At 35.3% G+C, this 72,089-nt stretch overlaps 2 pseudogenes; both read right to left on the bottom strand.

Moving 5' to 3' along the window:
* Window positions 1-44,572: 44,572 nt before the first annotated feature.
* LOC105712343 (methylcytosine dioxygenase TET1-like) lies at window positions 44,573-45,646 on the bottom strand (annotated as a pseudogene).
* An 894-nt stretch (window positions 45,647-46,540) lies between these two features.
* Window positions 46,541-67,619, bottom strand: LOC135268113 (methylcytosine dioxygenase TET1-like; annotated as a pseudogene).
* Window positions 67,620-72,089: the final 4,470 nt, after the last annotated feature.

Here is a 72,089-nt window from a genome sequence, read left to right as displayed (position 1 = left end):
TTATTTTCAAAGAGGAATCTGGATTTCAAATTCAAAACACAACATAGAAGCTGAAGGAACTTAACATTTTTAAAATAGTTTATTAAAAGAAATGAATATTCTGATGAATATTTTGTGGTAGATGTAAAGGAAGTAAAAAATATAATTAACATTCATATTTTTTTCTTCATAAAACAATAAATAGCTTTATTATGAAATTGTCATTATTGCTTTGAGGTGAGATGTGTTAATCATTGATTGGCTTGATCTTTGTAAATGATATATATTCTTCTAGCCTGTTTTTCTTTTTGTAACTATACAATACTGTAATAATGCATGCCAACAATAATTATCTACTTCTCAAATATCATTATATCCAGAAGCCACAGACTTTGAGAGGGTAATAGTAGCACTAGTAGGCAGACTTCAATACATAAGATAAAGAAGATATTTAGGACAAATTTTGAGGATGTATTTGAAGTGCCAGTAAAAAAAAAAAAAGAACCAGAACTGGGTTTGACTTATATTTGCTCTGCACATGTTGTTTCTAATTGAGAGATAACAGAAAGACAAAAACATTTATCAGTAGTTGTGACAGTAAATTTTACATATCAAGTTGACTGGACCACAGGGTACCCGGATATGATGAAACGTTATTCTAAGTGTGTCTGTGAGAAAGTTTTTGGATGATATTAATATTTGAACCTGTAGACTGAGGAAAGCATTGACTTTCCAGCATGAGTAGCCCTTGTCCAATCAGTTGAACCCTTAACAAGAACAAAAATGTTGGTCTTCCCATGAATAGGAAGGAACTCCTTCACTCTGACTGCTTTGAGCTTTGACACCCATATTTTCTGACCTTAAGACTTGAACTGAAGTACTGGCTCTTGTGTCTTGAGGCTTCTGATGTTAGACTAAAAATACATTGTCAGTTCTCTTGGTCCACAGGCGTTCCTCCTGGGTCTCTAACTTGCTGACTGCAGATCCTGGGACTTCTCAGCTTCCAAAATCGTGTCATCAAATTTTTAATAATAAATCTATTCCTACACATGTATATGCATCCCATTGATTCTGTTTCTCTGGATAACCCCAATTAATAGATCAGTAATATTTTGAAACAACAAAATCCTGTACTAGAGATGAAAGAGGAAACCTGTCTACCTCTCAACAGAAAATTCAAACACTTGTTCCTGGTACTTCCCACCTTAAAACAGATTCATATATAAGAATGGGATCTATTTCTCTTCTCTACACAAGTCTCAAGAAGGATGATGATGGAGGTAAAAAACAGAAGTGAGGGAGAAACTTAAATAGTTATTCACACAGAAGGGATATATGTTAACAGAAACATCACTAGTGTTCCTTAGAATAATTTGAAAGTTTGTTCAGACATGTTGACTCATTGCAGCAGCCTTTCCTTCAGAGTTAGTGTTTATGAAAGTTACTTAATGAGAGTGACCTTGACTTGCACTTAGTTATTTTGAAATAGACAAGTATGTCCAAATTATAGAAGATAATATAACAATTATAATCACAGTACCTAGATTAAAAAGATAAAGTTTAAATCAAAGTCCCAAGTGTTTCTCTCCCTATCCACATTATCCCTCTCCTCCCACTTATCTGAAATTTGATAGGCATCAGTCTCACAGGCGTTTTGAAATGTTATCACGTGTTTATCACAAAACAACACATAGTATGGTTTTGGTTGTTCTTAATCCTTGAAAGGAGTTTTATTATATTGCTCATATCCTTTTGTAACTTGCTGTTTTTTCACTCAATACAACGTCAGCAAGATCCTTCCATGTTGACACATGCTGCTTCAGTTCACTCATTTTCTCCATCTTAATTTTGTCTAACAGTTGATAGGGATAAGATGGTGAACTTCCATTTTGATCATTTTGCCTTTTTTCTTTTCTCTTTTAGCAAAATTGAAAGTACCCTGATGAGTATTTCAGGCAGTTTCTGGGTGAGAGAACTGACTTTGGCAGGAGTTTGTATGCCACAGTTGTTTTCCCCTTTCAGAGCTGAGCTGAAGTGTTAATTACTTATTCCAACTGGCAGTCTTGCAAAAATTTCTTTGAAAGCAAGGGCTGAAATTGTGGAGATAGTAGCTGTGAAATAAGAGCATGGCAACCCGCATTTATACCAAACAAGGTAACAGAAACAGACTGAAGCAGTGTCCCTAAAACTGACCCAAAGTCTTAAACAGAGCAAAAGATAATATATACAGACCTGAATATGATTGACAGTGGTATAGATAGCATAAGCTTCTATCATTCTGCCATTTAATCTAAATAGAAGGATGATACTCTTTTCTCAGCTCACAGAATGTTGGATGTTTTTAAAGACAGAACCAAAGAAGTCTGAGTCAAGAATTCTCTGGACTCCATCTGCATGCCCAAATAGCATAAGCTTTCTGTGCATAAATGGACTGATGATAATAATAATAATAGCATTATTTGAGTGCTAATTCTGAGCCCCACAATATTCTAAACACTAACATATAACCAATTTATTTTTCAAAATAGTCCTATTAAATAACATTATTTTTTCCAATAAAGTTTCTCAAGTGAGAAACTTGAGCACAAAGAGATAAACTACTTGGCTCAAGAATGAAAATCTTTAAGAAAAGCCAAAATTAAAATCTGTGTTCAATAATGTACTCATTTTTTTCAGGTACATTTTTTTTTTAAGACTGATTCTTGCTCTGTCAACAGACTGGAGTGCAGTGGTACAATCTCAGCTTACTGCAACCTCCGCCTCCTGGGTTCAAGCGATTCTCCTGCCTCAGCCTCCTGAGTAACTGGAATTATAGTACGCACCACCATACTTGGCTAATTTTTGTATTTTTGGTAGAGATGGGGTTTCACCATATTGGTCAGGCTAGTCTTAAACTCCTGACCTTGTGATCCGCCCGCCTCAGCCTCCCAAAGTGCTGGGATTACAGGTGTGAGCTACTGTGTCTGACCTTTCAGATACTATTGATTGATGCATTACTACCTACCATTTCTGTTATCCCTTCAGAAGAATTCTATACAGTAGACATAATTTCATTTAGAACCCCTTTCAACCTGTTCAAATATAGGCCCTTTACATGTTCTAAAGACTGAGGTAGTTTTTCCAGATACTCCCAGATTAAGTAGAAAGAGCTTCAGCTTGATTAGACATGACTTTGTTGTAAATATACATCTATCATTTACTAAGACTGATCATCAATTTTCTCATTTTTAGAATGGAACAATAAGAATACTTCATGCATTGTTGTGATAACTAAGTTAATGTATACCAAGTTGTATTGGGTGAGATCCACAATTGAGAACATAATGTATGAAGGACCCAGTGTTGTGAGTTTAGGAAACGATCAGCTATTCGAGCTAGCTAAAATCCCAAAGATAATATTGGAGTATTATTTCCACAGAAGCAAACCTGCCACCACCTCTGTCACCACCTGAATGAAAATAAGTGTAAAAAGAATGGTGATCCTTTAACAGAAGACAACAGATGCTGGAGAGGATGTGGAGAAATAGAAACACTTTTACACTGTTGGTGGGAGTGTAAATTAATGCAATCATTGTGGAAGACAGTGTGGCGATTCCTTAAGGATCTAGAAATAGAAATACCATTTGACCCAGCAATCCCATTACATTACTGGGTATATACCCAAAGGATTATAAATCATTCTATTATAAAGACACATGCACACGAATGTTTATTGTGGCACTGTTCACAATAGCAAAGACGCAGATAATTGATACACCTCTCCCCAACAGGGTTCAAGGTTTTAGGTTATAAAGGGGAGTAACTATAAGTTTATGGGGGTCAAAACAAGCATAGAGCAAAGAAACAAGTGTCTCTTTATTTGACACTTGATTTGACATGGCACTTCTAGTTGGGGCAGTCAGACATTTGTTGGAATTGTCAATGACCCAGTGATACCTGGATAGAAGACTTAGGATTCAGCTTTTATCAGCAGGGCTGTCTTAGGATCATCAGTCCACCATCAGTCCACCGAAGCCATACATAATGAAGCTATAGAAAAGTAATTATGAGTCAGCAAGGAGCAGACCTCAAATTTATTACAGAGAGTCACAGAAAGAGATGATGTTTGTTTTCTCTCAAGAGCTTGTCTTCCATAACCCAAATGGGAAGCATAGGAAGAAAAGGGGGCAGTGGAAGGAGCAGATTTTGACTCCCATCATGCTCCAGGCTGCTCTCCCTCTATTTAGTTTGCACTGGTGGGTGGTGGGGAATTGATGCTGAGAAAGGAAGGCTTTGAAAAAAATGAGAATTTGAAATATGAAACAAAATGATAATTCTGTGAGATGTAAAAGTATCTGTTTCAATAATCTTAACTACTTGTAATGTATAGAGCTAAATCGAGATGCCATTAAGGAACTCAGCTACCCAGTGGTAAAGTTGGGAGGATTGATGGAAGCATTGCCCATACAATATCCCTTCAACTTTTTACTAATTCTGATTCTACCTTTTTTGATATTCTAGGCACCAGCTGGACAATGCCATCCCCATCCCCCCAGGAGTAAGAGCCACAGATCCATGGGACACCTCCCAGCTTCTAGTTTCTAATGTTCTCAAATTCTTATCTTTCTTCTCCCAGCCTTAGAAGTGATATTTACTTCTTAAAGTTACTATGACTGCATTAACCTGTGTTCATTTTTCTTTTCCAGTTTTCTGACACTAGTTGAACCTTTTTACATTAATAGTTGTCCTAAACTACCTGATGTTTCTTTTGCTTTCTTGATTGGAGCTTGATTGACAAAACCAGGTGTAATAGTTACAGGCTTGATAGATAGTAGGTACTCAGTAAATGTCAGTTCTTGTTCCCTGGCTGGAGGTGAAAATAGAAGTTGGAATTTTACTGTGCCCTTTTCTCCCTAACTTCCCTACTAAAAGGAACATTGTTCTGAAATAAAGCCCTGTGGACTTTTACTCCTGAAGTAATTTTGATGTGATAGTAAATGTGTGCATTCTCTATAGATAATAGTCTCTGTCATATTATACACACCACTATATATGTATGTATCAATGAGTGAACACAGACATGTGTATGTTAACTATATGTGTGTATGTATATGGGTGAAAGCAAAGAAAATAAGGGAGCATTAATTTTAATAATGGTGAAAATATTTTTTGTCTTAATATTTCTATAGTGTGTTTGCTTAGACAAATGGTGTTAAAAAGTCACATATAATTTAATAATCAGAGATTTAATAGTTCCTGCATTTCAAAATCTTATATATAGTGACAGTAGCAATGTACATTTCTATGCATTAAGTATCACTACATAGATCATTCAATATCCACCTTAAGATTTCATCAACACATAAAGGAAATACAAGGAATGTGCTTTAGAAACATGCCTCTGAACTTGGTACCTCTCTCTTGTCAGATTTCATGGCCCATTGTTGTGCCCATGAAGAGCTTGGCTACATCTACATAAAATCTTCCTGGTTTAGGGATGTGAATTTCTTGATATTATATTTTATGTTCAACCATTTCAATTTGATTTTATTTCCTGCCTGAATTTCTTTTTCTGTTTCATCTTATCGTGATTGTTCTTTTTATTCTGATGATTTCACCTTCCTTGATGAATAGCTCAGACATCTCCTGAGAATGATATGAACTCCAGTTATTTAGCAAAGTTGAAATTTCTTTCTGTAACAGGGAGACAGATACTGCATATGTTGCCCCAATGAATCTGAAGTCTGCAATCTTTGAGCATTTTAGATTTTGGAACCTGGAACCCCTGGGCAACAATTAGTTTCTAACAATGTACTTCAATCTTCTTATAGCAATCTCTGATCGCTCATAATTTCTATCTGTTCTCATAGAACAACACATAAAAGTGAAACAGACCTGCCTTTCACCACCTGTAACTTCTAAGTGAGCAAATTTTTGGCTTTCTATTGTCCTGAAGCTTCTTACAACAGAAATAAATATTCACATAACTTGTTGCAGAGGGATATTTGGTGGTGGGTGGGGGGTGGGAGAAGTGTCAGTGGTGTCAATGGATAAAATAAGAAGAAAATAACAAAATAATAAAGAAAGGAGAAAGAATCTTGAAAGTTAAAGATCATTTGTTATCTATAAAAATATATGTGCGGTGAACAACGAAGATAGCCGATTAGGAGGAAGTCGGGATTGCAGCTCCGAGAGAAGGCGCAGAGGGTGAGTGGACGCTGCATTTCCAGACATATTTTTACTGCCCACAGACCAGGAGATTCACAGGAGGAGGAGTCCCACAGGTCACCAGCACCGCTGGTCTGACCGGCGTGGCCGCTCGGCCTATGCCCTGGGGCGGGGGGCAGTGGCTCGTTGAGCAGAGTGAGAAAGACTGAGTCCCCTCTGAGCCAGCAAGGGGAGCTGAAGCAGGAAGTCAAGCCAGGAGATTCCTGGGCAAGGGTGCACCACGAATCTCAGAGCCACTGCTTAGACTGATGCAGTGGCTCACAGGGCAGCAGATTTTTACTGACCACGGACCAGGAGATTCACAGACGGAGGAGCTCCACGGGTTGCCAGCACCGCTGGTTGGAACGGAGCGGCTGCTCGGCCAACACCTGGGGCAGGGGACAGCGGCTCCTTGTGCAGAGTGAACAAGACTGGGTCCCCTCTGGGCCAGCAAGGGGAGCTGAGGCAGGGAGTCAAGCCAAGAGATTCCCGGGCAAAGAGGGCGCCATGGGAAGCACGGCTGAACCCGGGACGGTCCAGCTCAGTGGGGGAGGGGTGTCCCCCACCGGGAAACACCCTGCAGTTCCCAGGGCAATTTGCCGTAACCAAGGTAACCCGCCACTACAGAGACTCCGTCACTACAGGGGCGGGCCAACATATCAGAAGCAGTTCTAACTACACCCATATAAACAGGACTGCAGGGAAGTTCACACGGAAGCTGGGTGGAGCCCACAGCAGCTCAGCAAAGCCTCTGCAGGCTGAGTGTGACTAGGCTGCCACCTTGTGGGCAGGGAAAATGATAGCAAGACAGCGGGAAATCATAAAGCCCTAACTCCCTGGGACAGAACACCTGGGGGGAAGGAAAGGGGGTTTATGAGTTCAGCTGCTACAGACTTAAAATTACCAAAACCAGAAAGACAGCACCTACAAAGTCGATAGTTGGATAAATCCACAAAGATGGGAAGAAACCAGCGCAAAAAGGATGAAAACACCCAAAACCAGAACACCTCTCCTTCTACAAGGGAGCGCAACTCCTTGCCAGCAAGGGAACAAGACTGGATGGAGAATGAGTGTGATGAAATGACAGAATCAGCTTTCAGAAAATAGATAATAAGAAACTTCCATGAGCTAAAAGAACATGTTCTAACCCAATGCAAAGAAACCAAGAACCTTGAAAAAAGACTTGACGAAATGCTAACAAGAATGGACAACTTAGAGAGGAATATGAGTGAATTGATGGAGCTGAAAAACACAACACGAGAACTTCGCGAAGCATGCACAAGTTTCAACAGCCGAATTGACCAAGCAGAAGAAAGGATATCAGAGGTCGAAGATCAACTCAATGAAATAAAACGAGAAGGCAAGATTAGAGAAAACAGGGTAAAAAGGAATGAACAAAGTCTACAAGGATTATGGGACTATGTGAAAAGACCTAATCTACGTGAGAATGCATCCAAGCTGGAAAATACTCTTCAGGATATTATCCAGGAAAACTTCCCCAACCTAGCAAGGCAGGCCAATATTCAAGTCCCAGAAATACAGAGAACACCACAAAGATATTCCTCTAGAAGAGCAACCCCAAGGCACATAATCATCAGATTCACCAGGGTCAAAATGAAGGAGAAAATACTAAGGGCAGCCAGAGAGAAAGGTCAGGTTACCCATAAAGAAAACCACCTTAAACTTCATATGGAACCAAAAGAGAGCCTGCATAGCCAAGTCAATTCTAAGCAAAAAGAACAAAGCGGGAGGCATCACACTACTGGACATCCAACTCTACTACAAGGCTACAGTAATCAAAACAGCATGGTACTGGTACCAAAACAGAAATATAGACCAATGGAACAGAACAGAGGCTTCGGAGGTGACACAACATATCTACAACCACCCGATCTTTGACAAACCTGACAAAAACAAGCAATGGGGAAAGGATTACCTGTTCAATAAGTGGTGTTGGGAAAACTGGCTAGCCATATGCAGAAAGCAGAAACTCGACCCCTTCCTGACACCTTACACTAAAATTGACTCCAGATGGATTAAAGACTTAAACATAAGACCTAACACCATAAAAACACTAGAAGGAAACCTAGGGAAAACCATTCAGGACATAGGAATAGGCAAGGACTTTATGACCAAAACACCAAAAGCATTGGCAACAAAAGCCAAAATAGACAAATGGGACCTAATCAAACTCCACAGCTTCTGCACGGCAAAAGAAACAGTCAATAGAGTGAATCGGCAACCAACAGAATGGGAAAAAATTTTTGCAGCCTACCCGTCTGACAAAGGGCTGATAGCTAGAATTTACAACGAGCTAAAACAGATTTATAAGAAAAAAACAAACAAGCCCATTCAAAAATGGGTGAAGGATATGAACAGATACTTTACAAAAGAAGACATACATGAGGCCAACAAGCATATGACAAAATGCTCATCATCACTGGTCATTAGGGAAATGCAAATCAAAACTACATTGAGATACCATCTCATACCAGTTAGAATGGCGATCATTAAAAAATCTGGAGACAACAGATGCTGGAGAGGATGTGGAGAAATAGGAACACTTTTACACTGTTGGTGGGAGTCTAAATTAGTTCAACCATTGTGGAAGACAGTGTGGCGATTCCTCAAGGACCTTGAAATAGAAATTCTATTTAACCCAGCAATCCCATAACTGGGCATATATCCAAAGGATTATAAATCGTTCTATTATAAGGACACATACACACGAATGTTCATTGCAGCACAGTTTACAATAGCAAAGACCTGGAACCAACCCAAATGCCCATCGATGATAGACTGGACAGGAAAAATGTGGCACATATACACCATGGAATATTATGCAGCCATCAAAAACGATGAGTTTGCGTCCTTTGTAGGGACATGGATGAACCTGGAAACCATCATTCTCAGCAAACTGACACAAGAACACAAAATCAAACACCGCATGTTCTCACTCATAGGAGGGTGTTGAACAATGAGAACACATGGACACAGGGAGTGGCGCGCTATACACTGGGGTCTGTTGGGGGGAGTGGGGGAGACAGTGTGGGGGGTGGGGAGTTGGGGAGGGATAGCATGGGGAGAAATGCCAGATATAGGTGAAGGGGAGGAAGGCAGCAAATCACACTGCCACGTATGCACCTATGCAACAACCTTGCATGTTTTTTACATGTACCCCAAAACCTAAAATGCAGTTAAAAAAAAAAAAAAAATATATATATATATATATATATATGTGCATCTATGAAAGGGGTCCATATATACAAATATATGTAAATGTGTGTGTGCAAAATATGAATTTTTTTGCATTTTCTATGTGCTTTAGCACAGCTAATATGGATCAAATACTAGAATCTGCTATCTGACATTTGTGTAAATATGTTAGCATTTTTTACTATTCTCTCTCAAGAGTACGCTGCGAGGTATGTGAAAGCAAGTCCTAGGCCCTACTGGGTAGTAATTATATTAAATATATTTATAGAAAGAGTAAATTATATATAGTTAATACATATATTATTATTGAATAAACCTAAAGGGTGCCTTTTGACTATTAATTCATTTATTTGTTATATATATTTTAAGTACCTAATTTTTGCAAGGCATTGAAAATAGATCAGGAAAAGAATTCAACAATAACAAAAACGCTGACCAGAGCTCACTGCCTTCATGATGCTTATATTCTAATTGGACAATATGAACACTATCAAATATATAATTGTAATATATAGTGTATCCAATAGTAATGAATGTCACTGAGAAGAACAAGGTAAGTAAGGTGGCTAGGGTAGGGGCTTGTATGTGTGTTTGTGTGTGTGTGTATGTGTGTGTGTGTCTGTGTGTGGTGTAATATTTAAAAGGCGTCATGGAGACCTCATTGAGAAGAGGCTTTTGAATAATCACTTAAGGAGATGGAAATAAAATGGGTCTTGTAAATAAAGGTGAAGGAAAGGGCAAGTGCAAGGGCCTTGAGGCATCAGTGTGCCAGGAGGGCTTACAAACCAGGAGGGGGTCTATGCATCTGAGGCAGAATGAGCTAGAGGAAGGTATAGTAGAGGGTATAACCAGAGGGGCAATTGGAACCTAGCTCTGTAGTTTTCTGTTAGCATTATAATGACTGCAGATTTTACTCAAAATCAATACGGAAACCACTTGAAAGTTTTGACCAGAGGAGACTAATCAGATTAAGGGTGGAAGCAAAAGCCTGGGTAAAAGGCTATTGCTTGACAATAGAATGGCACAGGATATTATAAAAGTTGTGAGTTTCTGTGGTACCTTTAAGAAGTTACTTCCAACAGGATTTGCTGATGGATATGATGTGGGCTATGAGGGAAGGAAATGAATCAAGGGATATAAATATTAATAAACAGTGATGAACCTATCACTGTTTTAAGTGTTTTACTTGTATTAACTAATTTAATTTCATAAAGAAAATATAGCATTAGAAAATAATGGTAGAACTCATTATTTTTCTCATTATTTTTCTACAGATGACAAAATTAAGATATGTAGAGGGACTGTATCTTGCCCCAGTCACATGCTTATACTTGACAGATCATGCATTCCAATCCAGGCAGTCTAATTCCACTGGCTAGTTCTCAATAACAGGATTCTGCTGCTCCTCTATGATGGCATTTAGAGTGTTTGTTTTGATAAACTGAAAGAATATTCCAACTAGGGAGTATTATGTGCAAAACAAAAAAAGACTTTAGGGAGAAATTTAAGAATTTGGTTCTGGAGATGCTAAATTTGAAATGTCATGAAGGAAGTTAGAAATACAGGTAAAAGTGGGGGTTCCAGTTGTAGAGATTAAATTTGGCATCATCAGACTGCAGAGTTAAGCTAATAGGCTTAGAAATAGGAAGGAAAAGGAAAAGAGTCCAGATAGACTGTTCTGTTGCTGAGTATACTTTTTATTTTACTATTTTATTTTTTAAAGCCAGATAAGGATTTAAAAACAATAGCAATAACAATAAAGAAGAAGAAGAAACAGTATTTATAGCATATTATTATTTATAATATTAGAAATGTTCTCCCTTGAGTGTATTTTACAAATCTGTTCTTTGTCATGCTTCCTGTAGCTTAAATGGTTAAGAGCAATTGTGACCAGTAAGTGCCTGCTTATTCTCTTTTATTTTGATGCATTAAAATAAATCATTTTGAAAGTAAAATTATGTTTTCGCTTTGAAATTTATGGGAATGAAAAGGCAGAGCTTTTCTTTCTAACAATAATAAAATTATTTCAAAACAAATACATCATCTCACACAATGAATGAGCTGTAGAATTCAATATAAAGTTAATTCTTATGAAACCTCCATTAGGCATGTATGTCACAGAAATATGAGAAAATCTGATTGTAGCACTGTTTTATTTACCATGCCATTTTATTACCTAATAAATATGCAAAAAATGAAATAAATCTGCACTGAAATTCTTTTACTTAACCAATATTTCATAGTACGTATGCTGTGCCAATCATTGTCTAAGCCCTTTAAAAATTTTAACTCATTTCACCCTCTGACATTTCTCTATGGTAGAAACTCTATTATTAGTAATTCAAAGGTGAATAAAGTGGAGATACAGAGACAATAAGCATGCTCAGAGACAAACATCTAGCAACTGGTGGTGCCAGGATGAGAAGCCACACAGACTGGCATTAGATCCATGATTTACCTACATGAAAATGTTATTATAATTGAACACTGACTTTTTCATATTTATCTTATTTATATGTTGACAACTTGGGCGTATACGTTAAAGATTCATGAAGAGAGATTTTCATTTTCCTTGAGTAGTCTTTTGATGATGTATTTCTTTCACTGAAGTTCAAGGCAGTGGTTGTATGTCTTCAGCTATTTTGGAGAAAGGCCTTGCTTTGTGTATTGCCCTTTATAAATTCTCATATCTATTTACACTTACACTTTCTCATTCTTGATCCTATCCTCTAGAAAAATGAGGAAAGTAGGTGTGGTTTACTACATCTATTTATTTTTTTTCCACTCTGAAGAACTATCAATAGTCACAATGAAAGGAAATTAAGAGGGTTTTTCAATCCAATTTTCTATTGTTTTCTTAGGAGGAAATTGAAGCAGAACATAATCCAAATCCATTCAGAGAACACTTTGGTTCAGTGAGGACTTAATCAAGAATACTCATTCTGTACAGGCCAGGCAGTAAGTATTCTAAGCGTTTTGGGCCACATACTATCTGCCCTATATTCTTCATTGTTTGTTTTTAAACTTGGAATTGTAAAAATTATTCTTTGCTCTCAAGAATGTACAAACTTTGCCGGGTGCAGTGGCTCATGCCTGTAATCCAGGACTTTGGGAGGCCAAGGTGGGTGGATCACTTGAGGTCTGGAGTTCTAGAACAGCCTAGCCAACATGGTGAAACCCCATCTCTACTAAAAATACAACAATTAGCTGGATGTGGTAGCGTTCACTTGTAATCCCAGCTAGCAGGAGGCTGAGGCAAGAGAATCACTTGAACCTGGGAGGCAGAGTTTTCAGTGAGCTGAGATCACGCCATGGCTCTCCAGCCTGGGTGACACAACAAGACTCCATCTCAAAAAAAAGAATGTACAAAATTGGGCTACAGGCATGACTAGATCACAGGTAAAAGTCTGCACACTTCTGATCTAGATGTATATTTTTTAAGAAATTGCCAAGTCCAATTAAACACTGTGATTATCAATTGAATTTTTTCCCATCCTCCATTCAACTCCCTACAAATATTTATTAAGCACCTAAGACTTGCTGAGCCCCATCCTCAATGCTGTGGAATAGTAATGCATCAGGCTGACCAATGCTCTATGCTTACTGAGTTTCCCCTGTTGTAGGACAAAAAATAAGGATATTGGAAAGTAAATAGAATAATACAAATGTAGCTATTAGTAAGTTCATGAAGGAAACAAAACAAGGTACTAGGATAGGTTGAACATGGAATGTGGTGCCTACTTTACTTGGGTGGTAAGGGAAAGTCCCTCTGAGAAGATGTCATTCAAATAAAGATATAAATGAACATATCTGTAGAATAAGCAAAATGCCAATACATAGGGCTGTGGGCATTAGGTGAGTAATGTAACGCCAAAGGCTAGCACTTAGGTATACCTTAAAGCTAAGTTATCTTCCTTGAATGGCCAACTACCTGATAGCTGTCAATGTAGAATTTTTACGCTTTCAGTCTGAGTGAAAGATTTCAGTTAACAAAGAACCTGGATTAGGGTTGAAAGTGTTCAAGAAACAGGCAAGAAGCAAGCTAATATCCCTGGATCATAGTTAATTGAGAAGCATAATGATTAATGAGATTGGGGAGGTAGAAATTACTCTATTATGGGATTTATGATTTATTTTAATTACAATGGCAAATTATGGCAGGATTTAAGCAAGGGAGGAATATTATCAGATTCATCCTTTAAAAAATGTTACTCTGGAGAATGTATTATGAGAATGCAATAGCAAAATTTGAAAACATAGATGTAATTCTTCTAGAAAAAATTCAAGCAAAGGCATAAAAAATACTCTATGATGCAGCAAAATTTACTTTAAGAAATAAAGATATAAGGACTGATTTAATGATTACTATTTATTATATACACCAAAATTTCAGGCTTCTCTTTCAAAAATAAAAAAACAAAAAGGAGAGCACTTTTGCGGTATAAACATGAAAAACACAGCAAGAAGAGTTTTCTTATATTTAACAATAGTGTTTCCAAAACATTAGCAATCAGCAGAGTCTGTAAACTCAGGTGGTACATCAAGTTGTATTGATTTTCTTTGGGTAATTAATTTGTGTACCTTTATAAAGTACCATTTAATAATATTTTTACTTAAAATAGGAAAAGCTTAACAATGGTTAAAAGGACACTTGATGTGCACCAATGACTATTCTTTGAATCTATTGATTTCTATTATTGTAAGCTTAAGTACTACATTTTGTTTAAAAGAAAAATGAGGTTCTGCTTATTTGTCTTTCCAAGATTATGCCTGCATATTAAAAGGAAATAAAGAGAAAACAAATTAGGGAAAAAAAGGCAAAGAAAGTAATATAAACAATATTAGTTGATTTCTGACAAAGATAATTATTTAAACTGCTGTTTATGTGAGGCATGCTTGCTTGACGTACCAGTAGGAAGCTAAGTATCTACATGTTGTCAGATACATTTAGTTATATAATAAAAACTGATTTTAAACCTGTCCAGTGTTTTTTTTCATCAGTAAGTCTCCTAAGAGGTCTAACTGCTTCTATCTCCTTCCTCGGTATGTAATATACTTTATAGACACACTAGCTGCAAGCAGAGTGATCTGTTCAAAATTTAAACCGAAACTATAAGTTGTTTTGCTTAAAATTCTTCCACATCACAGCTAAACTGCTGAACAATTCAAACTCTATGCTATAGTGTACACCTCCTCAAATGAGCTTACTCCCTCCAACTCTCAGATTCTCAGTTCTAAACAGCACCAACTTCTTACAATTCCTGAAGTACAGGCTGAAATAGAGCTTCTTGAACACAGAGAAGAGAGCTTCTTGAACACAGTAGTTAAATCCCTCCTTACTCTCTATTAGAATATTTATTTTTATTTCCTCTAAGGGCTGTTTCAATCTATGCTTGCCTTGCACGTGAATATTTGCTTATATTGGTTGCCTCCCCTCAGTATATGAATGTTTCTCTAATGGAGAGAGATCAGTTAATCTAGTGCCTTTTCAGTCACTGCGTAAATTAGATAAATAGCAAACATTTTCTAAATGGATCGGTAAGTAGGATAAGTAAAATTATAATAATGAGAATATAATATACCATTGGAAAACAATATGATGGGACATTCCTGATACTCTATTTAGAAATATAAAGTAATACATAATTACATTTGTTCTGACTTTTGGACAAAAAGGTCACGTGGTGGACACAGTATCTAACTGAACTCTTCACTGATTGCTCCCTTTCCCATATCCATATATCCATGGCATTATGTATAATATAAACAGAAAACAAAAACACTGAACACTCTAGGATTGTGCTAACTTATATAAAAGTGTCATTTGTCTGTATGCCAAAAACAGAAATTCTTCCTATTTCCTGCATTAATGAATTGAAAGCCCTAATGTGTGGCTTCTCAGGAAAAAAAAATATAGCATTGCTAACAAGTAAGTGTTATAGAACCCTGAAGAACATCACTGAAATAAATGAATTTAATGTGATAAAGTCAGGAAGTGAACACAGGTAGTGGAGAAGAGGAGAAGACCTTTATTTGAATTAACTCATAGTTGTTCCTAAAATCAGAAGTATTTGGCAAAAGCACTGAACAATCCCTGAGGTGACATGTAGCTATGCCTAGCAAAGTCCTTGTGATGTGATAAGAGCTTAACCCTGAAAAGGAACCCCAGATATAGGAGTGATCTTGAACTTGCCAACTAAGGGAAATGAAACCAAAGATCAGAAACAGAAAAATTCTTAGTTCTTCCTAATAATATTGCTAATAATGGAAATAACTACAAAAATGACAAATAAGTGCACTTTTTCTAAGCGGATTCTATTCTGAGCACTTTGCATATGCATATTAACTCAAATATCAGCGATAGGGCAATGATATAGTAACTCACTATGTTTATCCCCATTTAGTATATTAAGAAATGTAAGCAGCGGGGCATGGTGGTTCACGCCTGTAATCCCAACACTTTGGGAGGCTGAGGCAGGTGGATCACCTGAGGTCATGAGTTTGAGACCAGCCTGGCCAACATTGTGAAACCCTGTCTCTACTAAATATACAAAAATAAGCTGGACGAGGTGGTGGGCACTTGTAATCTGAGCTACTCAGGAGACTGAGGCAGGAGAATTGCTTGAACCCAGGAGGCGGAGGTTGCAGTGAGCCAAGATTGCACCACTACACTCCAGCTAGGGTGACAAGAGTCAAACTCTGTCAAAAAAAAAAAAAGAAAAAAAGAAAAGAAAAGAAAGAAAGAAATGTAAGCAGAGGGAAAAGAGGAAACTTTCTCAAGGTCTTACACTACTAGATGCTGGAGTTTGGCTTCACATCCAGGCAGTGTGAACTCTCCACTATGCTATGCTCTTTGCTTGTTGGTTTAACCAAAAGAAGAAATTCAAAAGTTGCAATGTGGCACAAAATATTCCCCTGATGAGACTCATGAATTTTAACACCTATACTCACTCTTTGGATTATTAAAATTATTATATAAATTATAAATCTTCTCTGTATAAGATACAGAAAAAAATTTGCTACAGCACACAGTCAGATAACAAGAAAAAGGAAAGATTATTACATAGTTCATGCCCTAGATCTGGAGTCCATTCCATGTCTAAATTGAGTAACAAGAAAAACCAGTACAAACCAAAACAATACAAATAACCCCCAAACCAAGGACACAAGAATACAGATACATACAATTCTTATATGGAGTCAATTAAAATTCCTGTAACCTTAGCAAAGGAGAGGAATCATTGAAGATGGGTGATAGAGAGAAAAAAATTTGAAAGCATTTGCTTTTTGCTTTAAAATAATTTTTTTTTTGGAAGGAATCTTGCTCTGTTGCCCATGCTGGAGTGCAGTAGCCTAACCTCAGCTCACCGCAACCTTTGCCTCCAGGGTTCAAGCAATTCTTCTACCTCAGTCTCCCAAGAAGCTGAGATTACAGGCGCATGCCCCAACACCTGCCTAATTTTTGTATTTTTAGTAGAGACAGTGCTTCACCAAATTGACCAGGCTGTTCTCCAATTCCTGACCTTGTGATCCACCCGACTGGGCCTCACAAAGTGCTGGGATTACAGGCGTGAGCCACCGTGCCCAGCCACTTTAAAATGAATTTTAAAAAACACTATAAAACAACATAAAACCACAAGATAACAAAGATAATAGAACATTTTATAAGGGGCCAGGTAAAAAGAATTGGAAAAGATATGCAAAACTGCTATAAAGCCAATATACACAAAGTCAAATTATTGATATTTATTAAAACCATCAAAAAGCAGAGTTGTCTCTGCAGAAAGTCAAGAAAGTGATTCGTAGGACAGATTTGATGATTTTTCTTTGCTGCAGAGGACATTGGCAAAGGTTTGTAAAAAAGATAAAAAGCAGTAAATATTTGTAAAAGACATATAATGTTGCTTTTGGTAGTTGAGATTTAAGAAAAATACAATAACAACTGAAATAAGAGCAATTGACCTATGCAAAAGCTAGTAATAATATGATAGCATGGCAAAATCCAGGAAAATTAATTTTCAAATATACCAATGTCATATATATCCATTTTATTTAAATAGAAAAAAATAAGAACATTGATAGTCCAAAAGGAAAAAAAAAATCAGAATGGTCTCAAAGTTCTCTGTAATACTGTATGCCTGAAGAAAAAATAATTTAGACAGTAAGCAAATGTGACCTATAATTAGCTAGCAAAATTGTGCCTCTGAATTTAAAAGCTGCAGAAATATATCTTGACATACACAAAATGCATCATGAAATTTTTAAAACACTAGCTACATACTTTTCCTGAGGGAGGAAAAAATAGATGTTACATTGGGAAGAATCAAGAGGCTACAATATAGAATAACTTTGATTGGGCATTGAAACCAGTTATTATAAACTAAAATTAAAATAACTATTTTTAAATTGATTTCAAAATAGTATATAATGATAAAACTCTAGTTAAACAGAATTTATTAGTATAATTTAAATGTTGAATGTTTTTAAGGAGTACAGCTGAAAGAAGTTGTTTAGAAAAGGGAACAGAAAAAGAGCCAAATAAGGAAATTGAAACGTTTGCTAAATACATTTCGAGAGAAAATACACTAATTTTTGATTCAATACATGTTTGTTTAACTTTTCATGATTGAGACCACAAAACAAATATCAATAAATTACTAAAGTAGAAACTGTGCAGATATTTTCTTGCCATATGCATTAAAATGCATATAAATGATAGCAATCGTTTCACTTATTCTAAATGATTACTTTACTATTAGTTAATAGTAAAAATGAACTAATGATATGAAACTCCTTGGAAATTAAGCTTGTGTTGAACACACACAATCTTAAGTATTGTTTATATTTTCAAGAAGAATTTAAGCCAGAACCATAGCATATTTAGAGTCTAATGGCAGATTGAATAATAGTACCAGAACTCAACATCTGAAAATGAATTAATTAAATTTTCAATTTAGGAAGCACAAAAATAAAATTAACTAAATAATAGAAATATAGAAGGAAAGTATTACTTGAAGAAAAGTACAAACACATTAATTTAAAAAACAGAATAGATTCCCACCTCACAATTTAATAAATTCCAAATGGATTAAGCATTGTAAAATAAACATGCTGCAATTTAAAGAAAATAGAAAGAATATTTTCTGCTTTCACAGAGAGACTATTCTAGACAAAATGACCACACAAAAAAATTAAGGTCTATGATTGATAGATTTGAGTATGTTATAGAAAAAAAAAATCTGTACATTTTTGTGATCTAACATATCATGAAGAATGATCTGGAAAATTGTGTGAAACAGAAGTGCTTTTCATCAATAACCTCTATATAATTTTTACAAAAAAGAAGATAATGGTAAAGGCACATAAATAAGTGATCTGAACAAAAATGCAAGAATCAAATAGGTGGGTGAGATGGCTTACTCCTGTAATCCCAGCACTTTGAGGAGCCAAGGGGGGTGGATCATTTGAGTTCAGAAGTTCAAGAGCAGCCTGGCCAACATGACAAAATCTCATTTCTACTAAAAATGCAAAAATTAGCCAGGCGTGGTGGCAGGCATCACTAGTCCCAGCTATATGGGTGGCTGAGACATGAGAATCGCTTGAACCCAGGAGGCAGAGTTTGCAGTGAGTGAGATGGTACCATTGCACTCTAGCCTGAGTAGCAAAGTGAGACTCCATCTTAAAACAAACAAACAAACAGAATCAAATAATCATTCAGCAGAATACTAAAAATGCAATTGAAAGAAAAAGTCTTTATTGTTTCTATTTTTAATATCAAAGAAGACTATTTGAAACTACTCCCTATCAATACAGATAAAACTAATTAAGCCTAGCTATTAGGATGAAGCATGATTGTATTTTCATAAAGTAAATGTGAAGAAAATTGTCAGCTAATTATTTGTTTACCTCTTTAATTTCTGAATTATTTAGAATACTTGTCTAGAAAAATATATTAAATTGCGAGCAAATAAGCAAGTAGCTTGAAAATGAAAGTTAAAAATTTTAGATGATGAAGAATGAACTGCCATTCACAATTGCTACACAAAGAATAAAATATCTAGGAATACTACTAACAAAGGATGTAAAGGACCTCTTCAAGGAGAACTGCAGACCGCTGCTCAATGAAATAAGAGAGGACACAAACAGATGGAGAACACTTCATGCTCATGGTTAGGAAGAATCAATATCGTGAAAATTGCCATACTGCCCAAAGTAATTTACAGATTCAATGCTATCCCCGTCAAGCTACCAATGACCATTTTCACAGAACTGGGAAAAAACACCTTAAACTTCATATGGAACCAAAAAAGATCCCGCATAGCCAAGTCAATTCTAAGAAAAAAAGTCCAAAGTGGGAGGCATCACACTACCTGACTTCAAAGTACACTGCAAGGCTGCAGTAATCAAAACAGCATGGTACTGGTACCAAAACAGAGATACAGACAAATGGAACAGAACAGAGGCCTCAGAGGCAACGGCACACATCTACAGCCATCTGATCTTTGACAAACCTGACAAAAACAAGCAATGGGGAAAGGATTCCCTGTTTAATAAATGGTGTTGGGAAAACTGGCTAGCCATGTGCAGAAAGCAGAAACTGGACCCCATCCTGACACCTTACACTGAAATTAACTCCAGATGGATCAAAGACTTAAACATAAGACCTAACCCCAGAAAAATCCTAGAAGAAAATCTAGGCATAACCATTCAGGCCATAGGCATAGGCAAGGACTTCATGACTAAAACACCAAAAGCATTGGCAACAAAAGCCAAAATAAACAAATGGGACCTAATTAAACTCCAGAGCTTCTGCACAGCAAAAGAAACAATCATTAGAATGAATCGGCAACTAATAGAATGGGAAAATTTTTTGCAATCTGCTGATCTGACAAGGGCTAATATCCAGAATCTACAAAGAACTAAAACAGATTTACAAGAAAATAACAAACAAGTCCATTCAAAAGTGGGCAAAGGATATGCACAGACACTTTACAAAAGAAGACATATATGAAGCCAACAAACATATGAAAAAATGCTCATCATCACTGGTCATTAGAGAAATGCAAATCAAAACTACATTTAGTTACCATCTCACACCAGTTAGAATGGCAATCTTTAAAAAATCTGGAGACAACAGATGCTGGAGAGGATATGGAGAAATAGGAACACTTTTACACTGTAGGTGGGAGTGTAAATTAGTTCAACCATGTGGAAGACAGTGTGGCGATTGCTCAAGGACCTAGAAATAGAAATTTTATTTGACCCAGCAATCCCATTACTGGGTATATATCCAATGGATTATAAATCGTTCTATCATAAGGACACATGCACATGAATATTCATTGCAGCACTGTTTACAGTAGCAAAGACTTGGAACCAACCCAAATGCCCTTTGATGATAGACTGGACAGGGAAAATGTGGCACATATACACCATGGAACTATGCAGCCATAAAAAACGATGAGTTTGTGTCCTTTGTAGGGACATGGGTGAACCTGGAAACCATCATTATCAGCAAACTGATACAAGAACAGAAAATCAAACACTGCATGTTCTCACTCATAGGTGGGTGTTGAACAATGAGAACACGTGGACACAGAGAGGGGAGCATCATACACTGAGGTCTGTTGGGGGAACTAGGGAAGGGACAGTAGGGGGTGGGGAGTTGGGAGGGATAACATGGGGAGAAACACCAGATATAGGTGATGGGGAGGAAGGCAGCAAATAACATTGCCATGTATGTACCTATGCAACAATCCTGCATGTTCTTCAAATGTACCTCAAAACCTAAAACGCAATAAAATATATATATATATATATAAAATAAATAAATTTTTTGTACAAGTATTAAGGATAAAAGAGTAAGAAAGAATAAAAATGACCTTAAAAATTATATATCAGTTTAAGAAACTAATGGTGATCTGAGACTTTATGTACATTTATGTTTATAATGGAAAATTAAAGAGCAAATTGTAACACAATAGTTTTCAAGAAATTAAGATTAATTTTCATGGCAATAGTCATAAAAGTTGCACAATGCATATAAATACTAAGAGCATTGGTTTTTAAATTGCCTTGAATTAATCTTGAGATTTTTGGAGGAGAAAGGTGTAGTTTTTTTGCCCAACTCCTTAAAATTGAGGACATAATTTATCTTTTATCTCTCCTGATAGAGGAAGTAGATTGGTTTATTACTTACTTATTAATTTATTAAATGATTAATGAAACATAGCAATAATACAAGATGTTATATAGAAGATTAAGAAAAATATTTTAAGATCCATGGTTTTCTATTAAATCAAAATAAATGAATATAAATGTGTATTATTCTTAAAAATTTAACAATACTCTGTTGTATGAATATGTGGTTGTTGAATCCTTTCTGCCTTAATTTATATTTTTCAATTGATTGGTTTAATGTTTATGCAAAAATTATAAATTTAAATTATGCTATTCATTGACAAGTGTATTAGAAGCAAAGGAGGTCCAGAAGAATAAGAAATGGTCCCTAAACACATTATTACTTAATTTGTCAATAGAGGCACATAATAGTAACCCAAAAGAGAGCATGATAGTGGAGCTGACAAAGATAAACCAAGCTGGACACTAAAATGCGTGATAAGGACAGGTTTTATTCAGGAATGTACTCTTGTGAGTATACTCAGTGTAAACTGAACTTGCATTCAATTTGTACAGAGATGACTGGGAGATTTAAAAGGAGCATGTGGGAGTAGAGAGGGCAATGAGCAGACTTGGAAAGGCAGGGAAGTAAAAAATTGCCAAGGGCTGCTCATTGTAAATGCTGATTAGATCAGCTGTGTTTGCTAGCTGTCAATTACAGAAGTTAGGACTGTATCCACAGGAAGGAATTGCTTTCAGGTCCTTGAGAAAGACACTCCTTAGTTTTAGGATACATATGCATCTCAGAAAACAAAAGAAGGATTTCACCATTGCATTAGTCCATTTTCATACTGCTATAATAAACTGCCTAAGACTGGGTAATTATTAAAGGAAAGAAGTTTAATTGAATCACAGTTCAGCATGGCTGGGGAGGCCTCAGGAAACTTACAATCACACCAGATGGCAAAGAAGAAACAAGACACCTTCTTCACAAGGCTGCAAGAGGAGAAGTGTAGAGTGAAGTGGGAAGAGCCCCTTATAAAACCATCACATCTCATGAGAAATTCTTCCCTATCACCAGAACAGCATGAGGGAATCCATCCCCATGGTTCAGTTTCCTACACCTGATCTCTCCCTTGATACGTGGGGATTATGAGGATTACAATTCAAAATTATTCGGGTGGGGACACAAAGCCTAACCATTTCAAAAATTGAAAGCTTGTTCTTAGTAAAGGCTTTAAGAAGGATTGCCACGAGCCTGTCTTCAGGTGTTGGCTAGAACAAATACTAAATTCCTTTGGAAGTCTAGATCTTTCTTAGGAACTTCAAGAGAGGCTAAGGTCATCCTAGGAATATGGCCTTGAGCTGTTAGAAGCAATGTCAGTGGTTGCTTAAGTCTTTTAATGTTGGGGGATGGGATGGACAAAATCATTCCTGTTGAGAGTCTGGCCCAGGTGGAGGCCTCTTCCAGAAGAGGACTAAGGGTCTGGCTAGAGGGTGATCAAGGAGAAAATCTTCACCAGAGCAAGGGCTAAAATGTCTCCAAGATTACACACTATCTTAACATAAGACATATAGTACTCTGATTTGTATTTGAATTGATGTGGAAAAATCTCATCTGAAATGTCAAAACATATTTTTAAGCACAATAAGAAATTAGGGGTATACACAGAGCCTAGCACAGTGCCTGGCATAAAGTTGCACTGGAATAAATATTTTATTTTGGAATAAATGAAGATAATTGAATATTAAGGCACTACTGTAAATTGCAAGATTTTTTTTTAATGTTAATTTCTGTACATGTAGGTTGATAATATAGTTTGCTTATTAATCTTGTTCCTACTCAGAAAGAAACTGTTACATTCACTGTTTTGATACTGTGGGAAAAAAATCAAATCTTTAAGGCATGCCAGGACTTCGTAGCTGCTATTTAAGATGGTGTTTTGCTACTTATCTTTTTTTTTCTTTTGCTTTTTAATGAACAGCTTGTTTCTGAAGTAGACACACACAATTTGGCACAGTTCTCTACAGTTCAGCACAATATGGTTGAATTGGCAGTCTCTGCTCTAAGGAAGCCATTATTGTCTCAGCACCAAAACTTCATTAGTCAAATCCCTATAGAATGAGGTCTTTACAAGGCAGGGATAAGACTAATGGCGTGAGGAGGGAACTGATATGCTAATCTTTACACTTGAAGAATGTTTACCGTAGAGAAAATGTGGGTAGCTAGCTTATAATGTGTATGCTTTGCTGTGGTAATTCGTTAAGAAGAAACAAAGAACTTCAATTTGTTTTCAAAAAATGATTTTAATAATAAAAATTTAAAATATCTATTTACTATATACATATATTAAAGCTAATTTAAAAATACCTATTACTATGCTTTCCAGAGGCATTGAAATATAAGTTGTTCACAAACTAAACTTGTCAGAAATCATGTCTGTAAGATTTGCTGGTTGAATTAAGCATTGTCTCATAAACTATTCAGCTAATCAGAATTTAATGAGAAACAAATACATCTGGTTGTTAAAAGTTTCTCCATTTGTGAAAAAATTTTCTTACCAGCTTTTATGAGGAGTGGAAATCTTTCATGAATAAATGATATATTTCCTCTTTGCAAAGTATGAGAACCTGATAAATACATCTTCCTATAACTCAGTCAGTATTGTGAATTATATTTGTACTATCTTATAAAATTAGATGTTAAAAAGTTAAGTAAAATATTTTAATTTGTAGAATAAAAACCACATTCAGCCAAAATCTTTCCTAAACCTAGAAACACAAAGTATACACATAGACACAAACACAAACACACACACCAGTTTATATATATAGTTACACCTTGATTAACTGTGGGGATACTTTCTAAGAAATTCAGCTTTAGGCAATTTTTGCCATTGTAGGAACATCATAGAGTGGACTTACACAAACCTAGATGGTGCAGCCTACTACACACTTGGGCTATATGGTTTGGCCTATTGTTCTTAAGCAGTACCTGTACCACGTATGACTGTACTGAATACTGCAGACAATTGCAACACAATTAGATACACACAATGTATGTGTGTATCTAAGCATATCTAAACATAGGAAAGATACAGTAAAAAATACAGCATTAAAATCTGTGGAACCAGTATCATATGTATAGTTCGATATTGAGCAAAATGTCATTATATGGCACATATTTAAAAATTAAAATAAATATATCAAATATTTAAAAGACTTAAAAGTTCTAGTTCTAATTCTAGTTATTTTAAGAGCTATATAATAAATATATAGTGTAATTATAGTAATATATGTTTTATATAATATAATATAAATATATCTAGTTATATATATAAGTTCTAATTCTAGTTCTAATTCTGAATTTTAATGCAGATTATTAGATGTGTCACTGAATCAATAATATATTTTGTAAGATAAATTTTGTGTAATATGTATATAAAATGTAAAATGTACAAACATGATTTAGAACATTTAAAATAAGAATAAAAAATTAAGATATTTAAAGGTGTTGTAATAATAAGCTACAATAGAGTTAAGCTAACCATATAGAAAGCATTTAATAAAGACCTTACTAATTTGTTTATATGATTTTATATTTTGAATGGAATTCTAGAGTGTTCAAATTAGATAATGTCTGAGAGAGTCTTTTAAAATTTCTAATATAAATATATCTGAGTAATTAAATTTTTATTCAAAATTGTATAATTCACTTTATGTTTTTTAATATTGACAAGTGGTAAAAGGATTACTTCAGGTCAAAATTGTTCATATGATTTTTAAATTTTGATTTACATTCTGTTACTTTTTAAAGCCTTAGCTTCTTAAGATGATTCAAAAATATAGAATATATGTTCTTTGTCTGAATGGGGTTTTTTTATTTTTGTATTTGATACTAATGTTTTTGCATAATGGACATTCCTAAATTATTTACTCTTTAATTGTTTTGTATACTGTTATGTATACATAATTGCTTTGTATACTGTTATGTTATATAACAGTTATATAACCAGAACATAAAATATACAGTGTAATCAATCAGAATAAATATTATTTTTCTATGTTTAAATCATTAGAATAAGAAGAAAATATCTGTGGGTATGTCAAGTTTTAACAAATGAATGCATAGTCATTTTGCTTAAGTACATGGAGCACTGGTATCTGATATTTACTGGGGTAAACTTTTATAATTGCTGTCAGATTCAGCCAGTTTTAGATATCTTGCAAAACTAATAGGAAATATACTGTCAAAGAATACATTGCTTGACAAAAACACCGTAATTTCTTTGCATCTTTAAGGTTCCTAGTGATCTAATTTGTGTTTACTGTATCAGCTTTTTCAGTTCAGTAACTACTTTGAAGTTTTAATCGATGCAAAATGTTTTTAAAAATTCATAGAATAAATAATTTTCCATTTGAAGCAGCGACTGGGGCCTCCAATAGTCTCCTCCAGAAACTACATTGTTGAACAGAAACTGGAGATACTATTGGCATTCTGCCCATATTCTTTATCTTTCCTGGGTGGCCATCTATTGACAGTTCTCTCTGGGTGAGAACATCCGTTGGTAGCAGGGGCATCCTTTCCTGCCCTTCCAAAGTCAAGTAGCGCATTAGTAATGCTGGGTTATATTCTATACAGCTTTTTAAAGGGTCTCTAGAGGAAATGAAACCAGTATCCCACAGTGGTTACCCAGTCACAGTTATATTGACTTTGGTTCCTTCTCTGTCCATTTTATATAGCATCTCTATATGTTTGTTCTCACACTGCTATAAATACATATGCAGGACTGGGTGATTTATAAAGGAAAGAGATTTAATTGATTCACATTTCCGCATGACTGGGGAGGCCTCAGAAAACTTACAATCGTGACAGAAGGGGAAGCAGGCACCTTCTTCCCATGGTGACAGGAGAGAGAGCGCCTGTGAAGGAGGATCTGTCAAATACTTACAAAATCATAGAACTCACTCATTATTAAGAGGACTGCAGGGGAAACTGCCTCCCATGATCCAGTCACCTCCCACCTGGTCCCCTCCTCAACGCATGGGAAATCTGAGGGTTACAATTCAATGCGAGATTTGGGTGTGGGCACAGAGCTAAACCATATTAATTTCTCTCCCTCTGATTATTTCCCCGTTAAAATACTTACGTCCAAATCCTTGTCCCAGGTTTTACATTTTTGGGTGACCCAACTATATAGATGTTACCAGAAGTGGTTCTAGAATAGTCTTCAAGATGGGTTTCTAAAATGATTGCTTGCGTCCTAGGGGGGAACAAAGTTCATTATTGTGTAAAATAAATGTGATAGCTCTTGCTACACTGTAACTTCATAATTACTAAGAATCTCACCTGCAGTTAATTAGATTAGACATAGTTGAAATGGAAGTACTAGCTTGTACAACATCTCTAGGACTTGAAATATACAGAGCAATGGTAATTAGAAAGACTGAAATTGCTTAGCTTTTGGTTACTCTCATAGAAGTCTTGAAAAAGAAAAGGATAGTTTTAGGTCAGCCAATTATGAATTCAGACTTTGCCATGAAAACCAGACCTTAAATCACGTTGTTTTAAAAAGCCGTCTTCCCCTGTGTATGCTGAAAACAGACTCAATGTTACCATAAGATTGGCAAAATCAGTACTCTGATAAGAAACATGAGAAAATAGTGGGAGTCTGAGACAAGGTATACAGACTTTTGATTAGATGTACTTATAAACCTGCAATCCACATATTTATGTAAATGCTTAGGGTGATAAAAGCAATCCCTTAACTTTCTTGAGTAGAGTAGTTTCCAAAGTCTGGAGATGATGCAAAGACCATTCCTGAGGTGGATGCCATCCATAGATGTTGATGTTTTCTGTCTTCAAGTTGTACCCATCACCTGTTCTTATTGCTTCTGGATCAGTAACTAAGGTTGACTAGAAATGGCCAAAACAAAGAAATTAAAAGAAATAGATGATTCACCAAAGGGCCTGCAGAACTTTGCTGATATTTACCAGAAGTAACCAGGATGATATGCAAGCGAGCGCTTCTTAAACACATTAGAGTAGGGGTATGAAAATAAAAGGCTGCATTAAGGAGACTGAATTTATATGGAAAGAGACTCTTTTATGACTCAGGATTTAATTTCCTGGTAAGGATGCCAGAAATGGAAATTTGAATCCTGAAGATCGAAAGGCTTACAGTAAATGAATGGACCTGCTAGAACAGCCTTGGCAGAGTATTAAGACAGAGGTCAGAGGCACAGAGATATAGTGTGTAAGGCCAGAGAAAAGGCCCAGTAGACTCCCTTTACAAAGAAAATGAGAAATATGCTAGTGAGTACTGGGAAAGGTTGGTGGTGGCAGTCCACCATAGTTCAGAATGTATTATGACAGATAAAGCTCTGAACCCATGCTTACTGGTATAAATGTGAATGATAATATTCTGGTAAAGCAGGGGACAGGTGATAGCATCTCACCTTGTCAGAAACAAGTTGGGTTTAATTCCAGTATGTGTAGGAAGTCTGAAACGGCAATCACGGACCTTACCTATAGGGATCTGTAGCAGTGGCTAATAAACTATGGTGTTCCTAGGGGCCAGATAAGCAGCCAATAAAGATATTGTCTGGGATTAAAGATGTCAAATAGACAAAGAGTTGTTCAGGAGAAGAATCATGATGGCAGCTATAAAAAATGTCATGATTCCTTTCCCAGTTTCTATACCTAGTGTAATTCCTAGACAATAAGATCATCCATTAAAAGGGAGACTTGATCTTGAGGAAAGATCCTGCAATGCCAACGTTGTTTTTATAGTAGATATTCATGAACCCTTTCCAATGGAACCTACGGCAATTTACCAAAGTAATTATGTACCAGGAGAAATGTAACTAATAGATATTTGAAAAAATGTTGGTGAGAGGATCTTATCTGGCACTGATACTAGGGATCTCAAATGTCATTATAATACCCTTTTAGAGAGGGGTCATATGGAGGCAAGGTAATGAATGAAGTCCTGGTCCAAGCCCCTCTCATGACAAACGAGTTTGGAGTATCACTGTGCTGTCGTTTCTCCTTGCTTAAACTGAATACTCAGGATAAATATACAATCATAATTACATTTCAGTCAACAATGGATGGCAGTCCTATAATACTACACAATTATATCTTTGCTGTACCTTTTCTATGTTTAAATACACGTGTATTTTCCATGGTATTAAAGTTCAGATTTTCAGCACAGAAGCAACATGCTATACTGCATAGCCCAGGTGTGTAGTCAGCTATACCACTTAGGTTCGTGTAAGTATACTCTATGATGTCCACATAACAAAGTCACTTAATGATGCATTTCTCAGAATATATTCCCTTTGTTAACTGATGCATGACTGTACATATCAGCTTGCAGAAACCTTATATTGGTTTTTCAACTCTATGGAATGAAAACTATCATAACGAAGACCAAGTGGAAGTACTTTCAAACCATTGGCCACTTCCCCTGGCCAAGTTAATCAGAAGCCATAGCCATACCCTAAGTAGAATAATAAAGAGTTGTAACATATCCAAAGACTTAATAGTTGCAGGATTGCTGCCTTACGTGCCCCACAAACTCTGCATGGATAATGGCAGATGATAGTAAATTAACATAACCTTAACCTAGTGGTAACATCAATCATATCTGCTGTGGAAGAATTTAAATGTTTTCTGAAAGAGATTAACACCAACTCTGGCACTTGATTTCTGGTTATCGATATGATGACTGCAATATTTCTATTTCCCATCAGGGCATCAGTACAAATGCCTTAATTCTCCTGTTCTCCACTACAATTTACACATTGCATAAAGGCCTTGATTGTTCACACATTCCAGAAAACTTTACACTGGTCTAATATATTGATAGCATCAAGTTAATTAGACCTGGTAAGCAGGAAATAGCAGGTTCTCTAGATGTCCTGTGGAGAAATGTCTGGGCAAGTCATTAGAAAAACTGTGAAAACTCTGATAATTCAGGTTTCTGCCACATCAGTTAGATCATTAGATTTGCCTAAAGGTGGTAAGAAACTATTTCCTCTGAGTAACAAGGGAATATCAAGGGGTATCCATGTACAGGAACTGCACTATAGAATAAAAAAATTCAGAGAACCAAGAGGAAAAGCCTCACCTGCCAGGAATGCTGGCATTATCCAAAGCTTTGCTGTTTCTGTGCAGGTTAGCCATTTCCAGTTGAATGGGCCCTCCACTGAGATATCAAAAGGGGGAACTAATCCAGCCTCCAGCACCCTTCAGATTTGCTTCCCATGAATTTGAAAATGTATTATATCAGATATTGCAGATTTATTCTTTAAGTGGTTGTATCAGCTTCTACTCCTAACAACAGAATTATGTGAGTTCTCTTTGGTCTACATCATCACCAATACTAAGTATTGTCAGACTATTTAAAATTTGCCAGTATAATATGTTTGAAAATGTACCTCATTGTGGCCTTAATTTCTCCAGTTTCTATTCAGCTTAGCACTTTTCTTATCTTTACTGACCATTCAGGTCTCCTCCTCTATAAATTGCATGTCCATATCTTTCACCAGTTTTTAAAAAGCAGATTATGCATATGCTTTTTATTTTTAAAACTTCTTTGTATATCTTGAATAAAATCATGTCCTTTGTAGCAACATGGATGCATCTGAAAGCCAATATCCTAAGTGAAATAACTCAGAAACAGACAATCAAATACTGATTGTTCTTGCTTATAAGAAAAAGCTATTAATGAGTACACATGGACATAATGATGGAAACAATAGACTCCAGGGACTCCAAAAGTGGGGAGAGTGGAGTGGGGGTGAGGACTGAAAAATTACTTATTACTGAGTACTATGTTCACTATTTGTGTGAAGGGTTCACTAGAAACCCAAACCCTTCCATTATGCAATATGCCCCTGTAACAAATCTGCACAAGTACCCCTTAATCTACAATATAAATACATAGTTTTTATGATTTCCATTCTTTTGCATTTGCTGAAGAATGTTTTACTTCCAATTATGTGGTCAATTTTAGAATAAGTGTAATGTGGTGCTGAGAAGAACGTATATTCTGTGGTTTTGGGGTGGAGAGTTCTGTAGATATCTATTAGTTCCACTTGGTCCAGATCTGAGTTCAAGTCCTGGATATCTTTGTTAATTGTCTGTCTTGTTGATCTGTCTAGTATTGACAGTGGGATGTTAAAATCTCCCACTATTATTGTGTGGGAGTCTAAGTCCCTTTGAAAGTCATCAAGAACTTGCTTTATATATCTGGGTGCTCCTGTATTGGGATAAAGAAAATGTGGCACATATACACCATGGAATACTATGCAGCCATAAAAACGGATGAGTTCATGTCCTTTGCAGGGACATGGATGAAACTGGAAACCATCATTCTCAGCAAACTGACACAAGAACAGAACACAAAACACCACATGTTCTCACTCATAAGTGGGTGTTGAACAATGAGAACATACGGACACAGGGAGGGGAACATCATACACCAGGGCCTGGGAGTTGCGGGGCTGGGAGACGAATAGCACGGGGTGGGGGAATTGGGGAGGGATAGTATTAGCAGAAATACCTAATGTAGATGACGGGTCAATGGATGCAGCTCACTACCACCATGGCATGTGTTAAGTACGTAACAAAACTGCACAATCTGCACATGTACCCCAGAGCTTAAAGAATAATAAAGAAAAAAAGACAAAAATAAATAATTTTTAAAAAGAAAATGTTAAAATCAAACTTATTTATATATTTTAGCTATGAATATTCCTCAATTATACGCATTGTAAACATCTTACCATCTGTTGTTTACATTTTAATTTATGTATAAAATATTTGGATACACAGAAGAATATCATTAAAGCAAATTTTAGAAATATTTTTTATTTTTCTATTTTTTGCTTTATATAAAAATTATTTCATATATCAATGCCATATAGATAATCACATACACATACATTTTCTTCTACCTTTAGTCTTTAATGCATAAGAAATCTATTTTTGAATTTAGTATATTGTAGAAATCTATACTTCTCTTTCTCCTATTCATAACCAGTTTTCTTTTCATTACATTGTTCGAGGAATCATGGCTTTCTTCTAAAATTTAAAGGTCCATGCACAGTGGCTCACACTTGTAATTCCAACACTATGGGAGGCCACAACCGGCCTGGGCAACAGAGGGAGACCCTGTTTACAAAAAAATACAAAAATTGGCCAGACTAGGTGGCCTGTGGTCTCAGCTACTTGGGAGACTGAGGTGGTAGGATCACTTGAGTCTGGGAGGCAGAGGTTGCAGTGAGGTGAGGTGATGTCACTGCACTCCAGCCTGGGTGACAGCATGAGACCTTGTCTCTTAAAAAAGAAAATAGAAAATTGCAAAGACAGCTCTTCATTATATCTAATTTCCATACAGATATAAGTCTGTTTCTCTACTATAAACTCTATTTTACTAATAGATTTATCTTCACTGGCACCACTATGAGGACTCTGATTATAAGAATGAATATATCATAGAGAAAATTCCTCTCACCTCTTCCTTCTTTAAGAAATTTTGGCTGTATTTAATCTTGTGTTCATTCATTTCTATTTGAAAACCATCAAAACCTACCATGAAAACTATTTTGATTGCAACTTATTACATATTGCTTTTAGCTTAATTTGAAGAGGATTTACATCTTTACACTGTATTAGTAGATGCTTTTTATGCATAGGCATGTTAAATTCTGACACTTTATTTAATATTACCTTAATATCTTAATTATTTTCTTTTCATAGTGATCTTGCAAATGCTTTTACAATAAAATCATTTGAATCTCATTCTTCTGAAAGCCATTACCTGGTGAAAGTTTTGTATTATATTGGAGGTTTCAGGAAGAAAGCTTAAATCCTAACTATAAATCTTAGGCCAATTCTTTGATAATAGATTGTAAAGTGTAAATATTATTTTTTTATTTTGTCCAGAATCCAGAAGATAGAAAACATTTGTTTTAGGTTATTTTCCTTGCTGTCTAGATTCTTTTGTGTGTATGCTCTACATTATGATTGTCATACTTTCTTGAGACATTAATTTTACTGTTTTTCAGCTCTGCTTTGGTTAAATTGAAAGCCTTTTCTTATGTGCCAGAGTGACATTTAAATCCTGAATTCTAAGCACAGTAGCCCCCTTCTTTCTCAGTCTCAACCACTAAACTGTTTGGACCATCCATAGTCTCATTTTCAGTTTCCTCTTCATTTGTGTCCTGTGGTTAATCCTGTACCTAATTGGGTGCTCAGCTACAAGCATTTGTTTCATTTAGTTTACTCAACATTTTTATGGTAGTTGCTACTGCAAAGGTTCTCATAGTTTCTCATGCAACGTATTGCTGGAATAGATAAACTTTTATTTCAAGATTTTTATTAATATGTTCTATTTGTTGAAAAATAAGCCAGTCATTTAACACCTTTGTGAATAATTTCAGCAGCACACGTTCACAAAGAGTTCCAAAACGGTGAAAAGGAATGCCACAAGATTTTCTTTAAGGTTATTAATACATCTATTTTCGCAATGGAGATACAAATAATTCATAGTTGAACAGCGAGAACATGGGAATGCAATGGAGCCAATATTCTATTGATGCAAATAAATACCCTCATTCACTGAGTGTTAAAGACAATCCAACAGAAATTGAGAAGATGATGATGGAGATAAATTACCAGTCATTTTCAAGAATCTTAGCAATTGAAAATAGAATAATTGCAGGACAATAGCAACAATGCACTGATTACAAGATAGTCTTTTCAAAATTTATGGAAATTTGGAGCATCTATATATGTATGTATTATGTGGGAAGTTTTGCAATACTAAATGGCCATCACAAGTCTTAGCGAAAATGTACATTAGATGTAAACCTGAATATTATACTCAATTATGATTCAGATACCTTTTTCATATGCAAAATTGAAACTAATTTACTCATAAAAGATCCTCTCCCCACCACTACCCCCACCAACAAATTCCCACCTGTTCGAGCTGGATAATCATCACCACCCTGTAGGACAATTATTCTGGTCAGTATATTTTGGTAATTAATGAATAACACTAAAATTAGTTTTCTTTATTTTACCTTCGGTTCTATAACTTTTTTACACCACTTTGGGCAAGATTTTTAATCTATTCTTCTTTTAAGGTAGGGTAAAAATGGATATTCTTTACTCCATAAAGGACGTTTTGGAATTGGATGTAACTATATATTCTAATAAAATTAGCTATTCGTGAACTGAATCATTCCCATGTTATGTGACCTTGTTGAATATTCTTATCCAACATTTTGAATCACTAGTATAATAATAATTTGTGTTGATAATGAAGCTCCCAAAATGCATTCTGAATCATCAAAGAATGACTAGATTAGGTTCAGAATAGTTTTAGTTCCAAGTGCCTCAACTGTCTCATTAATCTCCAATATTAAGCCTCAAAGTCCTTCAGAGTATTTTGAGAAGCTCACACCATAGCAATCTTATTAAATAGTGTTAATAGGTTAAATTTTTTAAACTTTTGGTGGCAAAGCATGCACTTTAAGATAGGCCTACATTTTTCACTACCTACTAAATATGCAGCTTTTAATTTACACAATCTCCATAAATACTTGCCTTTACCTCTAAGACTGGTATAATAATGACTTGCTCAAAGTATTTTTTGACAATGAATGCAATATGCTTAGCTCAGGGCCTGACAGGGTAGTAAGTACTTTCATTATCTTAAATGTCATTATTTAATGCTTTTCAGCCCCTGTTATAATCATGCTTCCATTAACAAAAAAAAAATGAATCATTATTTTTTCTCGGATCTAGACCAAAGTTCCAATTTACTTTCCAACAGAGAAATTGGATATTCATGGAACAAAAGCACTCTTACAACTCTACAAAATGTTTTTGTGTGATCTTAAGATCCTGATTCTCTGTCATTCACAATTTCTTCCTCTGATATATGAAGTTCAGGTTTACTTTAATTTTAGCTCTTTTATTTTTTTTCTTTCTATTTTTTTTTTCTGAGCCTTAGTTTCTTCATCTGATGTATGAAGTTAAAGAATCTTAGACTGAATTGTGAAGAATATTTTAGAAAATCATTTAGCACATTGTCTGGAAAATAGATGCCACATATTATTAGAAATCTTCTAAAGTCCCTATAGAATGACATGTACTTTTTAATTAAACCTCATTTCCAATAACTCCTTCAAAATTGCACTGGTTTACTCTTGCCACTGTCCTTTACCTATTAATTGTCATGCATCAATTATGTCAAATATTTATTATTATATATTAACCTTTGTCAACTTTTTTGCCTGAGCAAACCTTCAAACTTTCAAGAACAGTCCCAGTTGACAGTTTCATAATCTTCCTTCTCTACTTCAGTCTATGCTGATATTTTCATTAGTTAAAATTCTGTAATTTTCCTTTTTTAGTGAACACTTATTTAACAACTTTTATTTAAGAAATGTGTATTTTAAAAACTAAGGTATAATACTTGCACATGTCTGTCTTTCACTAGTCTGGCAGAAAATAGTAGGCACATGTATTAGTCTGTTCTCACACTACAAATAAAGACATACCCGAGACTGCGTAATTTATAAAGGAAAGAGGTTTAATGAACTCACAGTTCCACAAGGCTGGGGAGGCCTCACAATTATGGCAGAAGACAAAGGGAAAGCAAGGGGACATCTTACTGGGTGGCAAACAAGAAAGCTTGTGCAGAGGAACTCTCATACATGAAACCATCAGATCTCATGAGACATATTCACTAAGAATAAGAGAACAGCATGGGAAAGACCCACCCTCATGATTCAATTACCTCCCCCTGGGTCCTTCCCAAGACACTGGCGTTCTGAGAGCTACAATTCAAGATGAGATTTGGGTAGAGTCATGGCCAAACCATATCAGCATGTGTACAGATGAATTGCAATATTTTATAGGAAGTGATATGGATTATATATTTGTGTTCCCCCAACATTCATATATTGGAAGGCTAATAGCAATTGTGGTGGTATTTAAACACGGGACATTTGGGAAGTGATTAGGTCATGAATATGGATCCCTCATGATGGGATTTGTGCCTTTATAAGGAAAAACACCACAGGACAGTGCTTCTCCTCTCTTACTCCCCTGCTATAGTGTCAGGATACAAGGAGAAGACAATTCTGAAAACTAGGAAGAGCATCCTCACCAGACATTGCCAGTTCCTTGATCTTGTACTTCCCAGACTCTAGAAATGTGAGAAATAAATGTTATTTAAATTACCCAGTCTATGTATTTGTGTTATAGCAGCCCATACTAAGATAGGAAGGATATTACTAATTATATAACCATATGTTATAATTCTCTGACATATTACATTTGTTCTATAATATTCATTATATATTTCTCAAGGGCAAAGAGTGTTTCATGTTTCTAGTTTACAGTTTATGTCAATTATTCACAATTCTAAGTGCATTATAATATAACAAAATAATATTATTTGGGTTACTGAATAAAAGGAATGCCTATTATCATTATAACATTTTTTATTCAGAATATTTAATTCTTACCTCTATTTTTAAATTCCTTGAGATATTTAAAATACAAGAAATGCAAAGGCAATGTTATGTATGAGTTCATGAGAGAAGGTTGAAATTGTACTACGGAAGATGAATTTTCAAAATAAGAGATGGGTAGAGATTAAGGAATCAACTAAAGAATAAAATGATTCTCCTACCTGTCCTGTAGTGATGGCAAACTATAATCATGCTAACTTCCCTTAAACTAGTCCAAGAGAAACTATAAAATAGGGATACATATTTTTCAGGAATAAGCCAGAAACAAACAAAAACTTTTGTGAAACTCTTGCGTAGACTCACTGCCGTCTCAAACTGGTGACCAGGATGGGGATAAAGGTGAAGGTGTCAGCAAGATGATAGGTTGAAAGGAATCATTTAACTTCACCTTATTCCTATCTTTCACTTTAGTGTTTCACACAGAAATTTTCTGCCATAGTTCATGTTCTAATAATGGGGAGGGATGAACCCAATACAGCATAAGTGTCCATTGAGTTAAGGAATCTATAAAAAATGGTGGTTGTGAACCAGTTGATCTGCCCTTGAACATTTTTGCTCAATTTCTCCCATTCAAAGTTCCCATTCAAAGCTGAGGAAGCATGTTTTGGCAATGCTAATTTTTCCCAATAGTTATATTAGGGAAAAAGTGGCAAGCAATTGCCTGGTGAGGAACTACAAATTGTGAATGGTATACAATGCTTCTGTGATTTTTTGGTTCCCCTCCCGAAGATTCTGGCTACAGGGCTGGCCTTTAGCCACTTCCATGGAAGATTACCAGATTGAGTAGTAAATATTGTCAGGGAACCTTGTACAACATATGCCAAAAACCAGTCATCTAAGAAATACAGAACACTCTGAAGAAATAATAACTATTCATCTTATACCAACTGAAGCAGAATTCTTAGAAAAAATGAACAAATACTTTATATATATTTAAATAGTATACATTTGCAAATTAAATTTTAGGAAGACAGGATTCAATTATAATATTTTCAAAAGATACACAACAAAAAGAATGGAAATTTTCAAACAGAAGGGGAAAAACAGATTAGGTAAATATAATTTAAAACTCAGTTGTGGTTTATTTTTGACAAAATAAAATTTTAAACAAACCTTATAAGAAACAAAATAAATTATTATGCTCTAGTAAAATGTTTTTTTCTTTTACTCATCATAAAATGTACTCCTCTAACAACTCATTCGCAAAATATATATAAGTACAATTGAGAGAGTTGTAGAGAGAAACAGAGAAAACAATAAGGGCATTTAACAACCCTCTCTCAAAAATAAATAAATCAAGATTAAGAAATTAGCAACATTCCTAAGGATTATATAATATTAATTAAAATAATGCACAGAGTTGCTGTGTATAATAATTGCATTAATTATGCATGCATATATATACAATATATGAGCATATGCATATATCTGCATTAGTCCATTCTCACATTACTGTGAAGAAATACCCAAGATTGGGTAATTTATAAAGAAAACAGGTTTATTTGACTTACAGTTCCACCTGGCTGGGAAGGCCTCAGGAAACTTACAATCACGGTAGAAGAGGAAGCAAACACATCCTTCTTCACAAGGTGGCAGGAGAAAGAAATGCTGTGCAAAGGAGGAAAGCAGCTTATAAAACTATCAGATTGGGGCAGGTGTGGTAGCACACACCTGTAACCCCAGCATTTTGGGAGACCAAGGCAGGCAGACCAAGGTCCATAGATCAAGACCATCCTGGCCAAAATGGTGAAACCCTGTCTCTAATAAAGATACAAAAATTAGCTGAGTGTGGTGGGGCATACTTGTAGTCCAAGCTACGTGGGAGGCTGAGGCAAGAGAGTTGCTTGAACCTGGGAGATGGAGGTTGCAGTGAGCCAAGATGGTGCTACTGCACTCCCGTCTGGTGATAGAGTGACACTCCATCTCAAAAGAAAAAAAATTGGATCTCCTGAAGACTCACTCACTGTCACGAGAAGAGTATGGGGATAACCACACCCATTATTCAATTACATCCAACTGTGTCTCCCAGAACACAAAGAGGTTATGGGAACTACAATTTAAGATTAGATTTGGGTGAGGACATGGCCAAACCATATCAGTATCCATGTATTTATAATAGACATACATCATAAATAATACTATTAATAAGTTTGCATTCTATATGTAGAACTCTACATCTGTAGAGCAGAATTTTTAACTACATCCCAAAAAGGACACATATATTTGATTTAAATGTTTCAATAAAATCCAAAAGCTGAGACTGTATCCTTCTATGATTTAAAAATCAAACAGACTATATTCTCTCCCATGCAAGAAAATAACTTTAAAATTATTGATATGCTGACAGTTGCCAAATTTCTTTCTCTATCCTAATCTATTTCAAATCGAGATTTATATAATCCATTGCCTACTTGGCATTTCCCTTGAGTGTTTAATAGATATCTCAAATATTTTATGTCCTAAATTTAACTTCTGGTCTTTTTCTCAAACCTCTTCTACCTCCAACTTACCTTATATGGGATGAATTCAATTCAATTTTCTTTTGGCTGAAAATTGAGTTTTTGACTCGTGTATTTCTCTATACTTTGCACCCTATTTGCGAGTCCTTTTAGGTGGCATTCTACAGGAAACACATTCAGATACTGCGATTATCTTCAGGAAATTTTGAGAGAAGTGTTCCTGGGAGCAACATTTATGGAGGGAAATCTTAGGAAGCAGAATTGGGCAAGGGAGGAGATGAACTGGAATGTATTTGCAATGTTGGCCTCAGCCAATTTCACAGAGCTTTGGGCTGGAATTGCTCTTCAGAGATCTCCTCCCCACACAGCACCATCCATCAGTTAGTGGATATGCCTTGCTCCTAAGAAAGGCAAATTATCTGGGACTGAGCAGTAGCTGTCAGCTAAAGTCAATTCCTAGAGAGGGCATTCAGATGAGTCATCAGCAGCCAATAAGCCCTGTGAATGAGTAGGATCAGAGCACTGCCAACAGCATCCACTGCACTTTGTTTACTTCTATAACCTAGCCTGTCTCTGCTTCTATCTTTGCCCCTGTTGTGTCTATTTTTACATAACAGGCAGAATATTTTTGAACCAAAGACAAAATCATTTTACAGTTAATCTTTTCAGTGACTTCTATCTCCTACTAGAAGACAAATCTTTCCAACTAGGATAAAATAAAATTGTAAAAAATTCTGTGGCATTGCTTGTATTAAACAGTGTTTCTACCATGAAAGAGGAGATTTGATCCAACGTAGAGAAATTAGTCTCTATGGGTCAGGGCCTTCAGACTAACTGTGAATGTAACTTACAATCAGTTCAATGCATTGAAGAGTTACTCTGATAGTGGTGTATATGCGGAAGACCATCTTAACCAAAGGCAAGTGAAAAATTTTTATTTTAATTTTTTTAGACACAGTGGCTCACTATTGTTGCCCAGGCCAGAAGTAGAACTTTAAATGGCAAAAGCCACAGTGAAGAAGAATGGGGAAAAAAGCTACAGTGAGGAAAAAGAAAAGTAATAGATTACTTGAAACAAATCTGTTCCTTGCCATTTCAGGATTGGTTTGTTGTGGAGCTCTGTGCTACTCCAATGCAATTTGTGATTTCTTAGGAACCATGATTACCCATCAAGTCCATTATTTTGAATCCGCATGGTAGAGTTGAGTCACAGATAGCAAAAGTCAGAAGTTTACTATTAGGCTAATTTTACTCAATTTTCTGTGAAGAAGTTCTTATTCTTTCATCTGTTTCAAACTTTATTCTAGTTTGCATTCTCTCACAAATTTCAGGCTTAGGAATATGTAGTGGAAAATTTATTATGCACATGCATGTTAAGAATCAGTAAAAATTTATTTTAGCAGTGGTTTGATATGTCCTACATGATCTGAGATGACCTTCTATTTCTGACCTTCTTTTCTCATCACTAATTCTGCTACACCCACATCAGATATTGTGCCAGTCTTAGATAGCATCAGGCATTGAAATTTTTCTCTGGCTTTCTCTCTTTGAGACATTCTTTGCCCTGATATTACCTGATACCTCTGCTCCTTCAAACCTTTGCTCAAATCTCACTTCCTCAAAAAGCTTAGCTTTATGTCCCTGTTTATTACAATACTCTGTGCTCTTCATCACCCTTAGATTTTATTCTTCTCTATTTTCCTCCTAATAGCACATATTAGCTCAAATCATTATCACCTCTTATATTACCTCTAATTTTGTAGGAAAACATTGATTATGAAGACATTTTGAAGACATAAAATTCTATTCCAGATGTGATCATATGATATAAGCTACAGTTTGTGTGCTTTAAAATATTCTGCATTTAAAAGAGAAGACCAACTTTCTGACCTAGCATCCACTGGTGGTGTGATTTTGGAAAATTTACTTAATCTGTTGGGATTTATATGGCTATGACTATTGGCCTTCTTTATCATCTATCTTAAGTCAAGTTCTGCAGCAGTAGATCATTAGACCAGGATTCATGTGCAAGAGGTTTATTATAGAAATGCTTTCAGATAAACTGATGAAGAGTGGGATAGCCCAAGCAAGGGTGCAATTTCAGGCCAAGTCCAGCATTGGCCTGACCATGGAGGGACGCTCTGGGATAGAAATTATATCTTAGCATTTGACCATACAGGAGGCAAGATAACAGAGTTTCCACTGGTATAAAAGTAAATCTTTGCTTGTTCTGCCATGCTGCCCAGCAGTGAGATAGGTATAAACTCCCAGGCACTGTTGTCCAGGCAAAGCAAGTCTAATAGCCAAGATTAGTCCTCTGAAATGTATGGCCCCCAGATCTATAAGAAACAACAAACATGGACATCCAAGAAATAAATACTGAAAAATATTAAAAGGTATTGAAGAATACCTATTTACATCCTTGACAGCATCTACTACATACCTTCAAAAGGAACTGGTTTGAGGGGACAACTGATTGCATTACTTTAAAAGCTATACAAATCCAGAGGGCAGTTCCAGGCTGAGGTCCTGAACAGCATAACTTTCACTGGGGTTGGCAGAAATAAAATCACTCAGAAATACATTTGGAGCAGCCCTGAAGTTTTCCAGAAGCCAGGGTTAACTAATGCAATGTTTATTCTACTGTGAACTATACATTTTATGCTGCATATGCAAAATACACATTGTATTAGTCTGTTTTCTGTTGCTTATAACAGAATATTTGAAACTGGGTAATTTATAAAGAAAAGAATTTTATTTCTTACAGTTATGGGGGCTAAGTCCAAGGTCCAGAGACTGCATGTTTGAGAAGACCATAGTCCATGGGTTGCATCTGGAAATGGTCTTGTTGCTGGTGGGGGCTCTCAGCAACTCACTGAGAGTTAGTGCAGATCATTGCATGGCAAGGGAGTTGAGCTTTCTAACATGGTAGCTCAGGTCTTTCTGCTGCTGCTTATAAAGCCACCAGTTCCCTTTCCTTGATTACTCATTAATCCATGGATGAATCCATTCAGGAGGCATAGCTCTCATAAAGCAATCATTTCTTTTTTTTTTTTTTTTTTTTTTTTTTTTGAGACGGAGTTTCGCTCTTGATACCCAGGCTGGAGTGCAATGGCGCGATCTCGGTTCACCGCAACCTCCGCCTCCTGGGTTCAGGCAATTCTCCTGCCTCAGCCTCCTGAGTAACTGGGATTACAGGCACGCGCCACCGTGCCCAGCTAATTTTTTGTATTAGTAGAGACGGGGTTTCACCATGTCGACCAGGATGGTCTCGATCTCTTGACCTCGTGATCCACCCGCCTCGGCCTCCCAAAGTGAAGCAATCATTTCTTAAAGTAAAGGCTCCATCTCTCATTACAGCCACATGAGAATTAAGCTTCTTTCCTTTCTTTTCCTTTTTTTTTTTTTTTTTTTTGGAGACAAGGCCTCACTTCGTTGCCCAGGCTGAAGTGCAGCTCACTGCAGGCTCTACTTCCAGGGCTCAGACTATCCTTCTACCTCAGTCTCCCAAGTAACTGGAACCATAGGTGTGCACCACTACAGTCAGCTATGTGTTTGTATTTTTTGTAGAGATGAAGTTTTGCCATGCTGTCCAGGCTGTTCTCGAACTCCTGGGTTCCAGTGATCCACCCAATCTGGCCTCCAAAAGTTCTGGGATTACAGGCATGTGTTACCCCTCCTGCCCTGGGGATAAATTTAAAGATGAGTTTAATGAGTATTGGTCAGACAGTAAGCACATATTTTGGATGCAAATATTGGTTGGGTAGTCATGGCATGGCTCATGACCAGTTTTGATTCAGTGAGCCCTGCTACAGCTTCCCATTATGACTCCTCTGAGCTCACAAACCCTAGTCAATCAACTCACCTCTCCCTTGTCTTTTACCAGCACAGAAACCTGAATAAGCCCCAACGTGGTTCTGAACTAAACAAGAGTAAGTTTCAGGCTAAAGAAGTTAAGAATAAGAAAAAGAAGTTAAAATAAGAAAATGATGTACATTTACTCAAATCACAGCATGCTTGTAGTTATTTTTCTTAAAAATCATAAATTTTAATTATCTTCTCTGTTAAATTATCTTAAGAACTCCATTCTTAACAAAGTCTGGCATTTGAAAAATCCTAGAATGATCTTTATAAATTAAAATATATGCAGTTAGGACGATTATTTTATGTAATATATTGTGAATGCCGGAAAAAGTAGAAAAAGTACAAGCAAGCCAAATAAACTTTTATTTATTTACTTAAGTAGTCTGTGAAAGTGTCCAATTTGTTCAGTGAATTGTGGCTAATGGATGATGCTGTAAAGTCTCAAATTACCAACTCTAAGCTTCATTTCTTTCTGTTTCCACTACCTGCTGAATGGAAGAAACAGAATAGAACATTGCAGTGGAGATTGGTAAAGCAAAATGTGGAAAAATAATCAAAGAAGATGAGTAACTAAGAAATAACAATTAGGAAAATACTATTTTGTTTTCTATGCTTCTGTTTTACCAAGTGTTATCAAAACCAATATAGAAGGATCAATAGATGATTGCTTTTGTGTATTATAGAGAAAACTGGTTACAAAATTACTTAACTGATTGATTGATACCTAATCTACTTGCTTACTAAGCATCACAAGGTGTCCTGTAAGAAGAACTAGTTACATAATTTTGAACATCTTTTAAATATAATGGCATTTTCCTTTGTAATTTTGTATATTGCAACTAAAAGACTATTGATAAAAAACCAAACAAAATGGATAAAAATCTAGATTTGTTTTTGAAAAATGGCATAATCAAAAAATAAAATAAAATAAAGTTAACTGTTTTGAAACAAGCAGCCATCTGCAAAAACTGCCCACACAAAGAAATGATAAATATTCCAGGAGATGGACATGCTAACTACCCTGATTTAATCATTATGCTTTGTATCCCCTAAATATGTACAATTATCACGTGTCAACTACAAATAAAAGGAAAAAATCTTGATTAATTAAAAAAGTAGGAAAGAATACAAAGCAAAGAGGCCTAAAACACTACTTTCAAAACCTTATTCAAGACAAGGAAGCAGAAATGACCATGTTTTAAAGTTCCTAAGCTTGAACCTCTGTGATCGAAGATTTTATTCAATGAAGCAGAGTTGTTAGGAATCAATTCTCTGTAAATTGAAGTAATAATGTACCTCAAGCAAACACTTGCCTTATATCAACCCTTCATAATGACAGCAAATCAAGAAAACTATACAATGACAGATTCATTTATTGTAGAAGCAAATACAGTTAAAAGCCATAGCAAACCTTTCTGAAAGCTTTGTCTAACTAACCCTTTAAAGCTGAATGGTTTCAACTGAAAGGGCTCTTCAGTTTTCTTAGTATGTTTGCTATTAATCAGAGTGTTTCTACAAAATTTGATCAAAGAGTTAGCTAAAAATTATACTAAGAACAACTACTCAACTGGAAAAATGTGAAATATGAACAGCTCCAAATTGCTTGTAATTGAATGAGAGGTAGGGTACATTGTTGTCTTTTGTTGGTTTTTCTTGCATTTTTTGGGGGTCATCTTAATTCTTTTTTTCACAGTTGGCTAGGTATTGAAATATCCTAAGGGAAGAGAAATGAGAACGTGGACATTTAAAATCTTGTATTAGCTTAATAGAACAGTTAATGTGTAGTCATTGAGTATCATGTAGGTATAGTTTTACAAATGTGTCTATCTAGATTAAGGAGGTTTAATATTAGTTCTAGTCTACTAAGAATACTAATTATATTTAAAAATCATAAACAAAATCAATTTTTGAACTACTTTTTCTAGATCTATTGAATTGAGAATGAATTTTCTTTTATATTCTTTTTTTTGTATTTAAAACAATAAAATTTTTATTTTTGCTTAAAATGAGCAGCTTCTACCAGTTGTCAAAATATAGTCACAGTTAAGAATACCTACCTCATTTTTTTTTACCTCAGACTTGAAAGGTGTGAGATAAAGATACAGTAAATAACACATGATTTTTTAAATAATACCTTGAAAAAATTCACTGTACTAGCAAGGACATTAAGAGGGTGAGAAATGCCTTCAGATCCAATGGGTATAGGGCCCCACAATCTGTGTGAGAGTGTAAGGAAACATAACAACAACATCGTCATGGGTTAATTTTAATGTTTTATGAGAAGGAATTTGATTAAAATCATTTCCTTAGAGGACCATTCAGGACCTTCATTAGCTTCCTGGTCTTTTTGCTCTGAGGACTTCATTTTCTTATTCTTAACTTCTTTAGCCTGAAACTTACTCTTGTTTAGTTCAGAACCACGTTGGGGCTTATTCAGGTTTCTGTGCTGGTAAAAGACAAGGGAGAGGTGAGTTGATTGACTAGGGTTTGTGAGCTCAGAGGAGTCATAATGGGAAGCTGTAGCAGGGCTCACTGAATCAAAACTGGTCATGAGCCATGCCATGACTACCCAACCAATATTTGCATCCAAAATATGTGCTTACTGTCTGACCAATACTCATCAAGGTGGGACAATTTCTCCTCAGCAGGTGACAGGAGGAATGCTAATTGTGTAGCCAAACTTTGTATGTTATCTTTAAGGTTTTTTTCATGGCCTCATGTCCCACACAGATTCATTCTGCTTTTATATATTGTCTTTCTGGATTAAGTCCTTTGGTAATTCTTTCATAGTATGTGTATAAGGGAGAGCTTGAATCAATTCTAAATCTTCTGGAGCTTGGGCTTCTACCAAACTTATTGCTATTGAAGTACATACTCCATGAACAGACAAAGGAGAATGAAGCTTGACACATCTCTGGATCAACTCCTTGACATGTACAGGTATGATTTTAATTGAGGGTGTATTTTCTGTCAGCGGGATGCATGTTGCATAACTTTAGATTCTTGGTGAGCTCTGTGTACAGCCAGTCAGCCACTGGGAGAGGAATACCATCCCACACCATGATGAGCACCCCCATCACAGCAGTTGGACAGTGGTGGCCTGTATGCTGGTAGACCAGATAACTTTTTCTGTACCAGTGTTTCTTCTTACAACCCCATTAGCGATTGTATACCTATTAGAGCTTTTTTCCTTCTTTGCCAGTGTACACTACTGTTTCTATCCTTAGTAAGTTTCCTTTTCGACCATACCTATTCTCCATGATTTCCCTGACAACAGCAACACCTGCTCCTGCCCCAGGGGTATATAATATGAACCTTTGACTTTTCATGTAACTTGATCAGGACAGTTGTTGCAGGTGGGCAGTTCCGAATCTTTAGTTATAGACACCAGGTTTTTTGTAAGGATAGTAAAGAAGTTCATGTCATAATCACTTCACCAGGACTGATCTGTGCACTCTCTGCTGTGGAAAACTCTGATGTTTCAACACTGGATGAACATACTCCCTCTTCACTTTTGGTAGAAACAATTGTAATTCCACCAGAACATGGAATATTTACATTCCTGAGTTGGTGCTGACTTTGTTAAGGGTGTCTTATGAGAGATACAAGGTAATGTCAGTTTCTGATGCGTAAGTTGCCTTTAAGAGCAACTATAGGCTTCTTTTTCCATCAGTCTCCTGATAAGGTGGATTTTTGTCTTTTTCTGGGTTGTGTTCTTTTGCTTTGTTAATGATGAACTATGATTATTCTGTACATTCAAAGGTGGTTTCTATTGTATTACAGTCTTCTCTTGACTGTATTTTTGCTGTATATTACATGCAACAAAGCTTATCGGTGTACTTTCAACGTTTTTTGTCCTCTGGTTTTATACAATTGAATTTAATCAGTGAAGCATGTTGTGTCAACTGTATTGCAACATCTTCTTCAATTTGAGTATGGGCTTCATCCTGACATGATAGGCCATCTAAACCAAATTTTTGCTGCTGTCCAGTAAGTGGTTACAGTACCCCAACTATTATTTTTTTTTTTTGGTGGCAACTGATGCAAATTCTTGCAACAATTATCAAGAGTAATCATACCTTGAGCAATAATTTTATTGGTATCACTCTTGGATGAATTTAATTCTGGCATGAAAAGAGATAACTGGCTATTCTCTACTCTGATTCTTCATCATTCTCTGACTTTGATGGGGAAGAATTATCTGACGGGGCTTCTGAGAGCTGAGTCAGGACCTTTATGGCCACCATATGGTTAATCTCTTATCTTTCTTTAAGGGTAGGAAACTTGGTTGAGATCCATCTTTTGGTTCTTTGCTTGGTATAATCTCAGGAGTTTGTGGTTTATCATCTTTATTGTGTATACTACCATGACAATTTATGTTGGAGTGTGAAGAATGTGGAAATTGCAGTTTTAAAGTCTGGCTGCTGGAAAACTAAAACATTACTTCACCCTTTGAGATGATAACAACTTGCATTAGTAGCAATGGAGCTCATGAAATTATTATGGTTTGCAGTGTCTTTTAGGACTTTATAAGATTGTTTTCAAATGTCTTACAAAATTCTTCAATATTAAATTTTTAAAATGACACATTTATTTCAGTTGATAAATAGTGTACATGTTTAGTGCCATTTCTTACAGTTTGTACAAGCAATTTTGGAGGTTTAGTTTGTCTCTTGTCAACTTCAGATTTTTTTGATTTTTCAGCTTCTGGAACATGAGCACTGAAACACTCTCTGACACAATCACTTAAATGTAATTTCTTGTTTCACATCTTCTCCACCTCAATGCCTGTCATACTTTGTTCAAATTTAGTTACATTTTCAAGGCATGTGGATTCAATTCCAATCCTTCTTCTTCCCCATCTACTGTAGTCCATGGATTCTGAGTTGGGGCCATTTACTGTTTGTTGTCAAAATCTGCCTTGAAAACTTTGGGTTTCTTTTCTGTCTGGAGTCTCTTGATTTCCTTTATAACCTCCAAAGGCACAGTGACAGATGATGTCTTTATCAGCTCCTCATATTTCTCTTCTTACAGATCTGATGTCTGTTCTTTCTGTTTTTGCATTAGTACATTCACCAAAGTTGGACTTCCGCTGATAGGGTTCAAAGACCCCATATTTCTTTCATTTCTTCTTTTTCAAAGTGGGTAGTAAAGTGGTATCCTGGCCTTGCAAACTATGTTGTGAAATGTTTCCATTTTCCTATCATTTAAAAGATTTTTGCTAAGATAGATCCAATTTCTTCCTTTAATATTTAGTAGAATTTGTCAGTGAGTTTGGATATGAGCCTGAAGTTTTCTTTGTTGGAAATTTTAAATATGAGTTATTTATCTAATGGTCATAAAACTTTTCAATTCTGTTTCTTCTTAATTCATGTTTGGCAACTATCTGCATAAAACATGTAGACTTTCTAATTTACTAGGATGATTTTACCCTCAACATCATTTTACTGATGCCACATTTTTGTCTGTGAGTGGTACAAGGATGCTCTTTTTGCATTGATACTACATTTTAGTGCCTTCTCTCTTCCTTATGTGCTTAATCTTGTCCAAGGTTCATATACTGTGTTAATTTCTTCATAAATCAACTGTTGGTTTTCTAATTTTTGTTGTTTTCTATTTCACATTTTTTTCTACTTTTGAAAAAATATCCTCTATTTTGTCCAATATTCTTTTTTTCTAAATTCTAAATTTCTATAATGAATGCGTACATGATTAAATGCCTTTTTTACTTTCTGAATTTGATTTGGAAGTTATGCTTTCAATCAAAACAACAGTGAGATATCATCTCACACAAGTCAGAATGGCTATTATGAAAAAAGCGAAAAAAATAACAGATGCTGGTGAGATTGTGGAGAAAAGGTACATTTATGCACTGTTGGTAGGAGTGTAAATTAGTTCAACCATTGTAGAAAGCAGTGTGGTGATTCTTCAACGAGCTTTACAGATCTATCATTCAACTCAGCAGTCCCATTTCTGGGTATATACCCAAAATAATATAAATCATCCTATCAAAAAGACACATGGATGTGTATGTTTGCTGCAGCACTATTCACAATAGTAAAGACATGGAATCAACCCAAATGCCCATCAATGACGGATTGAGTAAAGAAAATGTGTCACATATACACCATGGAATACTATGCAGCCATAAAAGATAATAAGATCACGTCCTTTGCAGGAATATGAATGAAGCCAGAAGCCATTATCCTTAGCAAACTAACACAGGAACAGGAAACCAAATATTGCATGTTCTCACTTACAAGTGGGAGCTAAATTATGAGAACCACATAGTCACATAGAGGGGAACAACAGACACTGGAACCTACCTGAAGGTGGAGGGTAGAAGGAGGGAGAGGATCAGGAAAAATAACTAATAAGTACTAGCCTTAAGAACTGGATGACAAAATAATATGTACAACAAACCTCTGTGACATGAGTTTGCCTATATAATAAACCTGCACATGTACCCCTGAACTTAAAAGCTAAAAGAAGGGAACATTATGCTTTCCTTCTAAGCACAGTTTAGCTGCATATTGCCAATTTAAATATTCAGTATTTTCATTATTATTTCAATTAGATGTACATTTCTTAATTTCCAAACATTTGAATAATTTCTTTAACTCAAATTAAATTTCACATAAAAGAAAATAATGTACCATTTTACTTTTTGGAAATTTGGTGAGACGTATTTTAAAGTTCAACATCTGGTCAATTGCTATAAATGTTTCATGACTATTTGGAAGGAAAAGTGTATTCTAATGTTTTGGGTAAATGTTATTTATATTATTTATGCATTTGTGAATTTTCATAAGATTCTTTGCCTTTATCCTGAAAAACATCATTCAGAAATTTATTTTATATTTGGTGGGACAGTTAGGTGTAGGTCTGGGATAATTAATTCTCAGTAATTTTTGTTTTCTTAAAAATAACTTTACATCACTTTTTTGAAGGTTATTTTCTGGTATATAGGCTTTAAAGCTGGCAGTTTTTTAATTTCAGCCCTTTGAGAATACTATTCATTTGTCTTCTGGCATTCAGTGTTTGTTTTGACATATCAGCTCCCTGTCTCATATGTCACCTTTTGAAAGTAATATGCCATTCCCATCCCATCTTTGACTACTTTTAAGATGTCATTTTGCATTTGGTTTGGCATTTTGCCTACAATGTGTCTAAGTGTGCTTTTACTTTGTAGTTTTGCTGAAAGTTGGCCAAGATTCTGAAATTCTTTGGTATTTTTCTCAATTTTACTTTGTGTATTTTTTCAATTTTGTTAAATTCTTAACCCTTATTTTTCAAATATATCTTAATATATTGTACTCCATTCTCTCTGTGTTCCTCTTTTAGGACTGTAATTACATTTTCTCACATTAGTCTCTATGTTTCTAACCTTCTTGATCCTTTTGATCTTTGGGCAATATTTTCTCCTGAGCTATACTCCATTTCATTTTTTCTTTATACAGCTAGATCTAATCTGCTGTTAAACACTGCCATTGAATTTTACTAGTTTTCAATTATGAAATTTTCTTTTTGTCTTTAAATTTTCTGGCTATCTCCTAAAATGATCAAATCTGACATTTCTTTCTTGAATATATTAAATGTAATTAATGGTCTGCTTCCAGCAACTCTATTGTATAGATTCACTATCCTGTTTTTGATTATGAAAATTTGTCTTCAATGTACCTGGTTATTTTTCATTTCTTGTCAAACATCACAGACATATGTATACATGATACATATAATTAAAACTTTGGATATTTAAACCTTCCTACCAAGAATATTTATAGTTATGTCATCTAGAAGGCTGGGGTTTTGGACTGTAGCAACATCACTGACAATTTAGCAAGATTATTCAGAACTGAAATTATTTAAAGCTGGTTTTCAGATCCTGTGAGAGTCACACTAAATTATTCTTTTCTCTTTTTAAATGTTTCAACCTAAATTCAAGGTATTGATGAGTTAATCTCCCCTCCAAACTTTTAGTGGGTCATGAAATCCACTAAATCCACTTCATTCATCTAGATTGGAAATTGGCAAACCACATTTCTTTCTACCTAGAGCAAAAGGCAAATCTGGCATTCTTCTGTTTCTATAAATAAAGTCCTATTAGCACACAGGCACGACCATTTATTTAAATATTGTACATTACTGGTGCATTGCTACAACAGCAGCTGAGTTGAAAAGTAGACCTTGTGGGTCACAATGCCTGAAATATTTACTATTTAACCTTTTACAGAAAAAGTTTACTGACCCTAGAATTGAGAGTTGACCCAAAGGAAAAAGCAGATAATGTACGTGCTTTGTAGTTTCTCTTGGTTTCCTTTATCTTGGAAATCTTGCCCCACATATTCTGCACTGCCTTAGTAGCACACCATAATTTTAAAGTAGAGCTCTAGTCTTCCCCTACACATTATTTATCCCGTCCTTCTCAATGAGAGAACCACCCAAAACACAGTCCAAATGCCACTCCAAATGGAAATCTGTGTTTTAGACTCTAAGAGGAGAAACAGTGGAGTAGATTTAGTAGGTAGGCATTTCATGTCATTTTATTCACATTGATGTGTAAAGCATGATACTAAACATCTGTTGGGTAATATAAAGAAAATAAACTCCTTCTCTTGATGACATCTTTTTGTAAGTTATGAAATAATAATGTATTATTTATTCTTTAATCTTCTTAGAGTAAGTAAAATGTGGTGATCCTACTGATTTGGCCAAATAAGTCCGTATCTGGACTTAGGCCATGGACTTTGTGAAGTCCATGGAGTCCTTTCTATGTGTCTGTTTATATGAATTTTAGAATTTTCATGTATTCACTATATTTGATTAATATCAATAGTTTTGTAAGTATGACTTTTATTAAATATGTTAGCAGTAACCAGGCTCTGCCACTTTCTAGCATTATGCTTAAATTTTCTAAGCCTGACTTTGTTTGTTCTTTTTAAAGTGAGTTTGATAATACTTTGCAGAATTAACTTGAGAATTAAATGAGATGACATACACAACATGCCTACCAGAATGCCAAACTCTATTCTCTTTTATTTTGTTCAAAATAAGATGCAGGACAATGGGCCACTGCCTGGCTGCAAGTTAGAATTACTGGGAGATAATGCTTCCTGCAGTAATTCTAAATGCCTAAAACAGACCCACAGCAATTAATTCTGAATCTTCCAGTGTGAAGCTAGTGTATCCTCAGATGAATCCTCTGCTCATTCATTGTTAAAGACCACTGAAAAAGTAAAGGAAATTCAAGTTAGATCCGGGCTTGGATTTTACCACCAGTGTTTGTGTGTGATCTTAATCCAATTTTAATTTATCACTCATTTTTCCAATTTGGAAAGCACATATAATTTGCAAAATTGCTAAGAAATTAACAAATAAAATGTCAGTTTTCAGACACATAATAGTTTCTCAATAAATTGAAGCTTTTTAAAAAACTCCTTTCTTTCCTGACTTAAATTTAAGTTTCTATTGCTCTATATTTCTATCTTGATTATTCTCATGAGCTCCAAATTTCCCTTGAATTTTACAGGCCTTACTTATCATCATTCTTCTCTTCAGTTAATTACTCTGGAGGCTTTTCTTAATCAGCAAAGCAAAAGTAGCCATTTGTATACAATGATTCTCCTTTTACTTAGTCTTTATTTATATTTGTCATATCACTTAACCTTCTATGAATTATCTTGTTTATTCTTATTTACTTATATTTGTCATATTTAACCTTCTATGAAATTATCTTGCGTATTCTTATTTCTATTTCTCACTATGCAATATGAGTCTTAACATATAGCTTTGCATTTAAACCTAGTGCCTATAACAGATTATGGCATAGAAGGCATTCAATAATTAAGTGTAGATTGACTGCATTAAATTCTGATTTAAAACTGTGACTAAAGAGCATGAAAGGATAGAAAGAATGCGAAGTTTTCTAACTCCATATGAAATTCTCTAACAGCTCAATTATGTCTTCTTGGGAATCTGAAAATGTGTCTTATATTTCTTATAAAAAGATCTCCTTGAGAAGAGAGATTATCCTCTCCTTGAAAGATTAGGCATTTTGATTCATTTAGCACCTAGAAATAAATAAGTTAATAAACAACTTTGCCCTCTTAGCTAAAAAATAAATGGCTGGCAATAGCAAAACACTTAAGAAATATCTTGAAACTGTTAGAGCCATGTTTGTGCAGGGATAAATCTACAAAAGCAATCAACCATAATAGATATGAGTTTATGCTTTGGAGTTAAAGACAATTCCAGCTGGGGCTCTGCAGCAGAGGCACTTTATGTCCAACTCACATCCCTGGGAACTTGCTGTCTGCTTCTGTTTGCATCTAACCATCAAGGTCTGCATGTGTATATCTGATGGCTGTTTTTGCCGCTCTTCTTCATATATGGAAAGTAATACTACCCACATGTGATTGGCCCAGGAATTAAAATTCACAAAAGATTGCCTCAACTATTGACTTGGTCATTACTCTAAAATTAATTCAACATCCTTTTCCCCCAGCTGTGGTAATTCCTAGGTGTGGCATTCACAATTCTCAGATTTTCCCCATGATATTAAACTTTAGTAGCCCACAACATTAGTTATCTTATGGTGAAGACTCTACTAACCAAATTTGCTTTTCTCTGTCACTTTCTTACTCTACTACTAAGATTACCTGCATTTCTTAAGTAAATTGCTTGCACTGACACTTTAGTTTTAGGTCCTTCCACTTACAAACTGTAATTTTGGGTAAAGAAATTAGCTCACGTTTCCCTGGTTTTCTCATCTGTAAAATGTAGGTACAAATTCATCCATATTACCATTTTGCTGTGAGGTTTAAATAAGTTAAGATGTGTAAAACACTTAGGAGAGAACTTGGCATATATTAAGTACTCAATAAACGTTATTAGTCTTTTTATTGTTTGACTTGATTTTGACTAGTGCCAAGTGCTCTTTACAGGTTCTCTATGAAATTTTTACAACCACGATAGACTGATACTTAAAAAGGTAAAATAACTTGCCTGAAGTTGCACAGAGGATTTGAAAATGAGAGATGAGCCCATGTGACTTCAGAGTGAGTACAAATTCTTACCCAGTTTTAGTGTTATTTGAAATTTTATCTCTGAGTTTGATAATGTGTCTGGCTGATTATATATATCTGATGCTGAGACAGGTAATGAAAGTACCTATCTTGTTAAGTTTACAAAAATTAGTGTTTGAACTTTAGTATGCATAAAATTTACTTGGGGGGACTTTCAAAAAATTAAATTTTTAGTTCCTTTGATTTTATTTATTTATTTTAGGTACAGTGTCATGTTCTGTTGTTGTAGAATAGAGTGTAATCATACCTCACTGTAGCCTCGAATTCCCATGCTCAAGAGATCTTTCTGTGTCAGCTTACTGAGCAGCTAGGACTACAAGTGCACACCACCGCTCCCGGCTAGTTTTATTTTTTTGGTAGAGATGGGGTCTCACTATACTGCCCAGCCTGATGTGGAGCTCCTGACCTCAAGCAATTCTCCCACCTCAAACTCTCAAAGCCTGAAGATTACAGGTGTGAGCCACTGGGCCCAGCCCCTTTTATTTTAAAACAAAATTTTACACTTAACAGCTCCAATTCAACTGGTATGAAATGATATTCAAATTTTTACAAGCACTTTGGTTCTTAATCTAGTGGTACACAAAACACTTTAGGAAATGTGTTTATAATAAAATCAAAGATCTTTTCAGACCCTGATACTGGGGCCACATTAAAGATCTAACAAACCATAAAAAAACTGGCTCTTGGAACACATTTTATATAATGAGGCCACATTAGAATGAGACATTAAGACAGGTTTTAAGTTGTTTTTCTCTCTCTTTCTTCTTTTTTTTTTCCACTGGGATTTTTTGGATCTTTTGCAAAAGAAAGGTTAGTTTTACTCACACTGGATGAGTGTGTCCTATTGTTTTCTCCCTCATACAAATTACCAAAAAAAGCACTTTTTAAGGACCTTGCTTACAGTTACCACATAGGATCAGTGGGAAGTCCAGTCACTACACTTCAAGAATAGGAAGAAATAGCATTGACAGGATGAGATGGTTGGACTGTGTTCTGTGTACAATTCCAAAAGCATAGTCATAACTTATAGATTTCTCGGAATGCATGCCTGTTGCTTCTGTTACAGGGTTTTCTAGCAAAAGAATGCTTATTAGAAGATGTTTTAACTCTCAGATTCTTTGATTGTCCTTCCTGGCTGGGAAGTATCTCCGGATTCTCTGGTAGAGTCAACCAGTTGCTTCCTTTCACTGGTAAATAAATGAGATGCTGCAAGAACTTCTGTTTCCCTTCTATATCCATAGGGAATTTGTTTCTCTTAAATGAAAACAACAAATGACTACATGATTTAAATTGTAACTTTGTACCAAGCCATCATTTCAAAATCCTCAAGACTAAAAATATATATAATGCAAGAAAACATGAAAAGTAATTAATGTAGTGAGACTATTTTGTATTTTTCTACCAAATCAACAAATAAATTTTAAGCCATTCCTGTTCCTTTTTTTCCACTTTCTCTTGTAGTTGGCAGCTAAAGTGTTTAAGTCAAACAATAACTGGATTATGTATGTCTGCCAATTGCTTTCTTTTTTTTTTGGCTAACAAACACGATTTTTAGATTCTTGGCTGAGTCAATAAGTTCCTACACTGAATGGAAAAATTAACCCATGCAGATTAAACTGAAAAACAACAACACAGTTTGGTAGCACTAGGAAATTTCTAAATTATTTTGTACTTTCACATAATGGAGTGAGACTTACCACTGAAAAATACTGAACATTAGAAGTGTGTGTCTTGGTCTTTTTGTGCTGCTATATCAAAATACTGTGCACTGGGTGGCTTATAAACACTGAGATTTATTTCTCACAGTTAGGAGGTTGGAAAGTCTAAGATCAAGGTACTATCAAGTTCAGAGTCTGGTGAGAGCCTACTCTCTGATTTATAAGTGGTACCTTCTAGCTGTGTCCTTATATAGTGAAAGGGACTAACTTGCTTTCTTTTGTAAAGGCACTAATCGCTTTGTGAGGATTCTGCTTTTATTAACCAATCATCTGCCAAAGGCTCCATCCCCTAGTACCATCACCTGTGGAGTCAGAATTTTAACATATGAATTTGTGGAGTACAGACATTTACGTCATAGCACTATATAGTCAATATACATTGCATTTATTATTCATTAATTGATTAATAATCATGTATTAGTTTTTGCATATCTTCCAATTTGCATTTGCTGATAATCTGTATTTTGACAAAAAATTATTTACAGAACAGAGTACAGTAACCTGAACTTTTTCATCTTCTTTCTTGTGTACACAGTAAATTTACAAAACAAATAAGTTAATGAATAATATTTAGGCCATCTGATACTTTTGGAATCACATTAAGCTCAAGTTTTACTCTAATCATGGCGTAAGGAACAAGGAACTGTGAGATAATTTTATAATTAGGCTCATTTTGCTTTGTCAGTAACTAAACTTTTAAGACAGAACAAGCAAGAATTATCTTAAACAGAATAATTTTCTGTAGAAAAAATGCCATAAGCAATCTTTACTATTATTTTTATGACCAACACAGATTTTTATGTGTACTTATAATTTGATTACATTAACTAAACTCTCTGTATTAAAAAGATAAGAAAATCTTGTAGACAAAAGAGCACTGACCTACTTTTCGGAACAATAGCTTCTCAAATGTTGTCCCAGTAGATTTCATGAAGTTTACTCAGAACTGGATAATGATAAAAATGGAGGATGAAAAGAGCTTAAAGGTAGTACTATTGGGATTTGAGATAAAGGAACCAATTTAAACTGACAAAGTAGAGAGCATTTTGCCATGGGCATGATGATGACAACTAGATCTGATTATTTTGTGTGTATTGCAATTCCAAATTGCTATTCATTAATATTGGGTTGAAGAGAGAGATGAATTGAGAATAAATGCTATGAGAAAGATGCATATCAAATATTTACAATGTTTACAATGGGAAAGGCATTGTGCTTAACACTAGGGGGAATAGAAAGATGAATAGTCTCTGATAGCTAATTCAAAGAGCTCTTTACAATCAGAGTTTATTATTGTAACCTTAAACTGTGTCATTAGGAACATAAGGAGGGATAGGTGCACACGTATTTTTACTGGTATCCTATAACTGAGGTATTAACTGTGTGCTCCTCAATAAGTGATTTTCTTCACTTAGCCTAAAAGCAAGGTACAAATCTTTGTAAATAACAGTATAGACAGCTACACCAGTTGACAGGTATTAATGTGGAAACAAATATTTTTAATCATCTCTAGAAGAAAGAACACCAGATTTTCTCATGTTTTCTAGCCATATATAATTTGAAGAAATATAGATAAGAGACTCTGATGTTTTATTTATTTATTTATTGACAAGAACACTGAAGTTTTTGAAGACTTAGCTACAGTGCACAAATTTCTCCAGCAGTTGAATGATAACCAAAGCCATGAAATACACAGGTTTTGATGTGTCAGGCTCTTGGTACTAGTGACGTATGGAAAAAAGTGACAACATTTCACCTTAAAGGAAAATATCTAGGTTTGTGTTAGAGGAGAAACAGGATCTCCTTTTGCAAATTATTTTCTCCTCTTTTTTTCTTCTGTTCTTCTTACTAATCCTCATCTCTCTGTTCTTCCTTATTCACAAATTCATCAGAATCTCCTTTAGTACCACAGTTTACATGAAATATACCTAGTTGTTCATCTGCCATACTCTCCTACTATTTTGAATCCTGTTCTAAATTCAGAGATAATAAGAATTGTAGGATAGTAACTTGATCCTTTATATAAGAATTGAGTTTTACAGACAAAGAAACACTAACAGGTAAATGAAAAATTGCCACTATGATATTTGCTGCAATGAGAACATCCTGTCTCAGATCCAAACATAGATAAACATAAAGGGTAGGTGTTAGGAATTTAGATACATTAATAATGATAATAGTAAGCAAAAGCAATCACCATGGACTTTCATAAAGAGGAAATCTATAACCTTAAGTTGAGGGTCTAACCTTAAGGTGAGGGCTGAATAGAAAGTAAGAACCTGTGGAAAGTAAGAACCAATGCTTTAATGCCTGCTTTAGATTGAGAGCTCAACATATCCTGTAAATAAAACCAGGATCTGTACATTAAGCTGGGTGGGTGTTGGTTTCTGAAACTGTGGATTAGTACCAAGTAGCTACTCCCACTTTTCCTGTTCCAAGCTTACATCTGGAAAGATTTTATATTTTGTTCCTTAGTGAAAGAAGTAGGATTGGGGGTAGACACAGGACGTCTGCCTGACAAGAAACTGCATTTTCACCTTATAAGCAGTATTACATATCTGTGCAGTTGGAGAGACCCAACACAGTGAAGTCACAGATATGAAATGAAGAACTTATACAACCCATAAAGCTGGTCTGTTTGGGAAAAAAAAATCAAAATGAGTTCAGAAAATAAGAGGCAAGAAGAAGCCCAGTGCCATGCTTGAGTCAAGGCTGATATGATTAGCAACAGGTTCAACAAATGGACAAATTTATGCTTGATTAAATTAGATTAGTAGTGCATCCTGAAAAAAAAATGTAAAAGCATTTTTTAAATATCCATAGTTTAAGTAGGGCAGAAAGATAATATAGATGAAATGAGTATAGACATAAAGAAAACTTGGCCGTTTATTAAAATAAAACCATAGTCATTGGAAAAAATTATAGGAACTCTTAAAACTGCACACAGTTTATTAAAATAAAACCATAGTCATTGGAAAAAATTATAGGAACTCTTAAAACTGCACACAGTTGAAGTCAGAATTAGCAAAGTAGACAATACAATTGAAGAAATGTTTCAAAATGCATCAGGTGAGGTAAAGAGATCGAAAGAATAAACCAGTTGCAAAATGTAAGCGATCAGGAGCTTACAAAGCAAAGCAGCAGCATGGGAGATCGCAAAACAGTGAACAGTGAATCACTGAACAGGTTAAGTGACAGAAAATTATTTGGATTTAAAGAAGTACATAAATCCCCATATCTGAAAACTGGATGTATACTGAGAAAGATGCATTTTTAAACTTGGACACACTGAGTCCAGGAAACAGAGAGGGCAAAGAGGGAAGACATTAGAGTGAAGAGTGAGAGCAGCCACAAGAGAATGGCAATGAGATCAACTTAGTTTTCTTATGTGAGCAAAATACACAGAAGTAATGTCTTTAATATACTAAGCCAAAAAAGTCAAACCAAGAATTTCATGATAATCTATATTTTTCTTAATGAGACTGAAAAAAGAAATTTTAGTTTTAAATTGCTAAAAACTTTTACTGCTCATAGACCCAATATTATTAAAGTACATAAACCAATAAAAACAATAGATGGACTAAGATTGGGAAAGAAAGAACGGTGAAAAAATCAAGAATAAGCATAGAAATTATTCCAACAGCTATATAAATCTAGGTAATAATTTTAAGATTATAATAAAATGTTATTTAAAAATATTATGTAAGTAAAATACGCTTAAAATAGAAGTTGAGGAATTATACTTTGGCAGGAAGTTAAAATTGTTAGGAAATCTAAAGTTAATACATATGTCAATAACAAAATGACAATCATTAAAAAAGAAAAATTAGAATACATACCTTTTCAATAGGTTGTGAAAGAATAGAAAAAAACACCAGATAAATCTTCAAAATCTGAAAATAAGAACAAAATTAAACATAGAATGAAAAAGATAAGAAATCTACATTCATCAGATATCAAATTAATAGAAATAAACTACTATATACTGCAATTTCACATCAGAGGGTTCTCAGGTTGAGTTTATTTTTAAATTCAGGTAGATGTTCCTTATAATTAATTACTGAGTTAGTCAATATATTAACCTGGTTAAAAGTGAAAGTTGGCACTGAAACCTAGCTGTTGGAATACTGTTGGACTAGTGAGCTGTATGAGAAGACAGGAATTGTCAAACTTTGCCTTGGGTCTCCTAGAAAACTTTCTTGGGCCTAGTTTCTATTTTACTTTGAAGTCAGTGATTGTTAGGTTGTTGTTTATATGGCTACTTTCTAGCTTCTGGTAGAAGAAACCAAGACACTACAAATGACTGTTCACTATGATGGCCTCTCTTTTTGTTGGGAGATGTCTATGTCAAATCTGTGGTTTCCTTTTGGAATTACTTTACTCCGTAGATAAATTATAAATTTGTGCCATTTTTGTTTTATTTTATTATTATTCTTTGAAATGGAGTTTCACTCTGCCACTCAAGCTGGTGTGCAGTGGCGTGATCTCAGCTCACTGCAACCTCTGCCTCCCTGGTTCAAGCGGTTTTACTGCATAGATAGATAGATAGATAGATATGAATGATAATACTATGTTTATTTTCTCTAGTGATGATGTCCTTAAAGAAAAAGGATACCATGCAGCAGTTAAAAGAAAACACTTGAAACTGGATGCATAGACAGATTAGAAATCACGTCAAGTGAAAAACTAATATTGCAGAATGATACAAAGACAATGAAGCCATTTATGTAATTTTTAAAACATAAAAATATATTGCACATAATTGCACATGTAGTGTGGAAAAGAAAAATATAAACAAGAACAATATACTCATGAGGAAATTGCTTTTGGGATAGAATAAAGGCATAGATATCTACTTGTCGAAAGAGATGCTGATTTTATGAATAATGTTATATTTATTTTGTTTAGAAACATTGAGGGCGCCAGGCACAGTGGCTCATACCTGTAATTCCATCACTTTGGGAGGCTTAGGTGGGTGATTCACATGAGGTCAGGAGTTTGAGACCAGCCTTGCCAACATGGTGAAACCCAGTATCTACTAAAAATACAAAATTAGTCAGACATGGTGGTAGGCACCTGTAGTCTCAGCTACTTAGGAGGCTGAGGCATGAGAATCACTTGAACCCAGGAGGCAGAGATGGCATGAACTGAGATCTTGCCACTGCACTCTATCCTGGGCCACAGAGCAAGACTCTGTCTCAAAAATATGTAGGTATATGGAATTTCACTGGTTGGGATGGCTCAGTGTGCTTATGTTTAAATGTTTCTCTACCCAAAACACAAAGCACTAACAGATAAAGAGGAAACCAAAAGGTTTTAAATGAGGGTTGCAGACAAGACATATCTGCAGGCCATAAAAATATAAACCAGAATGGTGAGCAGACTAAGGAGGTAGACTTGCTAGGCTTTTGATCCAAAGTAGTATAATAAATGTGTTTAAAATATTTCTCTTAAGATGGGATCCAAATTTATTGTGGGAAGCCAGAGACCAGGAATATGATCTTCAATTTACAAAAAGAAGATGAAAAAAAAATACTGGAGCTAAATTCCTCTTGGGCCTAGAGAAGAAAAACAGACAGAACCTTAAGACCAAGAATAGAGGAAAGATATTCCTTAATACCGTTAATGCAAAAAAAAAAAAAAAAAAAAAAAAGTCAGATTACTTGGGATGCACTTAAATTCAAAGAAAGCTATGCTGAGTACTTGATGTGATATCAGGAATTGCAAGCCATTGGAACCATGGTGTGTCTCAGAAGGAGATGTCAGGAAGCACTTGTTAGAAGATTAGAGGAACATTAAGATTGGAGGAGAGGGCACAGAAATGGGAGACTGTTTTGGAGTCAATGCTGTCAGCAAACAGGTGAAGATGCAGTAATCACTCCAGGTAGCTGGGAGAGAGGGATGCTTGATCACTTACCTGGTTGCATTGCATATTTGTTTTCATGGTTCTTGATTACAGAATATTCTTGTTATTGTCTTGTTCCATCATAATCACAGATAGACCATGGCCAATGTTGGTATTCTGTGAACATTTTTAATTTCAGCAAGACAACCTGACAGCCTCACTAATGGGAACTAGAATAGATACAAGATGTCAGCTTTCAGGACAGAACTTTCTTTTATTTATTTTTCTCATCATCACCATGCTGATATGCCTAGACCTGTTTCTAGATGCAGGCTACACAAGATTTAGTGAAGGTAATTGTTACATCATAAATTTAAGGAGATGCACAAAGGAAAGTGGAGATGAGAAAAATATAAATAAATATGAATGCCTTACTTAATCAAAATGTGTGGGCAAACCCAAATTTCCAAATCTACAAAGAAATGTAATAATAAGGAAGACAAATTAATAATAACTTATAAAATGTACTTAAATTATTTTACTGAAAGATTTTGAGTGGATGCTTGAGGTAGGTATAGGCTATTTAATGAAAAAATGAAGTCATACTTTTCTTAAGTTATAAAATAGTAACAGTTATCAATTCTGGTATTAGGATACAAGTGATTTATTTTATTATTTTTATACTCTCTTGCTCTTCTGTATTTTTTAAATTTCTCAAAAACAAGTTCCTAAAAATGATGAGGGAGGGGTGAAGGGAAGTGCTGGATAGAGAAAGGCCAAGTCCACCTTCCATCCTGTGCTCACAAACCTAAATGAGGAGAGGCATTTCTGTTTTAATGCCCCAAAAGTTGTTTTTTGGCATGCCACACACCCCCATTCTGTGCCCCTAAAAACCCAAGACCCTAATGGGCACAGAAGCAAACAGGTGAACATTGAGAGGAGCAGAAGAACACATTGACAGACACCAGCAGACACCAGCAGACCATCCACAGCAGAAGGATGTGGAATTAAACAGGGTCAGTTGGAGGAGAGTGCAGCTGCTGGGCAGTCCAACTCCAGGGGAGGACCACCATCCCATTCCATCCCCATCTGGCTCCCCATCCATGTCACTGGGAGCTACTTCCACCACTCGATACAACTTTGCACTCATTCTCCAAGCCCACATGTGACAAGATTTTTCTGGTAAACTAGGGCAAGAACCTGGAATATAGAAAGCCCCCTGTCTTGTGTATAAGGCAGAGGGTCTAATCAACCTGCTTAACACAAGCTGCCTGCTGCCTGCTGCCTTCAGAAGGCAAAGCCCAAAGAGCGCACTGTATGTAACACATGCCCACTGGGGCTTCAGGAGCTGTAAACACTCAACCCTAAGGCCATGGGGTCAGAGCCCAAAAAGTACTCCCCATGACCTGCTGGTCTGCAAGCTCCCGGAAGGGGTTTGAGCAGCAGGGCACTGAATCAAGCCACACCCCTGTCACAAGCCCTGCGATGGGTATAAGAGAACATCTCTGGTTTCAAAAATGTGTTGGGATAATTGAGCAAGCAGCATGTATTTAGCATCTAGAATCATAGTGCCATTCTTGTTATTCTGAGTTATAAAGAGAGAAGATATGATCTTACCCTCAAGAGTCTTAAAGCAGAGTTGAGGAGACACATATAACAAAATATACAGTGACAGGAAAATAAATATAGCACAAAATTTTGTTGAATAATACAGACCATATACATTTATTAAAGATATATAGAACTAAAGAAAGTTTCATCACTTTAAGTCATAAAAAGGTATTTGTTTTTCAAATTTTGGTCAAAAGTCAAAAGAAATCTATGACAATCTAATATGAAGAAAGTAAAACATTCTACTTGCTTATTTCTAGAGATAGCATTTAATTTTATTGCAATTACCTAACAACACAACATGTGTGCTAATGTTGCATATGAATGAATTTTTCAACAGTTACATAAAATACATGAAAAGAAAAGATGTATTTTATATTTAATGCTATTTTATATTTTTAATTTTCTTTGTTTTTACGCTTTACATATTTTCATATTTCTTCCACCATGTTTTAATGTAATTATTTATATGAAGTATATATATGTATCAAATATTTTCCCTGAGTTTATCCATTTTATTTTGAAAACTGTAGTGGATGCAGCCCCCAATGCACCCCTCAGGGTGGAAGCACCTACTTTCTCAGTCACTGGGAGGGTGCAGGCCCCTGTTTTTCTCAATTTCTGGGAGGGCTACCCCGAGGGTACACAGCACAGTTCCCTCCCAGGGTTTCCCTTGACAAAAGGGAGCTGCCTCATTCAAGGAAATGTTTCACTCCCTGGGACAGCCAGATCCACTGAGTGGGTGCTGAGGGAGTCAAAGTTCTAGACTCTTTGCAGCTTTGAGGGTCAGCTACAGAGCTGCCCAAGGGGTGGACTGACACTCTGTGTCCACTTGACTTCAGCTTCACTTCTTCCTTCACCCAATCTTGCTTTGCTTATGCTTTAACGACTTTTGTTCCAGAGAGCAGTCCCTAAAAAACTTCTTGTATGCTGAGCACCTTCTTAGAAATTGTTTCCAGTGAATCTTTCTGTAAAGAAGGAAACATAATAAAGTCTACAATGTGTAAATGGAAATGAAATCTTGCACAAATACGAGTGCAATTGGGATTTTTCTCAATGATTCTACATTACTAATGTTTACTAGTTATCAAATAAATTCTTAGTTTTCTGTATATTGAATTTATAAATTTTAAATCTAAGAATAAATTAATATATTTTTATTGCATTTTAGGTTTTGGGGTACATGTGAAGAACATGCAAGATTGTTGCATAGGTACACACGTGGCAGTGTGATTTGCTGCCTTCCTCCCCATCACCTATATCTGGCATTTCTCCCCATGCTCTCTCTCCTAAACTCCCCACCTCCCGCTGTCCCTCCCCTATTTTCCCCCTCAATTTTAATTTTAAATAATTTTAAATTTTAAATTTTTTTCTCCATTGAATTCAAATAAAGCTACAGATTTCCTCACCTATTCCCTAAAATATTTTATCAGTGGAAATGTGAAATGGCTTCTATGAGTAAGATCATTAAAACCAAAAGGAAATGGCACAATCATGTTCTTTCATCATGGAAACCTGAAAAGTTTTAAAAAATCATGCTACAACTAGCAGTCACATCAAGCTGTCATATAATAAAATAAATGAAAACATAAAAAGACTTTTCCACTATATTTATTATCTTGTTTACACACACACACACAAATTATGCTTTTGTTGACTCTTAAAATATATGAAACAAAAATTCAAGCCCTATATCCTTTGGTGGCCAATTAATATATTCATCCATGAATTGTTTTAACAACTTTATTGAAATTTAATTTGCATACTATAAAATTCACTCATTTAAAGTATACATTAAAATCGTTTTAGTATACTCACATATGTGTAACCATTACCACAGTCACTTTTAGAACATTCTCTCACCTCAAAAAGTCTCCCTGTCCTGTTCCTTTTAGCTATCACATCTGTATCGTCTTTCTCCCCACGTAGTCTTAGGGAAATATAAATCTATATTCTCTGTCTATAGATTATCTTATCTATGCTAGACATTTCATATCAATGGACTGATTAATGTAGTCTTTTGTGACTGGTTTCTTTCATTGAGCATAATGTATTTAAGAGTTATATGCTTCATAACATGTATTAAAAATTCATTATTCTCATTGCTAAGTATTTTGTATGTATTTTCTACAATTGCTTTTTAAATCCATTAAGAGAAAGAAAGGCTTTAATGGTGCTCATTATAATAATATAATTCTCTTTATCAGTGCCCTTGATTTAATCTGAGAATGAGAAGATACTCAAAACAGTTTTTCATGTCGAGAAACTTCCATAAATTTGAGAAAAGAATTTATAAATTCTTAGGTAGTATAGTAGGGGCTGATACTTAACCATAGTGGAGACACAGAGTAGGAAGTAATGCTTTTAATCAGGGGTTTGATAAAGGTCTCAGCATGTAGGTGCCATGAAATAACTTATATGAGTATTGAGAGAAATTTCAGGAGCACCTGAAAAGATTTGTGCAAGTACCTGTCATCTTTCCTGAACAGGATAAAATGTTGTGGCTGTTCCTTGCATCACAGAAGGTCAAGTGTCAGCTGTATGGTACACATACCCCTGACAAGAATATATAATAAGCCACGATGAAATATGGTTGTAGTTGTTTTATCTACATCATTTTTAACATGTAATATTTTCATTTCCATTTATTTTCTGTGTTTCTTAGATTAAAAATACAGGAAAATTAAATACTATTCTGTTTAAAGTTCTTGTTTCTTTGTCATCTGGAAGTTGTAGAAAACATTAAATAAAATTATCTCAGCACTTTGGGAGGTTGAGGCAGGTAGACCACCTGAGGTCAGGAGTTCAGGAGACCACCCTGGCCAACCTGGTGAAACCTCACCTCTACTAATAATACAAAAATTAGTTGGGTGTGATGGTGGGCACCAGTAATCCCAGCTACTTGGGAGGCTGGAGAATCACTTGAACCTGGGAGGCAGAGGTTGCTGTGAGCCGAGATCCCGCCATTGCACTCCAGGATGACAGAGCAAGACTCCATCTCAAAAAATAAAAAATAGATTTAATGAATCTTATTATTTCTTTAATGCCAGTATGAGTGAGGAAATACAGTTTTCTCAAAAGAGTAAAACATGTTTTTAAAATTCTAACTAATTGAAAACTCTTAGGATAGTTAAATAAAGAGAATTTAAAAAAGGAGAAAAAATTTATTTTATTTCAGATACATTTCAATATTTCACTAGACTCAACCAAGTCCTGTCAGTGACAAGATATTTGTTCCAGGGCCCAATATAGTATAAAGACAGTAGCGTAGAATGTAAGAAATTCTAACTGCACCAAAAAGTCATATTGGAAATGACTGAAAAAGTCAAATGAATATGTATCAATCCCACTTATCCTAATGTACTCTTTTTGGAATAATTTGCAGAATACTGATTAACCATTTATAAATGTATCATTTTAAGAGATAAGAAATTATTTCAAACTTACAGATTTTACACTAAGATTTCTGCAAAAATAAATATGTTGCTGAATTCTGATAATTGATCAAATTAAGAGTGGCATCCTATGTGTAGAGATTTCTCCCTTATTCTACTCCAAGAAATTATGTTTTCCTTCTTAGAAGAATGAGAGAATGTGTGCATTCTTCATCCTTACTACTCCATGCTATGAATAGTATTATATTTATAACAGTATCAATAAAACACTAACACTTTGAAAATCAATGGCATTAGACAGAACTTTACTACAACTTGAATAGGCAGCTGTATAACAGGTTTTTTTTTTTTTTGAGTTGGAGTTTCGCTCTTGTTACACAGGCTGGAGTGCAATGGCACAATCTCGGCTCACTGCAACCTCTGCCTCCTGGGTTCAGGCAATTCTCCTGCCTCAGCCTCCCGAGTAGCTGGGATTACAGGCACATGCCACCATGCCCAGCTAATTTTTTGTTTTTTTAGTAGAGACAGGGTTTCAGCATGTTGACCAGGATGGTCTCGATCTCTTGACCTCGTGATCCACCCGCCTCGGCCTCCCAAAGTGCTGGGATTACAGGCCTGAGCCACCGCTCCCGGCCCAACAGGTTTTATACTATTTGGAATCAATATAATTAATCTCCTCCAAGACTAAAGATAATGCTCAGAGAAAATAAATTAATAAATAAATTAATCACTTTTAAGTCATTTAACTGTTTAAAAATTACTAATAATTTGCCACCAAATAATTATTTCCATTCCAATTATTTTCATTATTCATATTTATTATAGTTTTATGGTTAAGTTTATTTCTCAGTATCAAACATCTCAATATGACATCAAAAAGCTACGAAAATACAAAATTGGAATCAACAATCAAGGTTACAATCCAACAAGTAAACTAAATTCTCAGATTCAGAATTTCCAAATCATTATTTGGTTCACTGACTCTTGTGATATCCCCAAGACAGTCAGTAAGATAAGTTATGGGCAAAATATTAGTATGATTCTCACAAATTATGAGTAGGTAGAAATTGAGATAACAGAATCAATGAAAAAGAAAATCTCAACTGTGCTTCAATTATTCCTGAATGCATAGTTTGGTTTCTAATACATATCTTGGCTTTCCAAAATTTTTCCATTCACATATTTTATGATTTCTTTTCTCTCCTGAGTGGTGATCAATTAATTATAATAAATAGAAAGTAATCATATAGTAACAAAACTAAGCATCATTTGACATTTGCCTTAGCAAATACATTTTTTAAAACTAATTTCATTGTTACAACTATTTACTATGCACTATGTAATATGGTTTGGCTGTTTCTCACCCAGATCTCATCTTGAATTGTAATCCCCATAATCCCTACATGCCACGAGTAGGACCCTGAGGGAAGCGATGAATCATGGGAGCGGTTTCCCCTATGCTGTTCTTGTGCTAGTGAGTGAGTTCTCACAAGATCTGATGGTTTTATAAGCATCTGGCATTTCACTTTCTGGCGTGCAATCTCTTTCCTGCTGTCCTGTGAAGTGGTCCCTTCTGCCATGAGTGTAAGTTTCCTGAGGCCTCCCCAGCCATGTGAAACTGTTAGTCAATTAAACCTCTTTACTTTATAAATTACCCAGTCTTGGGTATTTCCTTGTAGCAATGTGAGAATGGACAAATTCACCATGTTCGCATAAAACAGTGTGAAGGCGGAAAAATAGTATGTTTATGTGTGCATGTGAGTGCGTGCATGAGTGCGTGTGTTGACAAAGAATGCCTTAGGATTACGAGCAGCTGGACTAATCTTTACATCAGTTTCTTTCTGAATATAGTCCTCTTATTTTCCTCCCTCCCTCTGTCCCTTCCTTTCTTTCTGTTTCTTTCTTCTTTTGAAAAGAACAGGCCAGGTTCATTGGCTCATTCCTGTAATCCCAGCATTTTGGGAGGCTGAGGCGGGGAAATCACTTGAGGTCAGGAGTTTGAGACCAGCCTAGCCAACATGGCAAAACCGGGTCTCTACAAAAAAATACAAAAATAAGGTGGCTGTGATGGCATGTGCCTGTAGTCCCAAATACTCAGGAGGCTGAGGCAGGAGAATCGCTTGAGGCAGGAGTATCGCTTGAACCAGGGAGGCAGAGGTTGCAGTGAGCTGAGATCTCACCACTGTACTCCGGCCTGGGTGAAAAAAAGAAAAAAGAAAGGAGAACATTTACTTTAGAAAATGTGCAAATTGTAAATTTGTAAATTTAAAAATGTGCAATTGTAAATTCTTCCTCTTTCTGTTTGAGACATAAATCTTCTCCCAGCCTCTTGACACTTCTATAATTCAAGGATGTCTTTCTCATGGACTGTGAGCCATCCCAGGTTAAGGAATGTAGTGCTCCTCTCAGTTGGTTGGAAGGGTAGCCTAATTTTTAGACATTCCAATTCGCCAAAAATTTTGGTAATCACATTGACTAAACTTCCGCTAAGTTCCTCCAGTACTTTTCCACTCCCTTATACCAGTGCTTACGAACTTTTTCACTTTGTTTCAACAGAGTTGAGATCAGTCAGTCTCAATCTCCTTTTGAAGTTGTCTTGACTTCTATTTGGTGTAGTCTTGAATAACGCCTCCCTTGTAATTTAACCCCTTCTTGTACAAATTTTCTTTGACAGTACCTGTATTCTTTTATCTCCTTTGGAAAAGGAAGGAGGAATTTTAAACATATATTTGCCCCCTCCCCATGTCCAAATATAATTAAATGGCAATAAGTTATTTGGCCACTAGATGACATATGTTTTAATTTCACTTTGCTCCCTTAACTGGACTAAAGCATGACCAGATAATGACAGATAGTCATTTTTTCTTAACATTGTATCCAAAATTAAAATATGACCACTGTTACATATTATATGAATAAAATTATTTTAGAGACAACATAATTATGTCATTCATAATTAATTATTGATCCCAAGTGTTATGCTGCTTTTATTATTTGTTATTTTCAATGGATTTTTTTGTTAATTTTTGTAGTGTACCTATTTATGGCATAGATGAGAGGTTTTGAACTGGAATGCAATGTGAATTTTTTTTAGAAAAAGAATGAGATCCAGTCACTTGCAACAACATGAATAGACCTGGAGATCATTATGTTAAGTGAAATAAGCCAGGCACAGAAAGACAATCATTGCATGCTCTCACATATTCGCGGGATCTAAGAATCAAAACAATTGAATGTATGGATGTAGAGAGTAGAAAGATGGTTACCAGAGGCTGGGGGGTACTGGAGGACTGGATGAAGGTAGGGATGGTTAATGGGCAAACACACACAAAAATAGAATGAGTAAGACCTACTATTTGATAGAACAACAGGGTGACTATAGTCAATACCTTAATTTTACATTTTAAAGTAATGTAGAGTGTATAACTGGGTTGTTTGTAACTCATAGGATAACTGATGGAGGGAATAGATACCCCATTCTCCACGATGCGTTGCTTTCAGTATTAAAATTTACTTTGCATCTTCTGCCATAAGCAGAGTTTATTTGAAATCATCTAAATATTTTCTACATGTTTTCACATCCATTATAATAATCTTGTATAAGAAAGAAAGTACAATTTTTTTACTTGGAAGTGGATGAATTGAGGTTACTTCAAACTGAATCACATAGTGACTTTTCTGTGTTTCCAAGTTCTAAAACCAATCTCCTTGGATTTGTGTCTACCTAAAGTAATACCACCTGTAGATCAGCAGCTATGTGGCTGAAACACTTTTCTAGTAGAAACAAAGAAGCACATCTCTGAACTGAGCTTTGATTTGTCATTACCTTTACAGAGGATTTCAGTGTGCTTTCATCCTGCACTCTTACCTGGCATTGAGGCAGCAATACCAGGATGGAAAAAATTTGTAAAAATAAAATGAAATAATATTTAAAGTAATACAATGTTATTATTTGTAGAAATAATTTTTTTCTGAAGTCTAAACCTGTTCTGTTATTCCACAAGCCAAATTGTTATTTCTTATTATTTCTATTCTCATATTGTACTAGAGTCATTCATGAGTTATCAAATGTAATGGACTTAAGCCTACAATTCAGTGTGATGTTGAGCATTTCCTATTCTTCCATACATATTACATAATCTGCATGGAAATATCAAAAGGCCTGAAGTCATTTTACATTTTCTTTGAGTTAGGTCTGGTAACCAAGTGTGGCTTGCAGTGATAAGCTAACCCTGCTGGAGCTCATCACTCCTGGGCAGTAAAACTATTGAAGAGTTTAAGCCTTCAAGTCAGAGAGATGAAAAGCAAGCTGTAACTCCTATGCATGTTAATATCTCTGAGGATTTTGGCTGTTGTTTTACTCTACTTAGATTGGTGTGGAGGCACTTTCTCCTTCACTAAAGTAAATAACATCACAATTGAAATATAAAGCATATGATCAACTCTTTTGTCTAATGGACAAAGATTGTGAAATGAAAAGGACATACAGATAATGAAAGGGTAAAATCCACAAACATTTACTTTGTGCATATGTCTTAATCTTCATGATTCTCATAACTTTTTCTTTTCACCAAACCTGCTCTTTCCCTTTACCATACCTATAAGCCCTTGATTGATTCTTATCTTCCAGTTACTCTTCACCTGGATTGCCTTGTATTGTGTGAATAGGTCAGTGCAGACTAGATAGAGCAAATATCTCAAGTGCATTCTCACCAAAATCAATCCCTTCACTTCTTAGATTAGCATATTAACATTAAGTGTCAAACATGAGGACCACAGGTCACAGAACTTTGGAGTCAAGTAAGCTCAGTTGGCATGTCAAGCACTTACTAATCTTGAGTACTTAGAAAATCACATAATAACTGTGTATCTCTGGAGTTTCAAGTCAACATACTGGAAACTTACAGAATTGCCATAAGATTAAATAAAATAATTGTACATTTGAAACACAATGCAAATATAAGGTAATATTATTCTTCAATCCTCCATCCAAGCATCTGAGATTAGTCAGAAATAATCATATAAAGTAGTATTTTATTTCTATATAAATAAATGATTTCTAAACACAGATTGGCCTTTAGTGAGACTTTTCTTTCATTCCTTTTCAACTACAGTTGCCTCTATTATAAATGTTTTTCCCACTCTTCTGTAGACTGAAGTCTGTTAATCAATTCATTTCAATAAACATTTATTTAGAATTCCAAGTATTTTATGTTCTGCCATCGTCTCCTATTCACTGAAGAAATACAGGTCATCAGATGTGAATGCTTTTATTCTGTCTGTAAGAGAAGATACTTCTTTACATTAACATTTTTTCTTCACTTTTCCCTCTAACTCTATGAACATGTTGGCTTCTGATCTTTCTCATGCAGTTATAGATACTGTTTGATACCATCAGGCACCTTGCTGTTTCAATTATATATTCAATATTTTTGTATTTTCATTTTTTTCTCTTTATCAGATAATGTGTTAGGTTTACAAACTCAATCTTAATAACACCTTTCTCTGAACTTCATGATCATTCAAGTTACTGACATTTCAATTTTCTCTCCTTTATTAGATACCATTTTAAGCTTTATATAGGTGTGCATATATATATATACACACACATATATATATACACACAAATAAATTTTTAAAGACAAATTCTAACCTATAGAATATGTGCAAGTATAGTGTAATGGACTTCCTTTTCATGAATCCTAGGGGAAAAATAGGGGCTAATAGCATGGCCCATCATCTTTATACATTAATGTATATTTCTTACTAACAAGAACATTCTCCTACAAAGTCACAATATAACCATCAAAATCAGGAAACTATAATCAACACATTGCTAACATCTAATTTTCATTCTTCATTCATAGCTTGAAAGTTGTCCCATTTATATTATTTAGAGCAAATTTATCTAGTACAATATGTCATGTTATGTTTAATTTTCATGTTGTTTTAATTTCCCTTAATCTGGAGAAAATCCTGTCTTTCCTTGATTTCACGTCCTTGACACTTTTAAAGATTATATACCAGTTATTTTGGTGAATGCCTGTCAG

The sequence above is a fragment of the Aotus nancymaae genome, unplaced genomic scaffold (assembly GCF_030222135.1).
Source record: "Aotus nancymaae isolate 86718 unplaced genomic scaffold, 86718_ANA_hifiasm-v0.15.2.pri h1tg000048l, whole genome shotgun sequence".
Taxonomy (NCBI): Eukaryota; Metazoa; Chordata; class Mammalia; order Primates; family Aotidae; genus Aotus; species Aotus nancymaae.
The sequence above is the reverse complement of the archived record's forward strand: the minus strand, read 5'-3'. Positions and strand labels throughout refer to the sequence as shown.